At 39.8% G+C, this 72,089-nt stretch overlaps 1 protein-coding gene across 1 annotated transcript; it reads left to right on the forward strand.

Annotated features, from left to right (window-relative positions):
* The first annotated feature begins 6,975 nt into the window (after positions 1 to 6,975).
* On the forward strand, positions 6,976 to 29,781 carry Akr1d1 (aldo-keto reductase family 1 member D1). The gene is made up of 9 exons (XM_042677218.1): positions 6,976 to 7,086; positions 9,752 to 9,919; positions 13,912 to 14,028; positions 20,832 to 20,909; positions 23,259 to 23,381; positions 24,044 to 24,153; positions 25,769 to 25,934; positions 28,586 to 28,668; positions 29,662 to 29,781. Exons 1-9 carry the CDS (start codon positions 6,994 to 6,996, stop codon positions 29,702 to 29,704), a joined length of 981 nt encoding a protein of 326 aa, XP_042533152.1. The 5' UTR covers positions 6,976 to 6,993; the 3' UTR covers positions 29,705 to 29,781.
* The last annotated feature ends 42,308 nt before the right edge of the window (positions 29,782 to 72,089 follow it).

The raw sequence follows: 72,089 nt of genomic DNA on the forward strand, positions 1-72,089 counted from the left end.
GCACTAGCCTTGAGCAAAAGAAGCTCAGGGACAGTGCCCTGGACACACACACACACACACACACACACATTGGAGTTTTTAGATCCCATAGCCAAACTTCAAGAGCACCAACACATCAGGTCTGACCAGTTGCTTTATAGGCCAAATAAAAGAGATACAGCTGGAGATTTATGACATGGCATAGCCAAGCCATGGGGAGACAGTGCTTCAGCCCATCTTTGGCTTTCTTCAGAAATAGACATGAACTTTAGGTTTTATAATGAACTGGGAACAGCAGACAAAAGTTAGGAGAGGCCCAGGCCTGTGTTGTGTCTTTCATGTCTGAAGTGTTGAGAGGGAGAAATCACTGTTGCCTGGACACTGTTGTCTAGTGGATGCCAGTCTTTTGGGTTTGGCTGTACTCTTTTTGAGGGGCATTTTTGCGTATTGCCATGAGATGATAAGAAAAAGGCATTTCTTGTCTGAGGGGAAGTTTGTCTTGTGTCATGGAATGCTCTTAGGTAATCCTGTCCTTATGGCTTAGGACAAAGAACACAGGTTCCAAGTGAGGACTGAGTACTTAACGTTTATTCTTTCTTGAGTTAATGGACAGTCCTAGCAAAAATAATTTTTAAGCACCCTTTGTATTATGCCCATGCTCTGAAATTTTGTGCAAAGCTGAACTTAAATGTGATGGCCTAGTCCATCTGATGGAGGGCAGCTCCAGGCAGCAGAGCAGTCAGGCTGCAGGATGGGTATTTCTGATTGTTTGGTGGTGTTGGCTGTTGTTGTTGTTGTTTTGCGAGTCCTGGGGCTTGAACTCAGAGTCTGGGTGCTGTTCCTGAACCTCTTTGTGCTCAAGGCTAGGGCTGTACCACTTGAGCCACTGGTGCCACTTCTGACCTTTTCTGAGTAGTTTATTGGAGGTCAGGCTCTCACAGACTTTTCTGCCCAGGCTGGCTTTGAACCACGATCCTCTCAGCCACCTGAGTAGCTAGCATTACAGTGTGGGACACCAGCACCCAGCTCCTGACTATTTTTAAGCCAGATTTACAGAAAAAATCAGGAGTGAGACAGAGCAAGTAGGGAAAAAATTAGAAAACGTGAAGGTTGGCCAGAAAAAGAGTCTATTAAACAATGTCTCCCAAGTAGGATGAGGATGCCAAAGACACTAACACCAAAGGAAATGACGTACTTAACCTCGCCCTGACCCCAGACTTACAGTAGAGGGAGATTTACAATAAGGGTTGTCAGGAGTTAACAAAAGGAAAATACACCCGGAGCAAATTGTTAAACCGTGACACCCTGCTTTACAACATGCATAGATCATGAACCCCTGTCACTTTGCTTTGTTTTGGAGGGCTATGAGGTTTGAACTCAGTGCCTGGGCGCTTTTCTTGATTGAGCTCTTTTGCTCAAGGCTAGCACTCTACCAGGTTGAGCCATAGCTCCACTTCCTGTTTTCTGGTGGTTAATTGGAGATGAGAGTCTCTCAGACTTTCATGCCTAAGCTCACTTGGAACCACAATTTGCAGATTTCAGGCACATGAGTGGCTAAGATTACAGGCATGAGTCACCAGCACCCAGCTTCCAAATGTCACTTTTATTTAAGTGATACGTGCCCAATAGCATTGTCTCCTTGTAACCTGAATTGTCTCTGGTCAGTACCTAACTTCCCCTGGTACCAACTAAACATATATATATTTTTTTCAGTTTCTGCCTTAAAAAAAAAAACAAAAAACCCACTTAACTTCTCCTCACAACAGAAAGTTCTTTGTTTTAAATAGCTACCCTCCACTGCTGGCATTAGTGAAGGACCTTCTAAATTTCTGTTTTGACTCCCATGGGTATAACGTAAGTTGAGTTCTATGCACTGAGGCCCTAGTAAAGATGTCTTGAGAGCATCTCAGGAATCTGTAAAACCCATCCATGCCAGGCCCGTGGGTATTAACGTATCAACTTTCTTTGCAGACTTCAGTTAAGAAGAGAGCTCCCATGATACTCTGCTTGCACAAGAGCACCTAAGAATTGCTTTCCTGGTATTCATCTTCCCCTCTTCAGCTCTCAAGACCTTCAGCAGTTGCTGCTGGAACCTTGGTTCAAATGAACCCAAGAACAGCTTGCTATTGACAGCCCTGGACATTATCTCTATGATAATGGTAGTTTTTTTCCAAATGTTATTATAAAGGTGAGGTACAGAAGGGTGAGAGTTACATAAGTCAGATAATGAGTACATTTCTTTTTGGACAGTGTCATCCCTTCCCTTGCTCTCTCCCAGTTTTTCCCTCCCATCCCCACCCACAAGTTGTATAGTTCATTTCCTTCCTTCCTTCCTTCCTTCCTTTCTTTCTTTCTTTCTTTCTTTCTTTCTTTCTTTCTTTCTTTCTTTCTTTCTTTCTTTCTTTCTTTCTTTCTTTCTTTCTTCCTTTTCTTCCCTCCCTCCCTCCTTCCCTCCCTCCCTTCTTTCTTTTTTCCTTCCTTCCTTCCTTCCTTCATTCTTTCCTTCCTTCCTTCCTTTTGTTGGTCATGGAGCTTGAACTCTGGGCCTGGGCACTGTCCCTCAGCTCTTCAGTTAAAGTCTAGCACTCTACCACTTGAGCCACAGGGCCACTTCCAGTTTTCTGGTGTTTTATTGCAGATAAGAGTCTCATGAACTTTCCTGCCTCAGCTGGCTTTGAACCATGATCCTCAGATCTCAGTCTCCTGAGTAGCTAGGATTACAAGCGTGAGCCACTAGTGCCCGGCATATAGTTCATTTTCAACGGTGTCCAGTGAACACCACTGCTGCATTTGTGTGCCCTTTCTAGTTTTGCGTGCTTGCAAAATGCAAGAGTTATGGGTCACAGAGTTTTCCACTAAGATTTCAAAAGTAAGTCTGTGAAGCTGGGCAGGCAGTATGCAGCAGGGTTGGAGGCTCTTCAAGAAGTCTGTGACAGGGTCCTGTGTGAAACTGTGATGGAGACACCAGAAGTAAGGCATACCAAGAACAGGGGCTACCTGACAAGGAAAACTGAAGTCAGCATGCAGAGCCAGCCTGAGTTGCCATGCGGGCTTGTCAGCAGTAAGCTATACCAGAAACCTAGCCACAGATCTGTGTCTTTCCACAATGTCAGAATGGATTGAATAACAGTGAACTGGCAAGCTACATTAATTGTGTTGGTATTGAAGCTGGGTAGACAAGGGAAAAATGAGGTATGGTCAGCCTACAGCTAATACAGGACATAATACTTCATGTATTTCCCTTAAGATTAAGGGAACAGGGCAGGGAAGGTAGCTCAGTGGTAGAGCGCTTGCCTTGCATGCATGAGGCCCTGGGTTTGATTCCTCAGCTCCACATAAGCAGAAAAAGCAGGAAGTGACGCTGTGGCTCAAGAGGTAGAGCGCTAGCCTTGAGCTCAAGAGCTGATGGGCAGCGCCCAAGCCCAGAGTTCAGGACCCATGACCGGGAGAAAAAAAAAAAAGATTAAGGGAACAAAGTCATTTTAGGGGAAATGAAGCCAGATAGACTAGGGGAAAATGAAGCCTGGTGAAGGCAACTCAGAAAGATGGTATTTAGAAACATAGAAGTGCCATCTTTGCTTCAAAGAGAGACAACAGGATGCATTCCTTCTGAAGGGATGCAAGTCTCCCCCCAAGAATTAACGTTTGTCTGACAAGCTGTATGCCTTCCTGAGAAAAAGACCTCCCCAAAACTTAAGCACCTTCCTTATCTCAAGGATAAGGGTCTGTCTTGTGGCAGGATAGATTCTTACCTGGAAGAAATGCCCCCAAATATCCAGAAACTCAGAAAATAACAACAGGAGTAATTAGAGCAAAGCCAAAATGCTATCTTGGCATAACTTTGAAGTCAGACGTTCTGCTTTTAACATATAATACTCTTACCAGCTGTGAGTGTCTCTATCTCCTTGTGAGAGCACTCTGCTCGAGTGTGCCCCTGCCCTCCTGTTTGTCTATTTGTCCCCTTGTTTGCCTGCCTGCTTGCATACTTCCTCAATATAGCTCTGCCAAGTTTTCTTACTGTCGTGACTTGTCCAAAAATTCTTATTCTGCAGTCAAACTCAAGGACCCTAAGTGAAGAGTGCCAGCATTTAAAGAAACGTCACTGCCTGGCGCTGGTGGCTCATGCCTATAATCCTAGCTCCTCAGGAGGCTGAGATCTGAGGATTGCGGTTCAAAGTCAGCCTGGGCAGGAAAGCCCATGAAACTCTTATCGCTGTGGCTCAAGTGGTAGAGCGCTTGCTTTGAGCTGAAGAGCTGAGGAATAGCGTCCAGGCCCAGAGTTCAAGCCCCACAATGGATAAAAAGAAAGAAAGAAATGTCGCTGACCCTCTCCTGAATCCAGTGACAATATCAATTTGCATCGAAGGTCACTTGATAGCCTAAGCCTTTTTGCCACACAGATCCTTGATTCCATCTTAGTTGTTACTACAAACTCTCAGATAACACTATTATTTTACCATAATGCAGAAGTTACCGGATGGCTAGGAAGGGATTAAAGCAGGAATCAAGGAGGCCTTGACTAAGACAAGAGTAGAGAACAAATGAGAGGAGGGTCATTGTAGGTGGTCAGATAACCTAAAGAACCTAGTCTCAGAAGCAAATGTACAAATGCAGTCTCCCAGGTGCAGTGCTGGATGAAAGCATAGAGCTAAAGTGAGACCCAATAGAGTCCAGGCAAGGAGTTTCTGGGACCAACTGGATGGAACAACTTGAATGAGTCAGAGGTGGGAATCGAGCTGAAGCCCTGAGACAGAGTCAAAAGTTTAGCACCTTTTATTCCTTGACGCATATAGATGACCTGATGACCTGACTTCCTGTGCCTGAAATTAGTGTACACAATTACCTCCGTTCCGATGTTAGTCCTTGCTCTTACATAATTGTATCGACCCAGGGTCCAAGTGTGTTCACTAAGCTATAGGCCTGGTATTTCTGACAGAACTGGATATATTTGCTAATGTAGCTGCTGATTAGCATAAATAAAGTAATATTCATTTTGCCTCCATGTACGTTGACAGATGGTGATTGTTTCCTTGCCTAAACAAAATGTAAAGTCTTCCCTGTTTTCACACTCGAAGGGAAATGGTCAGAAGTATTGCTCAGCCTTCAAGCTGTTGTTTGTAGACTAAGCTAGAATAGGGCCGGCCTGTTCTCCTCAGAACTCATAACCAGCCAGCCCACGAGGGCTCACATTAGACCACCGTTTGCCAGGCAGGGTGTTCAGTCTTGCTTTGGTCTGGTAGGTCAATATCATTTTCCTCATCTCCTTTGTGCAAGAGGAACGTTTCCATTGTGCCTTCGCACCGTGGAAGTATGTTACTTGCTTTTTCACTTTTGTAGGGAGTTTACACTTGGGTTTGCTTTGAATCTCAGAGACTTCAGACTTGGACTTTTGGATAATGTTAGAACAGTTAAGATTTGGGGAAATCTTGGAGAAGGAATGAAGTCATTTTGTATTGTGATATGGACATGAGCCTTTGGAGTCCTGGGACAGAGATGCTATAGTTTGGATCTGAAGTGGCCAGCAGTGCACTATGTGTCAAAGGCTTGGTTCTCAGCTGGCTGCTATTGGGAGCTGGTGGAATCTTTAAGACATGGGGCCTAGAGGAAGGAGTTAGTTGGAATTGGAACCCTTTCCTGTCTCTCCCTCTGATCTCCCGCCACTGAGATGAACAAGACAACGTTGTTCTGTTGTACGGGAACTTGTTGGCGAGAAACAGAGCAGCCACATTTTGAGAGGTCGAATTGGGAGTCTTTATTGGAAAGCTGGCAACTGCAGGCGAACCCCTGTCTCAAAGACCTATACCCCAGAATGTAGCTTGCACAAAGCTTTTAAAGACAAAAACCACATATTTGGGGTGGAGACCCATGCCCAGCAAAAGCAGATCACATAAGGAGATACTCAGGAGCAAGCATTCTCTGTAGTAAAGCTTTCTTGGGGTTAAACAACCTGACATTTGCACTTCAGTGAATGGCCTATCTCACCTCTTGGCTCTTCGACAAGGCACCAGATGGCTGTGAGATCCAGGTGATGTTACTTAAACCCAGTATCCTTATTTCAGTTCCTGCCATGATCTACTGTGAGCCACAGGACCAAGGCAAGTGACCTTGAACCCCAAATGTCCATAACTGTGAGCCTTCAGGAACTTTTACTTCTCAAATGATAATGCATCTCACTGAAATGGAAACAGCAAGTCATAGTGATGGAAAACTGTGTAATATAACACCCATTACTCTCTTTGTAATCACTCTTAGTTAGCTGTCTAACTGTGGCCTGTGCTTGAGTTTATACAGTGTGTGCACGGTCTGGTACCATCCTCAGTTTCAGGCTTCAGTGGGGACCTTGGAATGTATCCCACAGACAAACAGAATAGGGAACTACTATATTTGAAGAGGTGATTAGGTTAAATGAAGACATGAAGTTTAGTTCATCGTGGTGATCTTAGAATCCTTGTAGAAGACACCAGAGAGCTGAGTATCTCTCCCTATTTGCTCTCTGCGCGCTCTCTCTCTCTCTCTCTGCGCTCTCTCTCTCTCTGTCTGTCTGTCTGTCTGTCTCTCTCTCTCTCCCTCCACCTCCACTCTTTATCATACTGGAGATGTCAGAACTATGAACCTATTCTTTTATAGTTGAAGAAACTTTAAGATATGTATGCTGTTTTACTGACAAAAGCATCCTAACTGATGGAAGAAAAGGTAAATGAGTTTCCCTTTGCATTTGCAATCTTTTCTTTGCAGAAAACAGAGCTAAAGCTGATGAAAGGTTATGTTATTTACCTGCCTCTGATGAAGTTCAAAGGACAACCATGCTAAGGATTTCAGAATAGACTGGGGGCAAAAAAAAAAAAAGAAACAGATTGAGAAATAGATTTGTTCATCTCTCCTCCCTTCCCTTGCTCCTCCCACCCCTCCTCTCTTTGATAAAATATGCTGGAGAACACCTTTTCAAGCAGCTTATTTTTTTTTGCTCAGGAATCACTGCTAGAGCACTGGGACTTCAGACTGTCTCTCTGCAAGATGTACCTTAGCGCAAAGAATCACCGCATCCTTCTAAGTGATGGAAACAGCATTCCCATCATTGGGCTGGGTACCTATTCAGACCCTGTACCGGTAAGTTTTGCTCATTTCCTCTCTGTTTTTGTCTCTTATTTTCTTTCATTTTCTCATTTTCTGTTTCTCACTTGTCTCTCTCATTTTCTCTTTCTCATTTTTTTTCTCTCTGTTTTCTTTTCTTTCACACACTGGCCTAAAGTATAATCTGTAATTCATTTTGAGTTGATCACATTGATTTTCTTTTGTAATAATAAAAACAGACTTCTAAGAACAACGGTTTGCTTACCCCGGTATGATCCAAAGGTTAAACTTGATCAGTTCATGGTTAAAGATTAGTTTATGGCTTATGGAGATTTGGTGGGTTTTCTTTTTCCTGTGTCTGGAGAGATAAGGATGTAGGATGTGTCCATGGAAGGCCAAGGCTAGCGCAGCTACTACACGGAACAGAGGTTAGAAGTGATGGTAATTGGCTTTAAAATGCAAGTTGAGGCTGGATTGGTAAGGGTCCTAGATAACATAAAAAGTAGAAACTGCGTTGTACAGAACTGAAAAATCATCTGACCTTTAGTGGAAGGGTAAAAGCCTCCCTGGATCTGTGTTTTTGCAAGATAACTCTAGTGACAGCATACAGAATGGGAGACAGGGGCACAGAAATAAATGAACAGGACCAAGAGTAGTTGCTTGAATCACAATCCTTGGAAGTGGCACTGTGGCTCAGGTGATAAAGTGCTAGCCTTGTGCAAAGGAGCTCAGGGACAGCGCCCAGGCCCTGAGTTCAAGCTCAGTGACCAACCAAAACAAACAAACAAAAAATCCTGAATACACAATCTTACATGCCACTGCGGTATTGCAGTATTGCAGTATTTATTTATTTATTGAGTGGTGATATAGGGCTTGAACTCAGGGCCTTGCTCTCTTGGCTGGCTTTTTCACTCAGTCTTGGTACTCACATCTCCACTTTCAACATCTCTGGTAAATTAGAGATAAGAGTCTCGTGGATTTTTCCGCCCCAGCTGGCTCAAGCTTGTGAGAAGCTAGGATGACAGGTGTGAGTCACCAGCACTTGGCTGTCACTGTGTTTTTTGGTGATCATATAACACAGGAAAGTGTGCTCACAGAACAAGTCTCTGATGAGTCTGTATCCTTAGTCACCTCCCATTCTTTCTTTACCTTTTTACCTGTTTTATATTCTTGATTCCAAGCTCATTTTATGCAGACTCCAAATCCATACGTAATCCTCTCATTTTGTCTCCTCCACGAGGGTATGGAATGGCTATTCAAAATCACCGGAGTACTAGATACACTTGAGTGTCACCCCAAGCTATTGAATCTGGCTTTCTAGGGGTAAAAGTGAGAATCGACCTTTATCAGCTCCCTAGGAGGTTCTGTTGTGCAACCCAATTTGGACTCCAAGTGCTCCAGAAACTTTAACTCAACAAGACGAAACTAGACTCATCATCTCCCCTGCCCAAAGTGTGCTTCTAACAAATGACATTGTGCCTCCCAGCCACCCATGCCAAAATTCGGAATACTTGCCTTCATTCTGCCCTCTTCCTGGTCTCTCAGGGCCCTATATTACATCCAGATAACCTCTGAGTCCCTGTTGATTTTCTCTCCAAAACAATCGCCACTTCCCTCTGTAGTGCCACCGTTTTTCCCTTAAGCTTCGCCTCTTGTTTATCTTCCAGTTTTGTCTCTTGACAATTCGTTATTCCAATGGCTGGCTCCTTGTCAACCACGGGGAGAATTTTGCACCTCTTATCCTGTACTCAGAACCCTTGTGGGTTAGCTGACTTATGAGCTCCATCAACTCCTCTCCCCCCCGCCCCCCAGCTCTCCGTGTGTGTAAAACACGATCTAAATTCCCAAACGACTCTCTCATCTCTGTGCCTTAGAATTCAATGCCCTCTGCGTGAATCAACTTCTCTGGCTTTGGTCTTTTAGGTGACTTCAGTATACTTTTAAGACTCAGAGCAAAGGCTCTCTCTTCTTAGGAACCCATCTCCTTGCCAGCACCCCACCCCCATCATACACCCCTCCTCTGTGTTTATCTAGCAATTGAGCTTGCTTGACTCCATCCATGCTGCTGCTTATCATGGGATGAGCTGTTTCTCTGTGGTTTTCCTTACTAGGTTGTGGCATTTGTTGGGAAAGAGACCTTATCTTGTTCAGTGTTAGAGTGTCCAGGATGTGTGTCTGGCTCTACAACTTGAGCCATAGCCTCAGCCCTTTCTATTTTCAGTTGTTGATTTGGATAGGTCTTGGGTGGTTGGGTTTTTGTTTTTGTTTTGCCTGGAGCCATCCTGGACATTCACCATCTCCTGTATGCTGTCCACATGGTTGCGACCGCAGGCACAAATGCCCAGTTCATTGGCTGAGATGAAGCTCTTACTGACTTTTTGCCCAGGCAAACTGTGACTTTCTTGATCACTCTTTGCCACAGTAGCGGAGATTCCAGACGAGAGGCACTATACTTGGCCTCAAGTTACATTTCTAAGGCTACAAAGCCGACAGCACACCTGGGGTGAATGGATTTAGCCTGCCAGAGGAGAAGTGCACTCTAGGAGGTCCCTTCTGTTGCCACCCATAGCTTTTTAATCACAACAGCATGGAATGGAGGGTTGTCACATTAGCTGTAGCTCGTGCAAAGTGGTCTAATGAATGAAAATTACGCTCAAGGCTCCTCCATCTTCCTCTCAACCCCATCTCCCTGTCACCGTAGAATTCCAAGGGGTCCTGTTTGGCGTCAGTGAAGACTGCCATCGACGTTGGGTACCGCCACTTTGATGGGGCCTATATCTACCATAATGAGCATGAGGTGGGTGATGCCATCAGAGCCAAGATCGCAGAAGGAAAAGTAAAGAGGGAGGACATTTTCTACTGCGGAAAGGTAAGATCTGGACCCTGCGCTCGCTCCATCTCTTTATATTCATGGTACAATTTCTGTTTCTCCCTGCTAAACACTGTTAGGACTACCAAGAGGGGGAGGCCATCTTATCTTCTTCCTTCTCAATGCTCAGATTCTCAGTGTTGCCAAGAACATAAGGATCTATTAGACTGCTAACGATGAGGGTGAAGCTTTTTCTTCATATTGATTTCAAAGTATATCAGTTGGAATAATGCCAATTCTATAATCTGTATACTAGAAAACTGGGATGCAGTGGGAAAGATGAAAGTGGTTTATATTATATAAGCATTTGTTTGTCCATATATTACTACTTTTTAAACTGAGGTAAAATTCACCTGCCACATTATGTCAAGATTGCACCCATCACAATGAGCTAATTTCATAATACCTTTATCCATAAGGAAACCCGTGTCCAATAGTAATCCTTTCCACGCATTTCTCTTGCCCAGTCACTGATAACTGTCATTTTCCCATTCTTGACATTTCATTCCATTTCATAAAGTCAAACAAGTAACCTTTTGAATCTCCCTTCTATCACTTAGTACAATGTTTCCAAAAGTTCATCCACATAGAACTGAAAATATACCTATCTCATAACCTGACAATGATACATATACTGCAGAGCTTTTGCTCTGATGAGTATCATTAATTCAGAGATCTAGAGTAGCACTAATTAGGAGACTCAAAATTAGGACCGAGCCTCAGGCCCAATAGGATGGGCATCTGAACTGTGATACATGCAATACAGTATGTAAGGAAGCATGAATGACGTGCAACTAAGCAAGTCAATGGGGAACATGTTTGAAAAACAGGATGTGAGGGGGAAAGGGAAGTCATCAATAGTATTCCATTTTCATTGTCATTTAGAATATATTTATAAAGAGTGACTATAGAACCAGGCAAGGAAAATATAAACCCTAGAGTATGTGTCCTTTGCATGCGTGATACTGAGTGGCCTTCCTACACAAGTAAAAGTCTATTTCTTTACCTCTTAAGCAATACTTGATTATTCACCTTCCATCTGTGTGTGTGTGCGTGCATGTATGTGTGCATAGTTACACGCTTTTATTTTTCTTCTAGTCCTGGGGCTTTAATTCAGGGCCAAGGTGCTGTCCCTGAGCTTCTTTTGCTCAAGGCTAGTTCTGTACCACTTGAGCAGTGCCACATTTGGCTTTATTTGAGAGGTTTGTTGGAGATAAGAGTCTCATGGACTTTCTTGCCCGGGCTGGCTTCAAACTGTGATGCTCAGATCTTGGTAGTGAGGATTATAGGCATGAGTCACCAGTGCCAAGCTAGTTTCACTCTAATGGATACAAAATAATTTCCATCTGTGTCCATGGCTACTGAATGTTTGGATTCAGCCAACTACAAAAAGAAAAATCCAGAAAAACATATATATCTGTACTGAACATATACAAACTATTTACTTGTCACCTTTCCCCTACACTATATAGCATAGCAAAAATTTACATAGCATTTGTATTGTATTAGATAGTTGAAGTAATTTGAAGATAACTTAAAATATATAGGATGATGTGCAAATAGCATGAGCTGTGATATAAGGGAGTTCTGCCTCTTGGACACGAAAGAATGAACTATATACTGTATGTAACAAAAACAGTTTTCCTCTTTAAGGTAAATGATAGATGATGCTGAAATCATACAAAACAAAGTCTTGAACATTCTTTTACTATTGGATAATTACAAGTTTGAGAAAAATAATAGTAAGCAGAGTATTGATGTGAGGAAGGAAAGAGGATTAAAAGAAGTAATTGAATGATTTTAGTAAACTCAGAAATGGGATCCAATTTTCAAACCAATGGATTTTTTTCGATAAGAGAAAATGGATATAAGTTAAAAAATAAGATCACTAATCTGAAAGTTACTTGTTTGGGCTTAGGAGGACAACATATAAGCCTTTAGCTTAACCTAAGCTAGAATCATTTCTTACATAAATGCTAAAGTTAACATACGAAAACATGTTTCAGAAAGAGGGGAGGAGCCGGGACCTGGTGTCTCATGCCTGTCATCCTAGCTACTAAGGAGGCTGAGATCTGAGGATCATGGTTCAAAGCCAGTCTGGGCAAGGAAAATCCATAAGACTATCTCCAATAAACCACCAGAAAACCGGAAGTGGCGCTGTGGCTCAAGTGGTAAAGTGCTAGCCTTGAACTGAAGAGCTGAGGAAAAGTACCCAGGCCCAGAGTTCAAGCCCCACAACCAAGAAAGGAAGGAAGGAAGGAAGGAAGAGAGAGAGAGAGAGAAAGGAAGAGGGGGGAGGAATGGTAGAAAATGGAGAGAGGAAGGGTGGGCAAATATTATCATAATATTCAATGTACATATTTGAAAAATCGAACCAGGTAACTTGAAGAGACAGGTGGGGTTCCGATAGATGAGGGAGAAGACAGGAGTGATGTTGGTCAAGATGCATTGTACTGTACATGTACTGCACATTGTACTGTACATTGTTCTGTACATGTAGTGTACATTGTACATGTAAACTGACATGTTGAACTGAAACTCTTTTGCACAACCACTTAAAGATAATTGCTTAAAATATATATAACTAATAAAAATAATAATAATAAATGAAAGAAGTGGACTGGAGACAGAGCTCCATGGCAGACAAGGCCTGGGATTTGCTCTCCAGTACATACACACACTCAGAAGAAAAATGTGGTCAAATTATCCTTTGGCATCCTTAAATTTGTCCAAAAAGTCAAGAGCAACTCACATAAGCACAGTATGAGTATAAGTGAACAGGAAATGTACGTGTAGCTGAGTTCAGTGGTGGACAACCACTGTTGCTCCAGGAAGATAGGTTTTCAGTGCAGCTCCTGGGAGGCGTGGAGAGCTGGCCATGTGCACAGGCTTTGCTACTACCCTCACCCCCAAGTCACCATATACTGATTCCATAGAACATGATGCAAAGTAGTGCACAACCACCTGCTGTATGTCCTAGATCCGCTGCAACCAGTTGTGCCTTGCTTCACATCTGGACCTCAATCTTCCTCTCCATAAAATGAGGACAATGGTACTGACCACCTCCTAAATTGTTAATGATTTACCATTTAGAAAACATTGAAGTAGTACCTGACACATAGCTAACATCATACATAACATGTATTAAAGAAAAGTAAAGTAAAATATAGAAGAGATTTCCCACCCCGTGAAGACATAGTAGCAATTTAACACCAGAAGAACCAGCAAAGTTGGGCCAACTAAGCCTTAATTTTTTCAATATGTAACCCTTCATAGATTAAATAAATCCCTAGTCGGGCTGGGAAGGTGGCTCAGTGGTAGAGCACTTGTGTTGCATGCATGAGGACCTGGGTGATTCCTCAGCATCTCATAAGCAGAAAAACAAAGCCGGAAGTGGCGCTATGGCTCAAGTGGTAGAGCACTAGCCTTGAGCTGAACAGCTGAGGGACAGTGCCCAGGCCCAGAGTTCAGGCCCATGACCGGACTCCCCCCACCCCCCCAAAAAAGAAATCCCTAGTCAAAATAAGATTGACCTGGAGTCTGAGAAAGATCATCTGAAAACAATGAGCCTAGAATAGAAATTTAAATCTATGCAAGGTTTTTAAATGCCACCAGCTTTCTGTTACCAACTGAAGGATCCAGTGAGGTCAGTTACATTGCCCAGCCAACTTCCCAGCCAGGTTATGTCAGAATATTGAACTAGATCTGTGTACCCTGGTGGCATAATGGATAAAAGTGAAAACACTGAGGGAAATCAAATGCAGGGCAGAGAAGACTTGGTCATCGAATTTGGTTCTCTGTGGCCAGATGTTCAAGTCTCTTGCACTACATTCATTCTCTGGTGTCAAGGATTTTGTCAACTCATCCTATGCTAGACGACACTGAAGCATAAATTCTTTTTTTTGTTTGTTTGTAAGATGAAATGTGTAGTAGTGCTTCACAGGGAATAGAGGGCTGTGACATTCATTAACTATTCCTCTTGACTCTTCCAGCTATGGGCTACGAACCACGTTCCGGAGATGGTCCGTCCAACCCTGGAGAGGACGCTCAAGACCCTACAGCTGGATTACGTGGATCTCTATATCATTGAAATTCCCATGGCCTTTAAGGTGAGCTCAGATGCCTAGCAGTTAGACCTCACACCCCATGAGCTGACAGCTATGTGCAGGAAGCATACCATTTCTGTGCTGTCACTCAGTGGCATGGAATGTTATCTGTTAACACTAACCTGGTCTGACCAATGTCCCAAATGATTCTGTAAGCCAGCTTAGGCCTGAATTCTTAACTTGATATAGTTCTGCTCTACTATGTTTTTGCCACTATAGTTGACACTTTTTCCATCAAGTAGTTACATAACTTTGGTCCACATTTTGATTGCCAGCATCCAAACACATCCTTTTTCTCTTTACATAGTCATAAAAATGGCACCACACAGCATCATGCACAGTAGTAGACAGATATAAAAACATATTTGTCTATCTCCTCCAATAGGAATCAACCTAAAGAATGGTCAGATTTTTGGAGCTACATCCAAAGTCAAAGTATCCAGATGTTATTGATTGCTCTGTTCAAATGTGATATTACCTCTATCTCTCTGTTCATAGACACACTGTAAATTTAACACACCCAAGACATACAATGCAGAGTAGCAACTGCTTTAAAATATAATTTAGAGAAGGAAAGATTAAAGAAGAAAGCCTAATATCAACAAGTATACTTATCTTTCTTGCAGGACCTTACAAAAAGATTTAAAGAAAGAAAAGAATAGAGGGGGTGGGAAGGGAGAAAGAATGCCAACAAGCCAGTGTTTTCCTACTAATTCTCAAAGCTTAGCTTAGCTTTAGTTGGCTGATTGATCCAGACAGACCAAACAACAATATAACCAGATGCCGGATTATCATATCAGAAATTGCCAGTTCCCAGCTGGAGGTAGAAGATTCCTCTTTGTTCACAATTTCAGTCTGATCTGATCAACTCTGCATTTTAGGTCCATTGCTTGGAACATACCACCTCTGTATTAGTCAGAACTCTTGTGGTAGATGCAGAAATTCAATTCAAATTGACCTGAGGCAGGGACAGGGGAGGAGAAAGAGAAACTACAAATTTGTATCTAATTCAGATACAACTGGATTCAGAAGTTCAAACCTTGTATCTGTATTCTGGCCCTTTCTCCAGCCTCACATTCTCCCCAAATCTCTATTTATCATGGCAAAATGCTATTGGCTTGACAATTAGCCATTGCTAATTCAAGTTGAGAATTCAAGGAAAGCGAGACCACACCTTCTTCTGGTTAGTCTGTCTTGGGTCCTTGTGGGCCCAGTTCCTTGGCCATTGGTTTCTGTGGGCAAGAATAGAAACTGAGTCAATCCAGCCAAACAAAAGCAAGGGAGTTCTTTCAGAGAAGAAGCCATAGGGATAGTGGCAACCAAAATAATAAATTTCCACTGTATTCATTAAATAGATGTCACCAAATGACAAATGGAAGAAGCATGGGTGCCAGAGTGAGGCTACCTCGCTTGAATCCAGCCCTGTCAGAGTGACAGGGTTGTCAAGTTATCCCTAACCTCTCTCCTACATCCACAAAGTATGGTGAAATAGAAAGCGCATGGCCTTGGGAGTCACACAGGTAGAAAAGGGACTCGTGTTTAGCTTTGTTACTTAATAGAATAGGGACTATGATCTTTCTGAACTCAAATTCCATTGCCAATGGAAGAGAGATAATTAATTTGCAGGGTATTGTGAAGAGTTACTAAAATTAGTATGCAAAGTTACTACTGACACTCTGCCAATTAAAGATAATATTTAAAAGTTTTAGCCGAAAGAAACCATCGGCCTCAGTAACTTCACTGCTTGCATAAAGGAGAAGTCAAAGCTCCCAAGGATGGGCTAGTTTATTCATGTTAAAAGCGATAGGCTCATAGACACACTGTAAGTGCAACACCCATTCTCATTTTCCTCCCCTCTACTCCCTCATCCTCTCAAACCTCACAATAGACTGCAGGTGTCACATCCAGAGCCCTTGTCCTCACTCATAAAATGTTGACTCTTGTCCAGATGGTAGGGTTTCTATCTAAGTTTTAAAATTGAGGGAAACCCTTGTATTTAAAAGTTAGAACATGAAGTTTGCTTTTCTACAGTTGTAGTAATTTTTACAAATTTTACAAATATTTACTTTCAGAGAAAGTAAATAGAGAATTTGTTTATATGCTTGGTAGGTTCAAGGCCATAGGTAGTGAAACTTTTACCAAAAAAAAAAAAAAATGACACAGCATAATGACATTCCTTCCCAATGAATCTGCAATTGAGAAACCAATACTCCTGTAAAGTCAGATTGATTTTGAATCTCATGATTCTTAATAAAAAAACCTCTTTTCTTCTCAAAAGATTTGTTATCTTTTATCAAGAAGCAAATATATTTTCAGAACAACAAAATATAATTTAAAAAAAAAAAAAAAAGATGGGCACTGGTGGCTCACAGCTGTAATCCTAGCTACTCAGGAGGCTGAGATCTGAGGATGGTGGTTCAAAGCCAGCCTGGACAGGAAAGTCTGTGAGACTCTTATCTCCAGTAAACAACTCAGAAAATAGGAAGTGGTTCTGTGGCTCAAGTGGTAGAGTGCTCTCCTTGAGCTGAAGAGCTCAGGGACAGCGCTCAGGTCCAGAGTTCCGACAAAAAAATAAAATAAAATAAGTGAAGAAGCATTAGTCTATCATGTGGATTTTTAGAAGGCTGAATTCTTTCTCTCATGTGGCCTGGCATGAGGGAGAGGCAGAGGAGAAAGGAAGGGAGGAATACAAGGATGAAGAGACTGGTAGACACAGTGCAGATGCAAGTGTTGATCATGGAAGCATCCAACGTAGGCCCAAGGTTGACAAGCACTTAAAATCTAAGAAAACAATTATGTAACAGTTAATGAAGGAGGTATAGGCTACTGAAGATTATGGTAGAATGAAGAAATTAAAAAAGCAAGACATAGGAAGAGAGACTGAAGTAAACATTAGAGTCATAAGTATTGAGAAAGTCAAGGAGTTTAGGAATCGGAGACTGAAGGGGTAATTAATGTGAGTAATAATGTAGTATCAAGAAGAAGGGAGACTTGTTTCCTGTTCTCATCCAGATAGGAGGAAATGGAAAAGGGGGGGGGGGGGGGACTTTGCTAAAGAGAACAATGGGAGAAGTATTATTTGTCCAGAAGAAAGTTTTATAAAGGTGAATTATTATGAGGGAAAAAAAATTAGGAAAAGCTTCAGAATAAAGTGGGAATTTGTGAAATTGCTTCATTCCCCTTACCAGTTGATTTTGTGCTGATAAAAAAAAAATGCCTGAGCGGGCACTGGTGGCTCATTCCTATAATCCTAGCTACTAAGGAGGCTGAGATCTGAGGATCGAGGTTCAAAGACAGCCCAGGCAGGAAAGCCTGTGAGACTCTTATCTCTAATAAACCACTCAGAAAACCGGAAGTGGAGCTGTGGCTCAAGTGGTAGAGCGCTTGCCTTGAGCTGAAAAGCTAAGCCCAGAGTTCAAGCTCCATGACCAATAACAGCAACAATAAAAAGAATGCCTGAGATTGGGTAATTCATAGTAAGCAGAAATTCACTGGCTGACAGTCCTAGAAGTGTCCGTAACTAATATTCTGATCCCTGGAAAAGGGCTGAGAGAGCAAATCCACTCCGGTAGACACCTTCAAAAATGGCAATAGTCTACACACACAAACCCTTCTCACTAGTCCCTGCCTGACACTGGGGATTAAATCTCCAACACTCAAAGGTGTCCTGGGGACCCTTCAAATCACAGTAAGCTCCAAGAAGAAAATCCTCTTGCCAAAGTCAACAGAAACACCAGTGCTACAAATCCAGTGTTCATATTGCTCATACTAACGGATCTCTTGCCCTAGATGACTGCTCCCCCCTTCTTTAAACATTATTTTCCTTCTATGATCTCATCCTCTCATGGTTGGTTGGCTGCTCCTGCTTGGTAATCCATCAAATGTCATGCCTAGTATTTTTGCCCTTGATATTTTTGTTTTATGAGGCACATGTTCTCCATACATGAGGCCACCCAACCCCACAGATTTAATACCATCTAGCAAAGGAGCCTAGTAGCCTTGTTAGTGCAGTACAGTGAGTCCATCTCATAATAATGTTTCACAGATTGTATTTCCCAAGTACAGTCTCCAAACATGACCTCTTTCCGAGCCCCAGATCTCCTTCTCTTTCTGTCTTCTAAGATTCCTCTTTGAATATTGGATGATCATTTCAAAGTCAGTGTGGGCATTGGGGTAAACTCAGTGGCAGAATACTTGCTGTAGCATGTGTAAGGCTATGGATTGGATCCCCAGCACTATCTAAAACAAAATGTATCTAAGATGATATTCTTTATTCCCATCCCTGGTCTCAGGAACTGATTAGCACCATCTATACAAAGAATCTAGGATGCATGATTTTCCTCATTTGTAATAATTAGAATGTGCCTATAAATCTACAAGTAAACTCAAAGAATAGTAAAAGGCAAATAATTGCATTTGGATGTGATTAATTAAACAATAAATTGTCACGCAATGAGGACAAAGGAGGATATTCTTAGGAGAGGTTCACAAGGGCTCAATAGCTAGGTACATAAGATCATATAAAATGATGCTTATCAAAATGAACTCCAAGAAATGGAAACAAGAGGTTTTTTTTAATTATTCTGTTTGTGGTTCTATTTTTTTCACCCCCTTTGGTTTGTTCCCTTTTGTCAATATTGATTTCTATAGCCTTTGTCTTCTATTTAAGCTTATTGGATTTGGAGAGGACAGAGGAAGCACAGAAATGGTAGAACAAAGGGTGAACAAGTTCAGCAGTGATACTCACTAGACACTATGTTGGACATGAACGATACAACTTCCAAGGGAGGGGGGACCCGGAGGGGAAAAATTGGGGAAAAAATGAGGGAGGGGGCAACACTATTCAAAAAGAAATGTATTTACTACCTGACTTATGTAACTGTAACCTCTCTGGATATCATCTTTACAATACATTTTGAATTGAAAAAAAAAAAAAAGAAGCTAGGATCCACTTTGATTTCTCTCTTTCCTTCCCTGCCATCCCATCTAATTTCCAAGTCAACGCAGAGATGTATGGGCTCTGTTCCTGCTTTCTACATTAATCTATTTCCTTCTTTTTATCTCTCCTGCTATTTTCCCAGGCCAAGGCATTATCACATCTCATCTCTTACAGTAGCAACTTTGGTTGAACTTCCCAGAAGCAGACCTTAAGATGAGGCAGATCCATGTGGAGTGGTTTATTAGGAACCACTGATAGAAGAGTGGGAAAATGTGGCCTGGGAAGAAAAGCCACCAAATAGAAATATAATAGAGAGAAAATTCCCACAGAGAGCAACTTTGGCTTAACCTCACAGGAACCTCTGGCCAAAGTTTGCCACATCTCAGAATCCCTTGGTCAAGGAACAGGAATACTCTGCAACTATTGTTTAAGAAAGTCTCATAATGGATGTAGATTGTTGGGCTGATGTCTATCTTTTAACAAATGGGTGTAAATCAATGCTGTTCTGTGAAACATTCATGGCATCCAAGAAGGTCTTATTCAATCTGCAATAACAAAATATGTTGGACTGAGTAACTCATGAACTAGAGAAACTGATGGCTCTCAATTCCAGAAGCTGGAAAACGCAATCAAGTTCAAGGTGGCTTTCCATGCAGTGTATGTGAAGGGCCCCATCTTCATAGATGGGATCTTCTATATCTTAAGGTGAAAGAAGTCTCTTGATAGTGTCTCTTGAAGCAGGCCACCTGTGACACCAATTCCATTCTCATTTTCCTACACTCCCTCTGCCTCATCCTCCCAAGCTCAATGACAGACTGTCATGATTTCTTGGTTCCAGACTCTTGGGCATTACAGTCTGAGCCCTTGTCCTTCCTTATGTAGTTAATGTTGACTTTTATTCTAAGGGTAGATTTTGATCTGAGCCTGAAATGTGGGGAGCACATGTACTTAAAGTTAGGAAGTAGAGTTTACTTTCCTGTGGTTTTGTAATTGCTTATACAGCACTCTTTTAAAGAAAGTAACTCAAGAATTTCTATTTAACTTCTTCATAAGATCTAAGTTCAAAGACATAGATTTTCAAAAACACCAAGACTAACAGTTCTAATTCTCAACTAGCATATGGTTTTATTTATCTATTTTTTGGTGGGTGCAGGGATTGTTTGTTTGGGGTTGATCTCGGGTCATACGAGCCTGTGCTCTACATTCTTGAACAATACCCCAGCTCTTTTATTTTTGTATTTTGCTTCTGAGATAGAGACTTTCTAACTTTTTCTGGGCAGGCCTCCACATTCTCAGTCCTTTAATGTCTGCCTCCTGAGTGGCTTAGATTATAGGTGTGTGTCATGACCAGCGTTACTCCTTTCTTTTAAGAGAAATGCTGTCCTTAAGAGAGAACTCCATGGCTTCAAACTAATAACTTGTCATTCAATGAAGAAAAACTCACTCCATTCAGTAGAAATGTCAGGCAAAATAATGAGAAATGCATCACCTATATTGAGCAAATGAAAGAATTCTTAATCACACATAAGGGAAGAAAATATACATAATATCAGTGCAAAATAATACAATCATATATATGCTAGATATAATAACATAGTAATATTACCATTATATTATATGATATAATAGTACCTATATTATATACTGTTAAAGCTATTATGTGCATATAAAACACATATACTATTTAATATAGGGTTATGTAAATATATGAATAAGTAAACTTGAATTGCTTTCCTAAGATCAAAGTATGTAAGAACATAGACAATTCAAAGTTTTAAATTTTAATTCCAAGACACAAATAAGATGAGTAACATTTTATTTTATTGTGTATGTGCGTATGTGTATGTGTTTTGTTTGTTTTTAACAGCCCGGAGATGAAATCTATCCTAAAGATGAAAATGGCAAATGGTTATATCATGAATCAAATCTGTGTGCCACTTGGGAGGTAAGTTCACATGGCTTCTTAGTTTAAAAAGTGACATTCTGGGTTGGGAAGGTGACTCAGTGGTAGAGCGATTGCTTAACATGCATGAAGCCCTGGGTTTAATTCCTCAGTACCACATAAACAGAAAAGCCAGAAGTAGTGCTGTGGCTCAAGTGGTAGAGTGCTAGCCTTGAGCACTGAGAGGCTTAGGGACAGAGCCCAGGCCCTAAGTTCAAGCCCCAGAACTGGCAAAAAAAAAAAAGTGACATTCTTAGTCAGGTGGGGCCTTTGGATCATGCCTGTAGTCCTTGCTACCTGGGACTATTGATGTTTGAGGTTAGTCTAAGACTACAGGATATCAGACTTAAGGAGAGAGGTGAAACCTTCTAGAATTTCACAAACAAACCCACAAAGAGAGAAAATGGAATCATGAAAAATAAAGAGTCTAAGATAGAAAACAAAAAGAAGACAAGACAGAAAGTGAAAAGATGAAAAATAGAAAATAACTCATCAATTACACAGTGATAGCAATGACCAAAGAATATATAAATAAGTAAAAGCCAGTGGCTTGCCAGGTGCTGTTGGCTCTCGCCTGGCATCTGGAGTCTGGCTGAGACTGAGGATCATAGTGTCGTTGTACAAATACAATGGAATTACCCAAAATGGGTAAGTCATTTATGTGTTCATTTACTATACATCAATTGTAACTTGATAAATATGTTTGATTTTTTCATTTAAGATTTACAAACTGAAGCTATTTACATTCAATGAGCATGATGTCAGCTTTTTTTTTGGGGGGGGGGGGGGTCCAGTCATGGGGCCTGAACTCTGGGCCTGGGCGCTGTCCCTCAGCTCTTCAGCTCAAGGCTAGCACTCTACCACTTGAGCCACAGCGCCACTTCTGGCTTTTTTTTTTTTTTTTCATTTTGCTTATGTGGTGCTGAGGAATCGAACCCAGGGCCTCAGGCATGCAAGGCAAGCGCTCTACCACTGAGCTACCTTCCCAGCCCCCATGATGTCAGCTTTATGTTGATTGTGTTTCTTCTATCATCAGTAACACCGGAGGCAAAAAGTTGATAGAACAGTGTTTTCAAAAAGCAGATGATATACATTCTCAGAAATGTGGCACATACAGACCCATGTTGAAAAACCATTTAGAGGCCTTAAAGTGTGGCTCAAGTGGTAGACTGTCTGCCTAGTAAGCCCTAAATCCTAGTACCACCACAAGCTATTACTATCTTGGTTAAGAGAAAAAAGTATACATATATGTATGTATGTATATATACATATATATACATACACACATGAATTTTAAAGGAAGAAAAGTTAACAAGAAGAAAAATATAGACATGAAGTAAAATAAGAAATTAAGATGGTAGAAAACAAATATATCTATACTTATAATAAATATAGATAAATTAAACTTCCCATTAAAAGACAAATGGTGACAGATTGAAATTGAGATAGGGTACTAACTAAGCATTTGGACATGTGAAAGTTGAAACTGAAAGTTTGACTAAATAAGAGACACTATTAAAAAATGAAAAATAACCTTAAAGAACAGGAGAAAAACATTACAATCAAATATTCATCAGAAAAAGATGGCATAGTTATATGATGTCAGATAACATAGACTTAAAAATCAAAAGCACTATTAGGAACGGAAAGGGTTGTACATAAAAATAAAAGATTTAATTCTCCAAAAAGATAGACTAGTTGTGAACATGTTAAATAAAGTATCTCCAAAATAAATATAGCAGAATATTTTCTATTAATTTTTCCATTGATACAGGAAGTTATTGTGAGTTTTTTCTGTACAGTCCTTGAGAAGTCAAGCTAGACCAAATCTTATATATGTGTGCATGTTGGCACATGTATCTATGAGTGAGAGTTTTATATTCAAAACTGGGAAAATATATACTTAGTACATACTTTGTGTGTGTGTGTGTGTGTGTGTGTGTGTGTGTGTATGATGCTAGAATTGAGTCTCTAGCATCACTCTTGCTAGGCAGGTGATTTACCATTTGAGCCAAACTTCTTAGACTCTTGCATTTGTAATTTTTTAGGTGGAGCCTCACTTTATGGCTTATACTGTCCTGCATTGTTGGGGTGGACAGACATACACCTCAAAGCCCAGCCATTGTGCTTCCCCGGTAGCTGGGGTAATAATACATGCCACCATGGTCAGACACTGGTTGAGATGGAGTCTGGTAAAGATTTTATATCTGGTCTGGCCTTAAACAATGATCCCCCAATCTCTGTCTCCTAAGTAGTTATGATTGCAGGCTTGAGCCACTAGGCTGGGCTCTAGACATTCATTTTTGCTTCTTGAGAATCTTCTTTCTTGAATTGTTGGTGTTTCCCCTACAGGCCTTGGAAGCTTGTAAAGATGCTGGCTTGGTGAAATCCCTTGGAGTCTCCAATTTTAACCGCAGGCAGCTAGAGCTCATCCTGAACAAACCAGGACTCAAATACAAGCCGGTCAGCAACCAGGTATGATGGCAGTCTCCACTGGCTGGGGAGGAGGACTCAACATCTCAGTTAAGTAACACAAAGAAGCCCTGGGCTTTGTAACAGAAAATCTCCTAGATATTTCACATATAAATCTCATCAAGACCCAGGACCAATCTTTTAACTTCTGTTGATTTGTGTACCTTAAAAAAAAAATACAAAGTCAGGTGCTGGTGACTTATACCTGTAATCCTACCTACTCAGGATGCTGAGATCTGAGGACCATGGTTCGAAGCCAGCGCAGGCAGGAAACTCTGTGAGACTATCTCCAGTTAACTACCAGAAAACCAGAAGTAGCACTGTGGCTCAAAGTGGTAGAGTGCTAGCCTTGGGCAAAAAAAAAAAAACGCTCAAAGATAGCATCCAGGCCTGAGTTCAAGCCCCACAACTGACAAAATAAACAGATAAAAATAATAATAAGACCTTAGGGCTTTACATTTCCTAGGCAAACTCTCTGGAGGTGGAGGTGTGGATTGAGTGGTAGAGTACCAGCATTACATTGTATTATATTATATGCAGTGTGTATTGCAGGAAATTATATAATTAAAATGAATTTCAATGAAGAATTTTGAAAAAGTTTTGTAAAATTTCAGTCAACTACAAAGCCCTAATTTTGTGCTCTGCTTTCCAACTCAACCACACAGGTGGAGTGCCACCCATATTTCACCCAGCCAAAACTCTTGAAGTTTTGCCAACAGCATGACATTGTCATCGTTGCATACAGTCCTTTGGGGACATGTAGGAATCCATTGTGGTAAGTTATTTGTTACGTCTCTTGAGGGCATTGCCTTTAGTGTGGAGTATGAAGCCAATGGGAATTGCTTGATTGGGATGACTCTATGAGGCTGGGCAATCTTAAGAAACTAACACCCCTGTTGGAAACAGCCTGGATACCCTACAATAGAAGAGAGGATCTGAAAAATGTGGTATCTATTCACAATGGAATTTTACACAGCCATTAGAAAGAATAATATTATACCATTTTCAGGGAAATGGGTGTAAGCCAAGCTCAGAGAGATACACTGTGTATGCTTTCTCTCATATGTGGAAGCTAGATCTAAGATACACAGGGACATGATAAATTATACAGCTCTCTAGGAATTCACACACAGTGAGACCAAAGGAGGATACTCATAGGAAAGAAACAGAGAGGCACATGCTATATGCATCTAATCTTATAAAATAATATCTATCAAAATGAACTCCAGGAAATGAAAATATGAGGATTTTTCTTTTTTGCTGTTTTTGTTTTCTTTCCTTTTTGTTCTGTATGTTCATTTCTATGTCTTTTGAGGGGGAGGCACCAAAAAGGAGGGACAAAGGGTGAATAAAATCAGCAATGATACTCACTGGACACTACATTGAAAATGAACTACACAACTTTGGGTGGGGATGGGAAGGAAAAATTAGGAGAGAGCAAGGGAAGGAGTGATATTGTTCAAAAGAAATGCACTCTTTACCTGACTTATGGAACTGTAACCCCTCTGTACATCACCTTTATAATAACAATTTAAAAAATTAAGAAAGAAAAATAAAAAGGAAACTAACAACGCTTTCAAGCCGTTATCCATAAAGTTAAATTATAGCTCATAATATCTTCCTCCCTGAGGTGTTTAGTTGTTGATTACACTGAATGTATGAAATTTCTTACCATAACCAGCATGTAAGAAAATACTTGATACAAGTTTAGTTTCATTATTATATGAAGAGTGGTTCCCGTACATAGTCTGAATTTTTTTTGAAAATTTGTATCTCTGTAGTGATACTTCTGTGATATATCTCACATAGTAAGTAAGTAAGTAGTAAGTTTTCTGCTCCAATTCCAAGAAGTTGACATCTGCTTCTTGTAGTATAATCTGCCTCTTCTTGTATGTTGACTTCTAACCCAGATCATTCTACAAGATTCATTAAAAAAAAACAAAAAAACATTTACCCCCTAAACAAGTCAGCTCATGTCAGGCGCTGGTGGCTCACACCTATAATCCCAGCTACTCAGGAAGCTGAGATTTTAGGATTGTGGTTCAAAGCCAGCTGGGCCAGGAAAGTCTGAGAGACTCTTATCTCTAATTAACTCTCAAAAAGCCAGAAGTAGAGCTGTGGCTCATCTGGTAGAGCACTAGCCTTGAATACAAAAACCCAGAGACAGTGCCCAGACTTGAAGTTCAAGCCCCATATAAGCACCAAAAAAAAAAGTCAGCTCTTGAGAGAGGAAAGATTATGTCCAAAGCAACTCTTTATTCAGTGAGTTCTTAATAACTGTCCCAGTAGGTAACTGGGTATGTAAGGATTGAGGGGAGGGTGAATGGGTGAATCCTTGGTTCTTATCACTTCAGATAAATATGATACATTGTGGGTTTTTTTCCTTTAAGGGTAAATACATCCTCTCCACCATTGTTAAAGGATGCACTTCTAAACTCACTGGGGAAAAAGTACAATAAGACAGCAGCTCAAATTGCTTTGCGCTTCAACATCCAGAGAGGGGTAGTTGTCATTCCTAAAAGCTTTAATCCTGAAAGGATCAAAGAAAACTTTCAGGTAAGAGAATTGCTTTGGGAAATTTAGAAAAAAGACCCTATCTGTTGTTTTGCCTTCCAGAGAAATTGTGACTACCAACACCTAATAATTTCATAACCTTACTCGCTCCCATATTATCAATTATTCCTCCCAACTCTATAACTCCCAACAACAAACAAGCTGTAATCTTCCATCTTAAAAATTAAAATACAATCCTAAAAAATAAAATCCAGCCAGGTGCCCATGGCTCACGCCTGTAATCCTAGCCACTCAGGAGGCTGAGATCTGAGGATCAATGTTCAAAGCAGCCCAGACAGGAAAGTCCATGAGACTCTTATCTCCAATTAACCACCAGAAAACTGGGTGTTGCTCAAGTCGTAGAGCACTCTCCTTGAGCTGAAGAGCTCAGGGACAGCACCCGGGCCCAGCGTTCAAGCCCCACAACCGACAAAACAATAAACAAACAATTAAATAAATAAAATCCAATCCTAGCTACTCAGGATGCTGAGATCTGAGGATGACAAGGCAAAGACAACTAAGGCAGGAATAAGACTCTTATCTCTAATTAACCAGCAGAAAGCCAGAACTAGAGGTATAGCTGACATGGTAGAGCACCAGCCTTGAGTAAATAAAGCCAAGCAAGAGCTTGAGGCCCTGAGTTCAAGCCCCTGTACCAGCGCTAGATAGATAGATAGGTATAAGATAGATAGATAGATAGATAGATAGATAGATAGATAGATAGATAGATAGATAGATAGATAGATAGATAGATAGATAGATAGATAGATAGATGCACACATCCATCCATCCATCCATCCATACATCCATACATACATAATACATAGATGGATAGAATCTAACATAGATACATTTTTCCTCTCAGTATTTCCACCTGGCTCTGTAAATGGTGACATTGACAGCAAACCCCATTGGAAAAGTCCACTCTCATCTCAGTTCTCTGTCCCCCACTGTCTCTTAGACCAGTCAAACCAAACTTTTACCTCAATATCTGAGTAGAACAGTAACCTCCATGCTGCTAGGCCCAGTAATTAGCTTCTGGACCTTACCACATTGGGTACTACTGCAGTTCTTTTCTTGACACATTTATTATGATGAGAAACTGTGAAGGAAGCAGTTTGGAGAAGAGCATAAGGGGCTTTGACTTATAATATGAAATCTCCATTCACACAAGACAACTTGTACATGGAAAACAAGATCCCTGAAAAATCAGTCCACATCAAACACAGAAGAATGTTGCAGAGGGATAATACAGGGAAGGAAAATGTGGAAAATTATCTCAAATTGACAAAAAAAAATTGAGGAAAGTAAGTATACTTATTTTATTCTCACCAAAATTGCAGCTCCAATTGCATAGGTGCACAGACAGCTGGTCGATTCTGTAATATGCCTGAGAAGTTACATGGTAGCACATGACATCATCTTTTTTCAGAATGATATTGAAGGCAATAACTTTCAATACTTCTTGTAGAAGAGAACATGAAGGTTCTGAGTTCAATCTCCAGCACTACAAATAAACAAATAAGTAAAATGAAATAGTTGTTCTAAAAAAAAAATGGAGGTTTGGAGGACTGCATCTAAAGGGGTTCCTTATCTTTGTTTTTTTCCCCCAGTTCATATTCTTCTGATATCTGGCTTCCTATTAGAAAAGTCTCCAGTATCATTTATTGAATTCATGAAACTCTGAACTTTCATAGGAGTTACTGCGCTTTGCTACTAGATTTCACCGTTTATTAACTGGAGCAAAAAACTAACTAACCTAGCAGTTAAGCAAAAAGGAAGTTTAAGTAAAGATTTATTTTTCTAAGTGATGAGGTCAGTCATGACTATTTTTAAGTTACTTAGATTTGATTCCCTATACTGTCTCATAAATGCTGATACTCGAAGTAGTTAAAGAAAAGTAGGCCTGGCACTGGTAGCTTAAGCCTTCAATCCTAGCTATTCTGGAAGCTGAGATGTGAGAATCAAGGTTCAAAAACAGCTGGAGCAGACACATATAAGAGATCTTCACCTTCAGAATATTCAGTTTCCCCCAACACTGGCCCAACCCTCTTCACTTTTCTCAATCATTCCCCCTAGATGCTTGTCTCCTGGGAAGGATTCCCACTGCTGTCTCACCTTGCTGGTCTCAAGCTTGACATGTACTTTTAAAAATATTTGTGAGAAAAAACTGTCTTTTCTATCAAAGTGCATTGCTTAAAAGTTCCTCCTTTGGTTCGGTGGGTTAGCTCTTGTTAAGGAATTTTGAAATGTAAAGTATGGTCTTAAACTGGTTTCTTTTCCAGATGGAATTAAGATACGCCTCAGACTGTACAAGAAATAATAGAGGGTGTAGGTTTATTTTGAGTACTGTTAATCTTATTTCAAAATCACCTTACTCTATTCAACTGGCCAATGAGGAGCCAGTTGTAAACTCGAGTTCAACCAATCTGAGTGGAGGGGCGGGGCCTGCTGTGTTAGGGATAAATAGGGAGCAGCCTGCCTTCTCTGTGTGCTTGCTTGCCAGAGCTTTAGCTGGTGGCACACCCTTCTGCACAGAAGTAAATTTCACCTTGCTGGGGCAGTTCTTTATTTCTGTGTCTGTGGTTGTGACTCCAGTGGTTCATGGAGAGCATATTTAAAACATGTTCTGTCACTTGTTTCTATCATTCCAGATCTTTGACTTTTCTCTCAGTGAACAAGACATGAAGAGCATTGAAGCTTTGAATAAAAATGTCCGCTTTGTGGAAATGCTCATGTAAGTTCTGTAGGATGGCTAATTGGCACTGCGTCATGCCATTGGATTGTAAAGTGTCACCCTATAAAGTCCCCATGAACCCTGATCTGTGTCCATGTAAATACTAAGGTAAAGGACAAGCAGCATGTTCTGGAGAGTAAACATGCCTGGGTGACATGACCCACTCCTTCCTACCAACCTCCACTACTATGACATCTTATTATTTAGATTAAGGCATAACAGGCTAAAAGACCTAGAATAGAGTTAGCTTATAATGTTAAATTTTGTTTGTTAAAACAAGGGACAAATAATGAAATAACGTTACTTCTGCCTTTAAAAAGAAATTCAAGTGGAGCCAGGTGCTGGTGGCTCACACCTGTAATCCTAGCTACTCAGGAAGCTGAGATCTGAGGACTGAGGCCCAAAGCCAATCCAGGCAGAAAAGTGAGCCACCAGAGCTTATTATTTTCTTCTTAATCATTTGTATTAATCTTTCTACTTTTTAAAGTCACCTCAATGGTAGAGAGAAAGAGAAGAAGAGAGAGAGGAAAAGAGAGGGAGAGAATCTTTGTCATCATCACAAATAATACTTGGCATGCAAGCACAGGCACACAGGCAGGCATCCTTAAAGAGCCTGAGCGTCCACATCACCTCCAGCATCTCTGTTTTGGGTGAGATGTCTCTGAGGTAGTGACCAACCTTCCCACACTCTGCTGTCCACACTCTCACACTCACCCCAGCGCTCTGACCAGGGTGCTGGCTTGGAAGGAAACAGGGAAGAAGAATGGAGGAGAAACAACAGGAAAAAGGGGGAAGTGGCACTGTGGCTCAAGTGGTAGAGGGCTAGCTTTGAGCTGAAGAGCTGAGGGACAGCGTCCAGGCCCAGAGTTCAAGCCCCACAACTGACTAAAAAAAATGAGGAAAGAGGGAATGGAGTGATCAGATTCTGGTAACATCTATAGCTGTGCCACTTGGCGAGTGAACTGTTTTCTTTTTGGGGAAATGTTTTGGCAGGTGGAGTGATCATCCTGAATATCCATTTCATGATGAATACTGACTCCAGAGCGTTCCTCAAGAGTTTTCTCTGTCAAAGGTGGACCTTGTATGGTTCTCACAGAAGTGGAAACTAACTGCATTTATCTTTCTTACATGAAGTGATTGAAATACTCCCATACTTTTGACTTAACATAATAATAAAAGGAAAACAACCTTGGATATATGTGTAAACCCAAAAAGTATAAATGATTTTTTAATAACTTTCTGCTAATACTTTTCAGATCAATTATCCTCTAGGTTTCAAACTTTAGAAAATACTTTGAAGGCAATATAGAGAAACAACACACTCATGCAGCTTGGCTGACAGGATCTTGGGAATAACTTTGATGGTTTGGATCATTAATAGCAACACAGGCACAGCCAAGTTAAGATCCAAATACTCATTATCCACAAGGAATTGGTGATCTGTTGTTCCCTGGGAGAGTCTGAAGTATAGAAAAGTGTTCATGTAGAGTGAATTAAACACACAGTAAGGAGCAAGGTCGTATTTACTTTGTTTCCTTCCATTGTGTGTCCTTCAGCTTTTATTTAGCTGGAGGATTTGCTCCTGAAGGCTGGAGTTAACCACATACCTCATGATCACAACCTGTCTCCTAATCACTCTTGCTCACTTTTATCATGAAACCAATATCATGCAATGTTACTTGAAACAACCAACATACACAAATAGAATCCTGCTTTATAAAATAGTCAAAAGATGTATTATTTTAACTGAATGAATTTGTAAAGGTGGTATTAGGAACATTGAGGCATTATAAATTATTGTCCTCTAGGACTCTGAGAGTATGTTAGCATAGCTCAGTAAAAAATTTTAAAGGCAGCAAGTCCAAAAGAAAATTGGTCATATTACTGTAAACTTTAAACTATGAGTAAGATTATTAGAACCCAGCAATAGTGATAGACGCATTTTTCAATTCCACTAGAGAAATACATTTTATTTGTGCACATTTGGTTTCTCTATGTTGCTGATTTTCTTATCTAAGCATTGAATTGATTTTCTAACTTCGTTGATCATCTATTTGAATCCTCTTTGAAATCAATGATCATTTTTAAAAGTAGATCTTTGTGATTGACATTGATCAAGATGCATTGTACTCATAAATTGACATGTTGAATGAAAACCCTTTTGTACAACTCCTTAAAGATAATAAAAGATTAATAATTAAAAATAGGCCTTTAAATTCATTATCTGATACTTCAGCCAATTCATTGTCTTTGGATTTAATTGTTGAGTTTTGAGGCTTTGAATGTGTGACACTGCCTTATACTTTTCTGTCGAATATATGATGATTTTGGCATCTGCTGGGGTGAATATCTCTCATACTTCCTCTTAGAAAAGAGAGAGATGAATGCCATACAAGACCTATATCCAAAGAACTAAAAAGAGATGGGATACATCAATCTCCTTCCCAATAAAGGTGGAGAGAAATAAGTTCAGGTTTTTAAGAGATAAACAGGAGCTTAACACGGTTAAAGTCTTGGAATTAAAAATTAAGTAATGGCCCAACACCTGGTAGCTCACACCTATAATCCTAGGTACTCAGGAGGCTGAGATCTGAAAATCAAGGATCAAGGGCAGCACAGGCAGAAAAGTCCATGAGATTCTTATCTCCAATAAACCACCATAAAACCAGAAGTGGCACTGTAGCTCAAGTAGTAAAGCGCTAACCTTGAGCAGAATAGCTCAGGAACAGCACCCAGGCCTAGAGTTCAAGCCCCACGACTGACAAAAAAAAAAAAAAGAATTAAATGATATGAGGGATAGAAGTTGGGAAAGGAAGGAAATAGGAAGATAGAAAGGTAGCCAAGCCAGGCGCCAGTACCTCACATCTGTAATCCTAACTCCTAAGGAGGCTGAGATCTGAGGATCACAGTTCTAAGCCAGACCAGGCAGGAAAGTCTGTGGAGCTCTTTTTTAAAAAATACATATTTTTATTGAAAAGATACTGTACAGAGTGGTTACAGTTACATGAGTAAGGTAATGAGTACATTTCCTATTGAGCATTGTTACCCCCTCCTTTGTTTTTTTCCTACCATGCCTTCCCATCCCACTTCCTTAACTCCTGCCCCCTCTTGTAAAGTTTGTTTTCAACATAGGGTCTTGTACATCTCATTGGTACAATGGGTTAAACTGTATATCTATTTAAGCATTTTGTTTTTTCCCTTCCCCTCCCAAAATTAGAAACATGTATATACAGGATGCAGGGCACCAGAATCAAATACAGTGAAAACAGGGGTTATACTGTGGGGGAGAAACATACCAAAGAAACAAAAAAAAAATCACATAGTACATTATAAATATGTTAAAAACAATAGCAAGAAAAAAACCCATTTGTGTCCCAGTCTTGGGGTTCATTTCACTTATCATCTTATATGTGCATATGTACATAGCTTTTGACCTTTTCTGCTTGTTCTAGACATATACTTGTTATTCATGGGACCCTATGTTTCTTTGGGCCTGCCTTACTTCACTTATCATTTTTTCCACATCTTTCCATTTCCTAACAAATGGGGCGATGTCATTCTTTCTGATGGAGGCATAGAAATACATGTGTGTATACACACACACACACACACACACACACACACACACACACACACACACACACATATATACATACATATATATGACATTTTCTTGATCCATTCATCTACTGAGGGGCATCTGGATTGGTTCCATATCTTAGCTATGGTAAATAATACTGTGATAAACATAGTTGTGCTGGTAGCTTTAGTATGGTCTTGTCTGTGATCATTTGGGTAAATGCCCAAAAGAGGGATTGCTGGGTCATAGGATGGAGCTCTATATGTAATATTTTGAGGAAACTCCATACTGCTTTCCAAAGTGGATGAACAAGTTTACACTCCCACTGATAATGAAGTAGGGTTCCCTTCTGGCCATATCCCCTCCGGGATCTGTTATTATTAGATTTCTTGATTATAGCCATTCTAACCGGAATGAGGTAGAATCTCAATGTTGTTTTGAGTTGTATTTCTTTTATGGCTAGAGAAGTTGAGCATTTTTTCATGTGTCTATTGGCCATTCTTATTTCCTCTTCAGAGAAATCTCTCTTTAAGTCTTTAGCCCATTTATTCATCGGGCAGTTGTTTCTTTGAGGATTTGTTGTTGGGGGATTTAGTTTTTTGAGTTCTAAGTATATTTTAGATATGAGACCCTTGTCCATTGTATGGCTAGTGAAGATCTTCTCCCAGTCCATGGACTTTCTGTTGATCTTGCTATCTATGTCCTTAGCCTTGCAGAAGCTCTGCAGTTTCATGCAACCCCATTTGTCCAAACTTTCTATGATATGTTGTGTTTCTTGGTCTCTATTAAGAAAATTTCAGCCTGTGCCAAAGAGCCCTAGAATGTCTACTATTCCTTCCTGGAATGTTTCCAGGGTGTCTGCTTTGACTTTAAGGTCTTTGATCCATTTGGAGTTGATTCTGGTGCAAGGTGACATATACAGATCTAACTTTAGTTTTCTACGGGTGTTTAGTCAATTTTGACAACACCATTTACTGAAAAGGCTGTTTTTCTTCCATTTTATTTTTTTTAGCTCCCTTATCAGAGATTAGGTGGCTATAGGTATGTGGGTTCATTTCTGGGTCTTCAGTTCTATTCCATTAGTCCTCAGATGTGTCCTTCTGCCAGTACCAAGCTGTTTTGATTGCTGTAGCTTTGTAGTAGAGTTTGAAATTTGGTATTGATATTCCTCTAGCACTATTCTTTCTGCTAAGGATCACCTTTACTATTCAGGGTTTTTTATTGTTCCATATGAATTTTGGGGTTGCTCCTTCTGTTTCCTTGAAGAATGAGGTTGGAATATTGAGAGGTATCACATTGAATTTGCAGCTAACCTTTTGCAGTATTGCCATTTTCACGATGTTAATCCTCCCAATCCAGGAGCATGGGAGGTTTTTCCACTTCCTAAGTTCTGCTTTAATTTCCTTTTTCAGGTTTTTGAAGCTTTCATCATAGAGGTCCTTCACTTCTTTAGTTACGTTAACTTCTAGGTATTTTATTTTTTGTGGGGCTATAAAGGTGTGTTGCATCTTGTCAAATGCTTTTTCTGCATCTATTGAGATCACCATGTGGTTCTTATCCTTGCTCTTCTTGATGTGATGAGTCATATCAATTGATTTGCGTATATTGAACCAGCTTTGCATCCCTGAAATAAATCCTGTTTGATCGTGGTGTATGATTTTTTGGATGAATTGTTGAAGTCGATTGGCCAGAATTTTGTTGAGAAGTTTTGCATCAATGTTCATCAAACAAATGGGTCTATAGTTCTCTTTCTTTGATGAGCCCCTGCCTCCTTTTGGGATGAGGGTTATGATGGCTTCATAGAATGTGTTCGGTAGTGAACTTTCTCTTTCAATTTCATTGAAGAGTTGGAGGAGTAGTGGTGTAAGCTCTGCTTTGAAGGCCTTGTAGAATTCTCCTGTACAACCATCTGGTCCTGGGCTTTTCTTAGGTGGGAGGTCTCTTATTGCTGTTTCTATTTCAAGGCTTGATATGGGCTTGTTAAGATGGTTTAACTCATCTTGGTTTAGTTTTGGCATGTCAATATTTGCTAGTAAAAGGTCCATTTCTGCCAAGTCCTCAAACTTATTAGCATAAAGTTTTGAGAAGTATTCCCTTATAATGTTCTGAATCTTGGTTGTTTCTGTGGTGATGTTTCCATTCTCATCTTTGGGTTTATTTATTTGGTTGTGTTCTCTTCTTTTCCTTGTAAGATTTGCTAAGGGCCTGTCAATTTTGTTTATTTTTTCGAAGAACCAACTCTTTGTTTTGTTGATTGTTTCTATGGTTTTTTTGGATTCTAATTCATTAAATTCTGATTTAATTTTAATTATTTCTTTCTGTCTACTGGATTGGGGTTTATCTTGCTACTCTTTTTCAAGGAGGTTCAGCTGTCTCATTAAATTGTTGGTTTCAGATCTCTCCAATTTGTTGATGTAGGAACTCAGAGCTATAAACTTGCCCCTGAGTACTGCATTTGCTGTGTCCCAGAGGAGCTGGTAATTTGTGTGCTCATTTTTGTTGAATATCATGAACATTTGAATTTCCTTTCTAATCTCTTCCATGATCCATTTGTGATTCAGCAGTGTATTGTTCAGCCTCATGTGTTACAGCATTTTCATTGGTGGCTTTTGGTGCTGAGTTCTAATTTTATTCCCTTGTGGTCTGAGAGAATGCAAGGTATAACTTCAATGTTTCTGAATTTGGAGAAGCTTGCTTTGTGGCCTAAAATGTGGTCTATTTTGGAAAATGTCCCATGTGCTGCTGAGAAAAACGTGTATTCTGATGCTTCTGGGTGAAATATTAGGTAGATGTCTGTTAAATCTAGTTGATCTATGCAGTTGTTTAGATCTGTGGTTTCTCTGTTGAGTTTTTGCCGAGTTGATCTATCTAGTGGGGAAAGTGGTGTGTTAAAATCCCCAACAATTAATGTCTTTGGATCTATGTGGGATTGGAGGGAAAGTAGTGTTTCTTGGATAAATTTGGGTGCTCTTTTTTTTGGCGAATAGAAATATAGAATTGTAATATCCTCCTGAAGGAGAGGTCCCTTAGTTAGTACATAGAGGCCTTCTTTATCTCTTCTCACTAATTTTAATTTGAAGTCTATTTTATCTGATATTAGGATTGCAACTCCAGCCTGTTTATGGGGCCCATTTGCTTGGTAGATTTTGTTCCAGGCTTTCACATTGATAATGTGAATTTTATGGGCAAGATGTGACTCCTGAAAACAGCAGATAGAAGGATCTTGCTTTTTAATCCAACTAGACAGTCTATGTTGCTTAATTGGAGAGTGAAGTCCGTTAATGTTGACAGATAAGACTGAGAGATATTTGGGAGTTCCTGCCATTTTATCCACCTTCTTGGGGGCTGCGGCAACTGGGTTCTTCTTATGGTTCTTGGATTCTCAGTGTGGGTGCGGTTTCTTGGCCTTTATTGTGGTCTTGTTGGTTTTCTATGTCTAGGACATCCTTAAGAATCTTTTGTAGGGCTGGTTTGGTGGAAATATATTGTTTCAATTATTCTTTGCTATGGAAGGTTTTTATTTGACCTTCCATTATGAAGGAGAGTTTGGCTGGGTACAGTATTCTTGGTTGATAGTTGTTTGTCTTTAGGGAATGGCATACATCATTCCAGACTCTTCTTGCTTTGATTGTCTCTGCTGAGAAATCTGAGGTGATTCTAATTGGTTTTCTTTTATAGGTGATTCATCTTTTCTCCTTGACAACTATAAGGATTCTTTCCTTGGTCTGAATTGATCCTATATGGATTATAATGTGATGGTGGCATATCCTATTCTGGTCTGGTCTATTTGGAGTCCTGAAAGCTTCTTGTATCTGAATAGGCCTATCTTTTTGTATGTCTGGGAAGTTCTCTGCTAGGATCCTGTTAAACAAATTTCCTAGACCATTAACTTCTGTCTCTAGGTGCTCCTCTACACCTATTATCCTCAGATTAGGCTTTCTAATGATGTCTTTCAAGTGTTGAATAGATCATATTTCTTGGATTTGTATTGGATGGTTGTATGTTCTTTCTCTATAATATCTAGGCTGTCTTCAATCCCTGAGATTCGATCTTCTGCATGGTCTAACCTGCTATCAAGACTTTCTACTTTGCTTTTTATTTCTTTTCCTTCTAGTTGGTAATCTTTGTTGGAGATTTGTTTTAGATCTTGTATGAACTTTTTTTTTTTTTTTGGTCCGGTCGTGGGGCCTGAACTCTGGGCCTGGGCGCTGTCCCTCAGCTCTTCAGCTCAAGGCTAGCGCTCTACCACTTGAGCCACAGCGCCACTTCCGGCTTTTTTTTTTTCTTTTTGCTTATGTGGTGCTGAGGAAGTGACCCTAGGGCCTCATGCATGCAAGGCAAGCGCTCTACCACTGAGCCACCTTCCCAGCCCCTTGTATGAACTTCTTTACTTCCTTAATTTGGTGTTCAGTGTTTATTGTCAAATCACTTAGTTGATTGGTTATGGTTTCCTTGGACTCCCATTCCTTCTGTTGCGTTCCATTCAGCATTCCCTTTGTGGTCTCCCTGACTTCTTTCAGCTCTCTCTTTATGGATTCCATGAATACCTTTAGTGATCTTTAGAAAACAAAATTACAAAAAAGAAGTTAAAAATTAAAAAAAAAAGTTTTAGAAAAAAATTTTTTATAAAAGGTACAAAAAAAGGAATTCTTTGATTTTCTTTGGGAGGAATGGGAAGATCCTGCATCTCCCTTTTGTCCACAACCAGTCTCTAGTTGGAGTCTCTGGTCTGCTTGTGGTGTTTGATTTTCCTGTGGCTTGGTTGGTTTCTTAAGTCAGTTTGCGCAGGCAGAAAAATGCTTTGCTTTACCCAAGATTTTGTGATCCTCCTCCCAGGCTAGTTCAATGGGAGGGAGATCTGCTTTAAGTATCACAAAAGAGGGAGATGGCTGTTTCCTCTAGTTTGGAGATGCTGTGATGAGGCTAGGTTCTGGGTAGAGTTGAGGCCTTTCAGCATACAGTAGCTTTGCCCTGAGGGGCTAGCTTCTGAGACACTCACAGAGCCCAGCCTGGAATCATTCTCAGGGTTTATGTTTACTGAATTGCAATTGATTGTCAAGGCTGCTATAGGGAGGGGCAGCCTCTGGCTCTGTTTACCCAGGGATGAAAGTCACTCCTGGGGCAGGTGGCCTGGGCTGGGTGACTTTTTCCTGGGTGGAGCTGAGTCTGGCAGGTCAGGTTAGGTTCCTGTGATCTGCTAAATGACTTTTGTTTTCTTCCAAGGTGTGAGTTGGAGCTAGCTGCTCAGCCAGGCCTTCGTCAGTATCAAAGATAGAGATCTCTGGTGGGGTGGGGGGAGGGGATGGGTGGCCTTTCCTCCTCTGCTCCCTGAGAAGGAGTGAGGATGTCAGACTTCTACTCACGCCAGAGTCTTTGTTCTTGGGTTGTCTCTGGTCTGCGAACTTTAGGTTGAAGATGTCTGCTCCTTGTCAGTTCTTGCTGGTGTTGAGTCGAATCTGCTCAGATCTGTCTCCTTGCCTGGATTTTCCCTCTCTGGCCTAACTCTCTGTACTGTGATGGCACACTTGGTGTGATTCTCTGGCTTAGGACTGTTCACTGGAACACTAAAACTGCTTTCTATGTGAGAGCTTGTTTAGCCTCCAGCTTCTCCTCCGCCATCTTCACGGAATTCCAAGCAACTGATTTTTGAGGGTTAATTTTATAACATGCTACTTTGCCAAATTTTGAATTATCTTGAGTAATTTGGGAGTGGAGTCCATGGGATTCCTTGAATACAAGATCATGTCATCTGCAAAGAGGGAGAGTTTTACTTCATCATTCTCTACATGGATCCCCTTTATATCTGCATCATGTCCTGTTGTCCCAGCTAGGCATTCTAATACTAGGTTGAAGAGAAATGGAGAGAAGAGACATCCTTGCCTCATACCTGAATTTAGAGGAAATGGCTTTAACTTTTTGCCATTAAGTATAATGCAGGCTGTAGGTTTGTCATACACAGCCTTTATTATATCGAGGGTTCCTGGTTTTTCCAGAGCTTTCATCATAAAGGGGTGTTGGATCTTGTCAAATGCTTTTTCTTCATCTATTGAGATAACCATGTGGTTCTTATCCTTGCTCTTGTTGATGTGATGAGTTATATCAATTGATTTGCGTATATTGAACCAGCTTTGCATCCCTGAAATGAATCCTGTTTGATAGTGGTGTATGATTTTCTTGATGAGTTGTTGAAGCCGATTGGCCAAAATTTTGTTGAGAAGTTTTGCATCAATGTTCATCAAAGAAATGGGTCTATAGTTTTCTTTCTTTGATGAGTCCCTGCCTGGTTTGGGGATGAGGGTTATGTTGGCTTCATAGAAAGAGTATGGTAGTGAATTTTAACTTTCAATGTCATTGAAGAGATGGAGGAGTATTGGTGTGAGTTCTGCTTTGAAGGCCTTGTAGAATTCAGCTGTAAATCCATCCAGTTCTGGGTTTTTCTTGGATGGGAGGTCTTTTATTGCTGTTTCTATTTTGATGCTTGATATTGGTCTATTAAGTTGGTTTAACTCATCTTGGTTTAGTTTTGACATGTCAATATTTGCTAGGAAATCATCCATTTCATCCAGATTCTCAAATTTATTAGCATAAAGGTTTGAGATGTAGTTCTTTATAATGTTCTGAATCTTGGTTGTTTCTATGGTGCTTCCATTCTCATCTCTGAGTTTGTTTATTTGGGTGTGTTCTCTTCTTTTTCTGATAAGATTTGCTAAGGGTCAGTAAATTTTGTTATTTTTTCCATAGAACCAACTCTTTGTTTTGTTGATTGTTTCTATGGTTTTTTGGGAACTCTAATTCATTTAATTCGGATTTAATTTTAATTATTTTTTCCATCTACTGGATTGAAGTTTAGCTTTCTGCCCTTTCTCAAGGAGTTTGAGATGTTTCATTAAATTGTTGGTTTCAAATTTCTCCAATTTGTTGATGTAGGAACTCAAAGCTATAAACTTGCCTCTGAGTAATGCTTTTTCTGTGTCCCAGAGGAGCTGGTAATTTGTGTGTTCCTTTTTTTTGAATATCATGAACATTTGAATTTCCTTTCTAATCTCTTCCATGACCCACTCATGATTCAGCACTGTGTTGTTCAGCCTCCGTGTATTACAGGACTTTCTTTGGTGGCTTTGGTGTTGAGTTCTAATTTTATTCCCTTGTGGTCTGAGAGAATTCAGGGCATAATTTCAATCTTTCTGAATTTGGACAGATTTGCTTTGTGACCTAGAATGTGGTCTATTTTGGAAAATGTTCCATGTGCTGCTGAGAAGTGTATTCTGATGCTGCTGGGTGAAATATTCGGTAGATGTCTGTTAAATCTAATTGATATATGCAGTTGTTTAGATCTGTGGTTTCTCTGTTGAGTTTTTGCTGAGTTGATCTATCTAGTGGGGATAGTGGTTAAATGTATTAAATTCCCCAACAATTAATGTCTTTGGATCTATGTGAGACTTGAGGGAAAGTAGTGTTTCTTGGATAAATTTGGGTGCTCCATTATTGGTGAGTAAATATTTAGAATTGTAATATCCTCCTGAAGGAGAGATCCCTTATTAGTATGTAGTGACCTTCTTTATCTCTTCTCAATAATTTTAATTTGAAGTCTATTTTATCTGATATTAGGATTACAACTCCCACCTGTTTCTGGGGGCTTTTTGCTTGGTAGATTTCATTCCAGCCTTTCACTTTCAGAATATGTTTATTTTTGTGGGCAATGTGTGTCTCTTGAAGGCAGTAGATAGAAGGATCTTGCTTTTTGAGCCATCTAGATAGTCCATGAAACTTTATTGGAGAGTTGAGTCCATTAATGTTGAGAGTTAGGCCTGAGATGTTTGATAGTTCCTGCCATGTTATGCACCTTCTTGGGGGCTGTGACAACTGGGTTCTTACTATGCCTCTTGGGTTCTCTGGGTACAGTTTCTTGGTCTTTATTGTGCTCTTGTTGGTTTTCTGTGTGTAGGACATCTTTAAGTATCTTTTGTAGGGCTGGTTTGGTGGAAATATATTGTTTCAATTATTCTTTGCTATGGAAGGTTTTTATTTGACCTTCCATTATGAAGGAGAGTTTGGCTGGGCACAGTATTTTTGGTTGATAGTTGTTTGTCTTTAGGGCATGGCATACATCATTCCAGGCTCTTCTTGCTTTGATTGTCTCTGCTGAGAAATCTGAGGTGATTCTAATTGGTTTTCTTTTATAGGTGATTCATCTTTTCTCCTTGACAACTATAAGGATTCTTTCCTTGGTCTGAATTGATCCTGTATGGATTATAATGTGATGGTGGCATATCCTATTCTGGTCTGATCTATTTGGTGTTCTAAAAGCTTCTTGTATCTGAATAGGCCTATCTTTTTGCATGTTTGGGAAGTTCTCTGCTAGGGTCCTGTTAAACAAATTTCCTAGACCATTAACTTCTGTCTCTAGATGCTCCTCTACACCCATTATGCTCAGATTAAGCCTGCTGATGATGTCTTCTAAATGTTGAATAGATCTATCATATTTCTTAGATTTGTCTTGAATATAATGTCTAGGCTGTCTTCAATCCCCAAGATTCTATCTTCTATCTTCTGCATGGTCTAGTCTACTGTCAAGACTTTCTACTTAGTTTTTTTTATTTCCTTTCTAATTGGTTGGCTTTTATGGCTTCAAATTCTTTGTTGGAGCTTTGTTTTTTATCTTGTATGGACTTCTTTATTTCCTTGATTTGATTTTCAGTATTTAGTTGATTGGTTATGGTTTCATTGGACTCTCTTTCCTTCTGATGGGCTCTTTTCTGCATTCCCTTTGTGGCCTCCCTGGTTTCCTTCAGCTCCCTATTTGTGGTTTCCATGAATGCCTCCATTGATCTTTTTCTATTCTCATCCCGCTCACACAATTCCTGTATTAATCTTTGATTAGTTTCCTCATGCTCATGACATCCCTATATTAATCTTTGGTTAGCCTTATCTCGCTCCTTCTCATGCTCACACAGAGTCCTTTCAGGCTTTCAGACTTTTCATTCAGCATGTTTACCAGTAGTGTTTGTAAAGCATTTTGGGAACTCTGGATTATTCATTAACTGTTCTGACACCTGATTATATTGAGTGGGAGTTGAGATACCTGGACTTACCACTTTTGTGTGTTTCTCTGGCTTGTTCTGCTCATTTACTATAAAAGCAAAACCAATTTCATGCTAGAACACTATTTTAATGCAAGCATCAACCAGAACCCTGTAGTTTCACATATTGATTGATGCAGCCAAAATTAATACAGATACAATCTAGTTCAACAGATACAATATAGTTCAACAACAATCAACTATGGATTAATGGACTAAGAATGTGGAAGAGGGAGTCAGCAGACCAGAAATTAATAGGTTTAGGGAAATAAGATTAGAGGAAAGTGGAGAGGGAAAAGGAAAGAGGGAGTCTAACCAATCCCTAATTTCAGAGAGGAAACTGATAGAAGGAAAAAAGATATAGAAACAAGAAAAAATGAAAAATAAATTAAATTTAAAAAATGAAACACTTAAAAATTATATGAGTATGAGGGAGTAATACTGATAGAGGAAAAGAATAAAAGGAGAGGAGAAAAGAAATAAAAATGAAAAATGAAAAAATAAAACATTTAAAAATGAAACACTTAAAATTATATAAGTATAAAGAAAGAATACTACTATTAAAGGAATTAAGGCTAAGAGTTTGTGAATTGAGTAGTCAAGTTCTGAAATAATTATGCACACAATGAAGGATAAGGTCTAATAATTGATGACGGGTATATATCTGGGGATGAGCAGAGCAGCAATTAAGTCAATCAAAAAAAAGACAAAACGGGAAAAGAGTAAAAATAATTAAAACACACACCCTAAAATAAAAATATAAAAGAAGTGGAAAACAATTTTTTAATAAAAAATAGGTAGAAAAAGGAGTTCTTTGATTTGGGGGGGGGCGGTAAGAGGGGATCTTGTATCTCCCCTGTGTCGTAACCAGTCTCTTTGGTGGAGTCTCTGGTATGCTTGTGGTGTTTGGTTTTCCTGTGGCTTGATTGGTTTCTTAAGTCAGCTTGAAGAGGCAGAAAGAAACTCTGCCTTACCTAGGACTTTATGATCCTCCTCCCAGGCTAGTTCAGTGGGAAGGAGATCTGCTTTGAGTATCACAAAAGAAGGAGATGGCTGTTTCCTCTAGCTTGGAGATGCTGTGATAAGGCTGTCATGGGTAGGGTTGAGGCCTGTCAGCAATCAGTAGCTTTTCCCTGAGGGGCTAGTTCCTGAAACACTCACACAACGCAGCCTGGATCCATTCTCAGGATTTTTGTTTATTGAGTTTCGATTGTTTTTCTTTGACCCCTCTTGCTGCTGAGTCTGCTGCCTATGCTGCAGTGAGGAGGGGCAGCCTCGGGATCTCTTTACCCAGTGAAGAAAGTCATTCCTCCTTGGGTGGAGCTTCCTTTGACTAGGAAGGGCAACTCCTCCCATGCATGGAGGTGAGCACCACGGGTCAGGTTCCTGTGACCTGGTGAATGGTTCTTATTGTCTACTTCCAAGGCCTAGGTGCTCTGGCTGGGTCTTTGTCAGTATCAAAGATGGAGCTGTTCTCTGGTGGTGGGGGAGGAGCTACCTTCCCACCACTGCTCTGAGAGAAGGAGTGAGTATGTCTTGGGGTATATTCATGCCTATCCCTTGGTTTCGAGGCTGTCCACAGTCTGCGACTGTCCGTGATCAGCAGGATGAAGATTTCTGCTCCTTGTCAGTTCTTACTGGTGGAAAGTAGAATCTGCTTGCACACCACCTCTGGTGCCGTTGTCCCAGGCTCTCTCTGTTGATATGGCAGCTGCGGCAGCAGCCACCCCCACAGACAACAGCAAGCCCTCAGATCTTTCTCCTTAACCAAGCTGCCTGGATTTTTCCTCTCTGGCCAAACTCTCTGAACTATGACTCTCTAGCCTAGGACTTTTCACTGAAACACTAAAACTGCTTTCTATGCAAGAGCTTGTTTAGTCTTCAGCTTCTCCTCCACCATCTTCCTCCAGATCTCCCTGTGAAACTCTTTTAAATTATAAAACAGAAAAATCCAGAAGTGGCACTGTGGCTCAAGTACTAGGATGCTAGCCTTGAGCACAGAGAAGCTCAGGTATAGAGCTCAGGCCCTGAGTTTAAGCCCCAACACTGGTTTAAAAAATTTTAAAGACATTCAGTTGCAGTGCCTCGTTATGGTGACCCTATGTACTAACACACCACCCCTCAGTAAAGATTTTCCCTCTCTCCAGCAACAGTCAGCAGTGAGTATAGCCTTATTTAGTCAATACTTTGTATTAAGCCCAGCTATTGATAACTAATGATCTTGGTCTTCTTGGGGACTTTTGTTAATTTGGTCTTCCTAATCAGTGGGATTTGATCAACTATGGAGTAAGATACATCAATAGCAATACATCTTGTCTGAAAAAGATAAGACAAGCAGCACATAGTATATACTGGCTCACCAATATGCACTTAGACAAGCACAACAGTGATATCCTGCCCCAGTCCACACAGTATTTCTTGACCTTCCCACTCTCCAGAAAGGCCTTTCTTAGGCAGACAGTGTCATGCAACATTAATGATACATTACCACAAGAAACAATACAAGGGACAAAATGATAATCTCAAGTCAACACTTTGAAGAATATACATTATGTGGCCCTAAATAATGAAGAGTAATCTGAAAGTTAAACTTAAATTATATTTTTAAGACTTGGTAATTCTGGGGGCTGGGAAGGTGGCTCAGTGGTAGAGCGCTTGCCTTGCATGCTCAAGGCCCTGGGTTCAATTCCTCAGCACCACATATGCAAAAAGAAAAAGCCAGAAGTGGTGCTGTGGCTCAAGTGGTAGAGTGCTAGCCTTGAGCTGAATTGCTGAGGGACAGCGCCCAGGCCCAGAGTTCAGGCCCCACGACTGGACCAAAAAAAAAAAAAAAAAGACTTGGTAATTCTCTGGAACTCTTAACAGTTCAGGATTCCACTAGAAATGCCCATTTCTGACCATTGCAAACCAGTATCTAACTCTAGATACCCTAAATCATATCCAGGTCTATAGTTGAAACCTTCCTGGAATCTGAACTGCAGCCTTACTATTTCTCCCTCTACATTCCAAATCCCAAAGTTCTTACTTAAATTCATGAGATAGATGCAGGAGGCAGTTGGCAAGCTAATAGACTATTGTGGGAAAGAATTCTGGGCAGGCAAAATAATAGATGGCCCTACCAAGACTTCGAGCAACGTGGTACTGAGGTTTTTTTTTCCCTCTTCCCTCACTCCAGATTCTCACAACAATGACACAGTAGGGACCTTGTTGAGCATTGAGAAGAAGGCTATCTAGCAGAGCCTGTAAACAATATCATACAGAGCCTAATTTTATGAACTAAAATACCTACCAATGAGTTCATTACTTCATTAATGACAGAATCAGCAAAGTGATAAGAAACAAACCAAGAGAATGGGAGACAGTGAAATGTTTCCATTGGCTGAGAAAAAGAAGGTGTGTATAAGATTGCTCGTCTAGATTCCAAACTGGTTAATAATGTTAGAGTGATAAAACTAGGTTACCACTGAGCTTACTTTTCCTACCAAATGTAATAATTTACATCTAAGGATTATTGTCACTGGACAGGAGTCATTTTCATCACTATAAGCTTTCTATTGATAGCCAACTTTCCACATCAAATTGTAAAACCCTCTCTTCAATAGTTAACTCAGTAGATGTGGGATAATTCAACCCTGAAGAGTCCAAATCAGGCCCTTAACAACTCATAGAAGATAAGCTCTAGAAATAGAGATAAGAAAATGGCCGCGCCCTCACAGGTAGCCCCACTATGTCTCTGACCAAAAGAAGATCTAGGGGCACAGCCACACTTTACCTCAAGAGACCCACTCCAATCAAACTCTAAATACCTAAAGACTTTTTCTACTACAAGAGACAAATAAGGAAAGAGAAAGAGAAACAGTGATTGGCACCCCTGGAGCATCTGCACCACGCAGCTCCATGCCGCACCACCCAGGGACTCTCTGCAGACTTTAAGCAGGAAGAGCATCCAAAAAAACTGAAGAAAGCGCTCAACACTAGACCCATGGAAAGTTAGGAGAGAATCTGGTGAAGAGTCCGAGAATGGCCCCCACTCCAACGTGCCCCTCGCCCCCCAGAGCAGCTACAGAGAAGGAGCGAACTCAGCATTACCCATTACAGTCGCCAGAAGTTGGCACCACCAGGTAAGCCCCCAAAGCCAGGCAGTGCCTGCAGTGCTGGCGGGATCCCCGTGGGCCCCTGCTAACCCCACACAAGGCCCCCAGGAAACCACAGACACAGCCAATCCATTGCTCTATGCTCTACAGGCTGACCGCTCTGCCGACTGGGCTCTCTGCTGAGACCTGCTCCCTCCCTGCTGCCACCCTGTGCAGACTCCAGGCACTCACAGCTGCTGCACCACCAAGCTGCTGTAGGCATCTCTTGCTGCTGACACACCGAGCAGCTGCAGGCAGAAACCTCCAAGGCTGCCTGCCACCAGCCACCACCCTCCACCTCCCACCGCCTCTGCTGCAGACCAGCACGGACCCCCTCAGTCTACACCAGCCTGCTGCACCAACCTCCACCCAGTCCTCCCAGCGCCAGGACTCCCCACACTGCCACAGAGGAGACCCTTCAGCATCAACAGAGCCACCTCCCCCCAACACACACACACACCTGGACCTGCCAACAATTAGACCCTCTGACTGAGAACCTGCCAACTCCATCTTACCCGCCACAGCACAGGCTCTGTGGTCCAGCTCACACCCAGCTACAGACCTCGTGAATAACCTAACTGGGTTCATTCCCTGGGGGTGGCAATTCCCTGAGGGATCCCAAAGCCCTCTGACCCAAACCCCCTTCCAAAAGGGAGGGATTAGACCAGAACAGAACACGGACATAAGCTTTGCTCCTAAGGCCACTATGGCTACCTGGGAAAGCCTGGGAACACAACTCCAGGCCTATGATAGCAGTCTACAAACCTGAAACCCTTAAAACTCCCTTCTACCAGGCCTGAGAGTGGGACTATAGATAGCAGGCAGCCTCCCCCATCAAAAGGCCATCTGCTCCCAACCAAGCCACAAGGAAAGTGGACTACAGCAAGGCATACAAGGTTCTATCGGGAGTCTGCTCTGAGGACTACGGGAAGACTAAAGCTCCCCCAAAGAACCCGGAAAAACCATTGGTTAGTTATTTTATTGTTTTTGTTTTGTTTTGTTAGTTTTTATGTCTGATCATTTGTTTTTATTTCTATGTGTTACTTGTGTGTATCGTGATTTAGGATTTGCTATTCCACTTAACGCTTCTATTTTTCATTATTATTTGGTTTCTTCTCCCAGTTTCCAATTTCCTAATTTGTAAGGTTTTTTTTTCTTCTTCTTTTTCCTGTCACTCTCTCCTTCTCCTCTCTGTCCACATACTACTACTCCATCAGAGCTACCCTGTCTAGTTCTATACACAAAGTAAACAATAATTACAGGAGTTAACTTAGATTAAGCAACTTTCCAATAAGTCTCCCAAATACAATTATATATAACTTCTTCTTATCTTCATCTAGATCTCTAAGCTACTCCCTGTAAGGTCCACTCCTGGCTGGCGAGCAGACTCCACCCTCCTCACAGCAAAGTCTCCACCCAGTACCTGCGTTACCTAGGCAACTGGGACACCTGGAAGAGGTCACATCTGCATCCGCTGAGGTCACATCTGAATTTGATGTGGCCACACCTTTCCCCACCCATACCCTAGATAAGGCCTAGCACAGGCCCAAGCTCTCTCTCTGTTCTATTCTAGCTCTCTCTGTTCATTTCTAGCTCTCTCTCTCTCTGTTCTATTCTAGCTCTCTCTCTCTGTTCTTACCTCTCTCTCTCTTTCTTTTCTAGCTCTCTCTGCTCTCTCTCTGCTCTAGCTCTTTCCTCTCTTTCCTAGCTCTCTCTCATTCCCAGGTCTTTCCCAGCCACGCGGAGTGCCAACCTTGCCTGGTCCCAGCAGGTCTACTGAATAAACCTACCCCTTACCTGAATACCATGTGTGTGCTGGTGCAGTTCTTACTCGGCTACCTCTTTTTAAAAACCTAACACTCCCTACACAACCTTTCTTCAAATTCTTTCGCACCTTTTTTACTCAGTAACAAGGTCTTTATTCTCCTACTACTACATATACCCCTCCCCTAAGCTGTTCTCAACCCTCTACTATTATACTCAAGTTCTCTTCTGAACTTAAATTCACATCTCTCCAATCCTAACCCTTCACTTCTCTATCTACTCCAACCAATTGATCCCTAATGGTTTATATTTGGCCAGTTTACAGTTGGTTCTATATTTGACTACAAACTTGGTTTCATTTGACTATTCTGAGTACAAGGGGCCCATCTTGTTAACTCTAAGGAGCAGAATACTTATCAGCCAAACCCAGATTGTCTAAAAAATTACAACTATACATAATATGCCTCTCCAAGCAAAGAAAGCAATTTATACATCTGCACAACACTGGGTTGGCTCTGGTCCTAAAAGACTGTCCTACTGTCGTACCAGTGTGATTCTTGTCTCCAAATGAGTAGAACTAATCACAGAAACACAAGAAAGTTGGCCAATCAACAAACCACAACACCATCTCCACATAAACAAGCTACAGAGCAGTCTCAGAATGACCTAGAGGATAATGCTCAAGATAGATTAAAACTATGACTGGTCAACCTGCTCAATGAAAAATTGGACACCCTGCATAGGGTTATCAGAGAATGCGATGAGGCCAACCAGAAGCTAATAGATGACTTCATGGCCTCCACAAATAAAAAGATAAAGGAACTCCAGCAGAGGGAGAAAGAATCTAATGAAAAGATAGGAACCCAGATTAAGTGGATAGAGACGTCTGATAACCAACTCCAGGGGGTAAGGCAATCTATTCAAGACTTAAAAGAAAACTTTAATAAGGAGCTGGCCACTATTAAGAAAGAATAGCAAGAAGGAAAGGTGATAAACACTAAAGTAAAAAGCCTTCAAAGTAGAATGGATGAGGTCGCACAACGAATCGCAGAGGCTGAAGACAGTTTATACTCCGTAGAGAAAGAGCACACAATTATTCATAACAAAACTAGGAAGCATGACAAATCACTACAGGAAATACAGGATCTATCTAGTGGGGAAAGTGGTGTGTTAGAGTCCCCAACAATTAATGTCTTTGGATCTATGTGGGATTTGAGGGATAAATTTTCTGGGATAAATTTGGGTGCTCCATTGTTTGACAAATAGATATTATATAGAATTGTAATATCCTCCTGAAGGAGAGATCCCTTAATTAGTATGTAGTGACCTTCTTTACCTCTTCTCACTAATTTTAATTTGAAGTCTATTTTATCTGATATTAGGATTGCAACTCCCGCCTGTTTATGGGGCCCGTTTGCTTGGTAGATTTTGTTCCAGCCTTTAACATTGAAAATGTGTTTGTTTTTATGTTGTTTTTTTTTTTTTTAATTTTATTTTATTTTATTTGAGAACATACTGTACAGAGGGGTTACAATTACATGGGCAGGATAATGCATACATTTCTTACCAAGCATTGCAGCCTCCTCCTTTGTTTACCCTTCACCTCCCTTCCCAGCTCCCCCCTCCCCCCCACCCAACTATACCCCCCCCCACACACCGACATTGTAAAGCTGGTTTTGACATGACATTTTGTACTTCTCATTGTTGCAACAGGTCCACCTGAATCCTTAAACGACTTGTTTGTCCCCATCTCCTCCACATGTTATACTGACATCAAATATAGTGAAAGCGGAGGTTACACTGTGGGGGAGGGACATACAAAGCAACAAAGAAATAATCTTATAAATGCGTTAGAAACACATGCATGAAAGAAACAAAAACATTAAAATACATATTTGAGGGTTCATTTTCCTAACATCACATTATCTGACTTTTTCCGCTTGCCTCATACTTATACTAGATATTGCAAATAAGGGAAACCATGGGACCTATGTTTCTTTGGGCCTGGCTTACTTCACTTAATATAATTTTTTCCAAGCCTTTCCATTTCCTAACAAATAGGGAAATGTCATTCTTTCTGATGGAGGCATAGAATTCCATTGTGTATATATACCACATTTTCTTGATCCATTCATCTACTGAGGGGCATCTGGGTTGGTTCCATATCTTAGCTATGGTAAATAATGCTGCAATAAACATAGTTGTGCTGGTAGCTTTAGTGTGGTCTTTTTCGTAAACATTAGGGTAAATGCCCAAAAGTAGGATTGCTGGGTCATAGGGGAGTTCTATGTGAAGTCTTTTGAGGAACCTCCATACTGCTTTCCAAAGTGGTTGAACAAGTTTACATTCCCACCAACAATGAAGTAAGGTTCTGCAGGGCAAATGACATAGCTAGCAAGATCAATAGAAAGCCCATGGATTGGGAGAAGATCTTTACTAGCCATACAACGGACAAGGGTCTCATATCTAAAATATACTTGGAACTCAAAAAATTAAACCACCCAACAACAAATCCTCAAAGAAACAACTGCCCAATAAGTAAGTGGGCGAAAGACTTAAAGAGGAGCTTCTCTGAAGAAGAAAGAAGGATGGTCAATAGACACATGAAGAAATGTTCAACATCCCTAGCCATAAAAGAAATGCAAATCAAAACAACATTGAGATATCACCTCACTCCAGTTAGAACAGCAAAAATCAAGAACTCTAACAACAACAGATGCTGGTGGGCAAGATGTGACTCCTAAAGGCAGCAGATAGAAAGATCTTGCTTTTTAACCCAACTAGACAGTCTATGTCGCTTAATTGGAGAGTGAAGTCCGTTAATGTTGAGAGATAGGACTGAGAGGTATTTGGGAGTTCCTGCCATTTTATCACCTTCTTTGGGGCTGCAGCAACTGGGTTCTTCCTATGGTTCTTGGATTCTCAGTGTGGGTGCGGTTTCTTGGCCTTTATTGTGGTCTTGTTGGTTTTCTATGTGTAGGACATCTTTAACAATCTTTTGTAGGGCTGGTTTGGTGAAGATATATTGTTTCAATTTTTCTTTGCTATGGAAGGTTTTTATTTGGCCTTCGGTTATGAAGGAGAGTTTAACTGGGTATAGTATTCTTGGTTGATAGTTGTCTTTAGGGCATGGCATATATCATTCCAGGCTCTTCTTGCTTTGATTGTCTCTGCTGAGAAATCTGAGATGATTCTAATTGGTTTCCCTTTATAAGTGATTGATCTTTTCTCCTTGACAGCTTTAAGGATCTTTTCCTTGGTCTGAATTGATCCAGTGTGGATTATAATGTGACGGTAGGATGTCCTGTTCTGGTCTGGTCTATGTGGAGTTCTAAAAGCTTCTTGTATCTGAATAGGCCTATCTTTTTGCATGTTTGGGAAGTTCTCTGTTAGGGTCCTGTTAAACAAATTTCCTAGACCATTAACTTCTGTCTCTAGGTGCTCCTCTACACCCATTATCCTCAGATTATGCTTTCTGATGTCTTCCAAGTGTTGAATAGATTTGTTTTGGATGGTTGTATGTTCTTTCTCTATAATATCTAGGCTGTCTTCAATCCTCAAGATTCGATCTTCTGCATGGTCTAACTTACTATCAAGACTGTCTCCCTTGTTTTTTATTTATTTTCCTTCTAGTTGGTCATCTTTGATGCCTTCAAATTCTTTGTTGGAGATTTGTTTCAGATCTTGTATGAACTTCTTTACTTCCTTAATTTGGTGTTCAGTGTTTATTCTCAAATCACTTAGTTGATTGGTTATGGTTTCCTTGAACTCCCATTCCTTCTGTTGGGTTCCATTCAGCATTCCCTTCATGGTCTCCCTGAGTTCTTTCAGCTCTCTGTTTATGGATTCCATGAATGCCTTTAGTGATCTTTGTGTATTCTCATCCTGCTCTTTCAATCCCTGTATTATTCTTTGATTAGATTCCTCACATTCATGCCATTCTTGTAGTTCTCTTTGAGTGTTCTCAGCCTGCTCACACCATTCCTGACTTTCTCTGTGTCTGTTCACGTCCAGCTCCTGCAATTCCTGTCTATCTCTTTGACTGATCTCAGCCTGCTCACGCCATTCCTTTATTTCTCTGAGTGTTCTCAAGCTGCTCACGCAAATCCTGTATTAATCTTTGAATAGCTTCCTCGTGCTCATGAGCTTCCTGTATTGACCTTTGGTTTGCCTCCTCTCTCTCCCTATCACACTCATACAGAGTCCTTTGCAGGTTTTCAATCTTCTCATTTACCATGTTTACCAGTAGTGTTTGTAGAGTTTTTTGGGAACTCTCCTCTCGATTATTCATTATCTGTTCTGTCCCCTGATTTTCATGAGTGGGAGTTGAGATACCGGACTTGCCATTTTTCTTGAGTTTTTCCAGCTTGCTCTACCCATTTGGAATGAAAGTAACACCAGTTTTGTGCTAGCACACTTTCTTAAGGCCAGCATCAACCAAAGTCTGTAGTTGCACAGTCAAAATTCTGCAGATACAATCTAGTTCAACAGATATATCTATTCAACATCAAACAACTATGTATTAATGCGCTACAAACGGCAAAGACGAATTTGGCAAACCAGAAATAATTACGTTTAGGGAGAGATGTGTGTAAAAATAGGAATAGAGGGATGTGGAAGGCAGAGGGAGAGTTAACTTAACTAAATCCTAATCTCAAAGCGGGAAATGGGTTGGATAGGATGATCGTAGAGAGAGAGAGAAAAAAAAGAAGGAAGAGAAGAACAAGAGACAAGAAAAAATAGAAAAGCAAAAATTAAAAATTAAAAAGTGAAACTTAAAAATTATGCAAATTTAAGAATGTAATATTCAGAGAAGAACGAGAATAGGATAAGAGAAGGGGAGGGATAGAATGGAGATGTGAATAACTTAAAAATAAAAATGCTTAAAATATTATATAGGTATAAAGAGGTAGTACTGCTATTAAGGGATTTAAGTCTAAGAGGTTTTGAATTGAGTGGTAAATTTCTGGATTAAGTGTGTATACAATGGGGGATAAGGTCTAATTGGCTACGGGTATATCTAAGGATGAGCAGAACAGCAATTAAGTCACGCAAAGAAGAATGAAAGAGAAGATAAAGTGAAAAGAATGAGAAGGAAAGGGAAAAAAAAGGACCAGAAGGTCAGTAGAGCTAAACAAAAAAAATTTTAAGAAAAGAAAAAAAAGCACACACACATATTCCCCTAAAATAAAAATTATAAGAGGAAGAAAAAAAAGTTAATAGAAAACAAAATTTTTTTAAGTTAAAAATTAAAAAAAGTTTTATTTTATTTTTTTTGTTTTTTTGTTTTTTTTGTTTCTTACTTCCTTTTCTTGGAGTTTATTTCATGAAATAAAGCAAGAGAAAGGGAGACATGTTTAAAAAAGAATTATACTCATTACTCATTACCTGATTTATGCAACTGTAACCCCTCTGTATATCAACTCTACATTAACAATAAAAAAATTAAAATAAAATAAAGGGTTAGAAAAAGGAATACATTGTCTTAGGAAAACTAAAATGGCGTTCACACATGTTTAAATTCTAATCACAAAAGTAAGTTTAGTTAATATACAAATAATAATAAAAATGCAAAATAAAGTGTGATTTGGAGAAAAAAATCTTTAAAAGTGTATTCTTTTTTTTTTTAATTTAATTTTATTTTATTTGTGAACATACTATACAGAGGGGTTACAATTACATGGGCAGGATAATGCGTACATTTCTTATCAAGCATTGCAGCCTCCTCCTTTGTTCCCCCTTCCCATCTCTTCCCATCCTCCCCCTAAACCCCCACCCAATACTCCCCACCCCTCCACACACTAAAGTTGTAAAGTTCGTTTTCGACATACCGATTTGTACATCTCATTGTTGCAATGGGTCCACCTGTATCCCTATTTAAACGATTTGTTTTTTCCCTTCCCCTCCACAAATTATACCAACATCAAATACAGTGAAAGCAGGGATTATACTGTGGGGGAGGGACATACAAAGCAACAAAGAAATAATCTTATAAATGTGTTAGAAACAATGGCATGAAAGAAAAAAAAAACATTTGAATACATACTTTAGGGTTTATTTTCCTAACATCACCTTATCTGACTTTTCTGTTTGACTCAGACATATACTAGATATTGCAAATAAGGGAAAGCATGGGACCTATGTTTCTTTGGGCCTGGCTTACTTCACTTAATATAATTTTTCCAAGTCTTTACATTTCCTAACAAATGGGGCAATGTCATTCTTTCTGATGGAGGCAAAGAATTCCATTGTGTGTGTGTGTGTGTGTGTGTGTGTGTGTGTGTGTGTGTGTGTATATATATATATATATGTATATACATATATGTATATACATATATATATATATATATATATATATCTCACATTTTCTTGATCCATTCATCTACTGAGGGGCATCTGGGTTGGTTCCATATCTTAGCTATAGTAAATAATGCTGCAATAAACATAGTCATGTTGGTAGCATTAGTGTGGTCTTGTTTGTAAACATTTGGGTAAATGCCCAAAAGTGGGATTGCAGGGTCATCGGGAACTAGCTCTCTGTGGAGTCTTTGGAGGAACTTCCATACTGCTTTCCAAAGTGGTTGAACAAGTTTATACTCCCACCAACAATGCAGTAAGGTTCCCTTCTGTCCACATCCCCTCCAGCATCTGTTGTTATTAGAATTCTTGATTTTAGCCATTCTAACTGGAGTGAGGTGGTATCTCAATGTTGTTTTGATTTGCATTTCTTTTATGGCTAGGAAGGTTGAGCATTTCTTCATGTGTCTATTGGCCATCCTTCTTGACTCTTCAGAGAAGTTTCTCTTTAAGTCTTTAGCCCACTTATTTATTGGGCAGTTGTTCCTTTGAAGATTTGCTGTTGGTGGATTTAAATTTTTGAGTTCCAGGCATATTTTAGATATGAGACCTTTGACCATTGTATGGCTAGTGAAGATCTTCTCCCAATCCGTGGGCTTTCTATTGATCTTGCTAGCTATGTCCTTTGCCATGCAGAAGCTCTGCAATATCATGCAGTCCCATTTGTCCAACCTTTCTTTGATTTGTTGTGTTTCTGGGTCTCTATTAAGAACATTTTGGCCTGTGCCAAGGAGACCTATGGTTTCTCCTATTCCATTCTGTAATGTTTTCAGAGTGTCTGCTTTGACTCCGAGGTCTTTTATCCATTTGGAGTTGATTCTGGTGCAGGGTGATATATAAGGCTCTAGCTTTAGTTTTCTACAAGTAGTTAACCAATTTTGCCAGCACCATTTACTGAAGAGGCTGTCTTTCTTCCATTCTATTTTCTTAGCTCCCTTATCGAAGATTAGATGGCTTAGGTCTGTAGATTCATTTCTGGGTTTTCAGTTCTATTCCGTTGGTCCTGAGGTCTGTTCTTGTGCCAGTATCAAGCTGTTTTGCTTACTATGGCTTTATAGTAGAGTTTGAAATTTGGTATTGATATTCCTCCAGCACTGTTCTTTCTGTTGAGGATCATTTTGCTATCCGGGGTCTTTTATTGTTCAATATGAATTTTTGGATTGCCTCTTCTATTTCCTTGCAGAATGAGGTTGGAATTTTGTTAAGTATCACATTGAATTTGTAGATAGCCTTGGGAAGTATTGCCATTTTCATGATGTTAATCTTTCCAATCCAGGAACATGGGAGTTTTTGCCATTTTCTAAGTTCTGTTTTGATTTCCTGTTTCAAATTTTTAAAGTTTTCATCATAGAGGTCCTTCACTTCTTTGGTTAAGTTAATTCTTAGGTTTTTTTTTTGTCGGGGGGGGGGGGGGCTATTACAAATGGAGTTGCTTTCCTAATTTCAGCCACACTTTTCTCATTGTTGGCATACAGAAAAGCCATTGATTTTTTTATACCATGATAATTTTATACCATTCTACTTTGCCAAAGTTTTAAATCAGCTTGAGTAATTTGTGAGTGGAGTCTATGGGATTCTTTAAATACAAGATCATGTCATCTGCAAAGAGGGAGAGTTTTATTTCTTCTTTCCCTATTTGGATTCGCTTTATGTTTGCATCTTGTCTTATTGCTGTAGCTAGGCAATCTAATAATAGATTGAAGACAAGTAGAGAGAGACATCCTTGTCTCATTCCTGAGTTAAGAGGAAATGGCTTTAGTTTTTCACCATTAAGTGTAATGCTGGCTGTAGGTTTGTCATACACAGCCTTTATTGTATTGAGGAATGTTCCATGGATTCCTAATCCAGAACCTTCATCATAAAGGGGTGTTGGATCTTGTCAAATGCTTTTTCTGCATCTATTGAGATAACCATGTAGTTCTTATCCTTGCTCCTGTTGATGTGATGAGTCATATCAATTGATTTGCGTATATTGAACCAGCTTTGCATCCCTGAAATGAATCCTGTTTGATCGTGGTGTATGATTTTTTGGATGAATTGTTGAAGTCGACTGGCCAGAATTTTGTTGAGAAGTTTTGCATCAATGTTCATCAAACAAATGGGTCTATAGTTCTCTTTCTTTGATGAGTCCCTGCCTGGTTTTGGGATGAGGGTTATGATGGCTTCATAGAATGAGACCGGTAGTGAACTTTCTCTTTCAATTTCATTGACGAGTTGCAGGAGTAGTGGTGTGAGCTCTGTGGTGTGAAGGCCTTGTAGAATTCTACTGTAAAACCATCTGGTCCTGGGCTTTTCTTAGATGGGAGGTCTCTTATTGCTGTTTCTATTTCAATGCTTGGTATGGGCCTGTTAAGATGGTTTAACTCATCTTGGTTTAGTTTTGGCATGTCAATATTTGCTAGTAAAAGGTCCATTTCTGCCAAGTTCTCAAACTTATTAGCATAAAGTTTTGAGAAGTATTCCCTTATAATGTTCTGAATCTTGGTTGTTTCTGTGATGATGTTTCCATTCTCATCTCTGAGTTTATTTATTTGGGTTTGTTCTCTTCTTTTTCTGATAAGATTTGCTAAGGGTCTGTCAATTTTGTTAATTTTTTCAAAGAACCAACTCTTTGTTTTGTTGATTTTTTATATAGTTTTTTATAATTCTAATTCATTTAATTCTGATTTAATTTTAATTATTTATTTCCATCTACTGGATTGGGGTTTATCTTGCTGCTCTTTTTCAAGGAGACTCAGCTGTCTTATTAAATTGTTGGTTTCAGATCTCTCCAATTTGTTGATATAGGAACTCAGAGCTATAAACTTACCCCTGAGTACTGCCTTTGCTGTGTCCCAGAGAGCTGGTAATTTGTCTGTTCATTTTTGTTGAATATTATGAACATTTGAATACCTTTCTAATCTCTTCCATGACCCATTCGTGATTCAGCAGTGTGTTGTTCAGTCTCCACATGTTACAGGACTTTCTTTAGTGGCTTTTGGTGTTGAGATCTAATTTTATTCCCTTTTTATTCCCTTGTGGTCTGAGAGAATGCAAGGTATAACTTCAATGTTTCTGAATTTGGACAAGTTTTCTTTGTGGCCTAAAATGTGGTCTATTTTAGAAAACGTTCTATATGCTGCTGAGAAAAACGTGTTATTTGATGCTGCTGGGTGAAATATTCGGTAGATGTCTGTTAAATCTAGTTGATCTATGCAGATGTTGAGATCTGCGGTTTCTCTGTTGAGTTTTTTGCCGAGTTGATCTATCTAGTGTGTAAAGTGGTGTGTTAAAATCCTCAACAATAATGTCTTTGGATCTATGTGGGATTTGAGGGAAAGTAATGTTTCTTGGATAAATTTGAGTGCTCTGTTGTTTGACAAATAGATATTTAGAATTGTAATATCCTCCTGAAGGAGAGATCCCTTAATTAGTATGTAGCGACCTTCTTTATCTTTCTCACCAATTTTAATTTGAAGTCTATTTTATCTGACATTAGGATTGCTACTCCTGCCTGATGATGGGGCCTGTTTGCTTGGTAATTTTTGTTCCAGCCTTTAACATTGAAAATGTGTTTGTTTTTATGGGTAAGATGTGATTCCCAAAGGCAGCAGATAGAAGGATCTTACTTATTAACCCAACTAGACAGTCTATGTTGCTTAATTGGAGAGTGAAGTCCGTTAATGTTGAGAGATAGGACTGAGAGGTATTTGGGAGTTCCTGCCATTTTATCACCTTCTTTGGGGCTGCAGCAACTGGGTTCTTCCTATGGTTCTTGGATTCTCAGTGTGGGTGCAGTTTCTTGGCCCTTATTGTGGTCTTGTTGGTTTTCTATGTGCATGACATCTTTAAGAATCTTTTGTAGGGCTGGTTTGGTGGAGATATATTGTTTCAAGTTTTATTTGTTATGGAAGGTTTTTATTTGGCCTTCAGTTATGAAGGAGAGTTTAGCTGGGTACAGTATTCCTGGTTGATAATTGTTTGTCTTTAGGGCATGGCATACATCATTCCAGGCTCTTCTTGCTTTGATTGTCTCTGCTGAGAAATCTGAGGTGATTCTAATTGGTTTCCCTTCATAGGTGATTGATCTTTTCTCCTTGACAGCTTTAAGGATCTTTTCCTTGGTCTGAATTGATCCTGTATGGATTATAATGAGACAGTGGGAGATATCCTGTTCTGGTCTGGTCTACATGGAGTTCTAAAAGTTTCTTGTATCTGAATAGGTCTACCTTTTTGCATGTTTGGGAAGTTCTCTGCTAGGATCCTGTTAAACAAATTTCCTAGACCATTAACTTCTGTCTCTAGGTGGTCCTCTACACCCATTATCCTCAGATAGGCCTTCTGATGGTGTCTTTCAAGTTTTGAACAGATCTATCATAAAACTTTCATTTCTCTTGGATGGTTGTATGTTCTTTCTCTATAATATCTAGGCTGTCTTCAATCCTTGAGATTCGATCTTCTGCATGGTCTAACCTGCTGTCAAGACTTTCTACTTTGTTTTTTTATTTCTTTTCCTTCTAATTGGTCAGCTTTGATGGCTTCAAATTCTTTGTTGAAGCTTTGTTTTAGATCTTGTATGAACTTCTTTACTTCCATAATTTGGTGTTCAGTGTTTATTCTCAAATCATTTAGTTGATTAGTTATGGTTTGCTTGAACTTCCATTCCTTCTGTTGGGTTCCATTCAACATTCCCTTTGTGGTCTCCCTGACTTCCTTCAGCTCTTTGTTAATGCATTCCATGAATGCCTTTAGTGATCTTTGTGTATTCTCATCCTGCTCTCTCAATTCCTGTATTCCTCTTTGCTTAGCTTCCTCATGTTCACGCCATTCCTGTAGTTCTCTCTGAGTTTTCTCAGCCTGCTCATGCCATTCCTGCCTTTCTCTTTAAATGTTCTCAATCTGCTCATTCAATTCCTGTATCAGTTTTTGAGTAGCTTCCTCTTGCTCATGATATTCCTGTATTAACCTCTGGTTTGCCTCCTCTCTCTCCCTATCACTCTCATACAGAGTCCTTTGTAGGTTTTCAATCTTTTCCTGTATTAACCTTTGGTTTGTCTCCTCTCTCTCCCTATCACGCTCATACAGAGTCCATTGTAGGTTTTCAATCTTTTCATTTACCATGTTTACCAGCAGTGTTTGTAGAGCTATTTGGGAACTCTTCTCTGGATTATTCATTAACTGTTCTGTCCCCGGATTATCATGAGTGGGAATTGAGATACGTGGAACTTGAGATACCAGAACAGTGCTGGAAGAATATCAATACCAAATTTCAAACTCTACCACAAAAGCATAGTAATGAAAACAGCTTGGTACTGGCACAAGGAGAGACCTCAGGACCAATGGAATAGAATTGAAAACCCAGAGATGAACCTACAGACCTATAGTCATCTAATCTTCAATAAGGGAGCTAAAAAAAATAGAATGGAAGAAAGACAGCCTCTTCAGTAAATGGTGCTGGCAAAATTGGTTAACTACTTGTAGAAAACTAAAGCTAGAGCCTTATATAAAAATTTTATAGAAGGCACAAAAAAAAGAGTTGTGTGATTTTTTTGGGGGGGGGGGGGAGGGAATGGGAAGATCCTGTATCTCCCTTGTGTCCATAACCAGTCTCTTGTTGGAGCCTCCGGTCTGCTTGTGGTGTTTGATTTTACTGTGGCTTGGTTGGTTTCTTATGTCAGTTTGTTTGAGCAGGCAGAAAAATGCTCTGCTTTATCCAGGATTTTATGATCCCCTTCCCAGGCTAGTTCAATAGGAGGGAGATCTGCTTTGAGTATCATAAAAGAGGGAGATGGCTTTTTCCTCTAGTTTGGAGATGCTGTGATGAGGCTAGGTTCTGGGTAGAGTTGAGGCATTTCAGCAATCAGTAGCTTTTTCCTGAGGGGCTAGCTTCTGAGACACTCACAGAGCCCAGCCTGGAGCCTTTCTCAGGGTTTTTATGTTTACTGAATTGCAATTGATTGTCAAGGCTGTTATAGGGAGGGGCAGCCTCTGGCTCTGTTTACCCAGTGAAGAAAGCCACTCCTGGGGCAGGTGGCCTGGGCTGGGTGACTTTTTCCTGGGTGGAGCTGAGCCTGGCAGGTCAGGTTAGGTTCCTGTGACCTACTAAATGACTTTTGTTTTTATTCAAGGCTTGAGTTGGAGCTAGCTCCTCAGCCAGGCCTTTGTCAGTATCAAAGATGGATATCTCTGGTGGAGGGGGAGGGGTGGCCTTCTTTCCTTTGCTTCCCTGAGAAGGAGTGAGGATGTCAGGCTTCTACTCACACCAGAGTCTTGGTTCTTGGGTTGTCTCTGGTCTGTGAACTTTAGGATGAAGATGTCTGCTCCTTGTCAGTTCTTCCTGGTGTTGAGTAGAATCTGCTGGCCCACCACGTCCTGCGCCTTTGTCCCGTACTCTCTTGTGTTGCAGGTATGGCGGCTATGGCCGCCGCCGCCGCCACTGCTACAACCACAGCTGCTGGCAAGTGCTCAGATCTGTCTCCTTGACTGGATTTTCCCTCTCTGGCCTAACTCTCTGTCCTGTGATGGCACACTTGGTGTGATTCTCTGGCTTAGGACTGTTCACTGGAACACTAAAACTGCTTTCTATGCAAAAGCTTGTTTAGCCTCCAGCTTCTCCTCCGCCATCTTCCTGGAACTCTGTTGTGGACTTTTAACACACCACTGTCCCCACTAGGTAGATCAACCCAGCAAAAACTCAACAGAAAAACCTCAGATCTCATAATCTGCATATATCAATTAGACTTAACAGACATATACCAGATATTTCACCCAGCAGCATCACATTACACCTTCTTCTCAGCAGCCCATGGAACATTCTCCAAAATAGACCACATTCTAGGCCACAAAGAAAATCTGTCCAAATTCAGAAACATTGAAATTATGCCCTGCATTCTCTCAGACGACAAGGGAATAAAATTAAAATTCAACACCAAAAGCCACCAAAAGGAAATATTGTAAAACATGGAGGCTGGACAACACACTGTTGAACCACCAGTGGGTCATGCAAGAGATTAGAAAGGAAATTCAAGTGTTCATGGTATTTAACAAAAATGAACACACAAACAGCTCCTCTGGGACAAAGCAAAGGCAGTACTCAGAGGCAAGTTTATAGCTCTGAGTTACTACATTAACAAATTGCAACGATCTGAAACTAACAATTAAATGAGGCACCTAAATGCTGGCAAAATTGGTTAACTACATGTAGAAAACTAAAGCTAGATCCTTATATATCACCCTGCACCAGAATCAACTCCAAATGGATCAAAGACCTTGAAGTCAAAGCAGACACTCTGAAAACATTACAGGATGGAATAGGAGAAACTCTAGGTCTCCTTGGCTCAGGTCGAAATTTTCTGAATAGAGACCCGGAAACACAACAAATCAAAGAAAGGTTGGACAAATGGGATTGCATAAAGTTGCAGAGTTTCTGCAGGGCAAAGGACATAGCTAGCAAGATCAATAGAAAGCCCACGGATTGGGAGAAGATCTTTGCTAGCCATACAACGAACAAAGGTCTCATATCTAAAATATACTTGGAACTCAAAAAATTAAACTCCCCAACCACAAATCCTCAAAGAAACAACTGCCCAATAAATAAGTGGGTGAAAGACTTAAAGAGAAACTTCTCTGAAGAAGAAAGAAGGATGGCCAAGAGACACATGAAGAAATGTTCAACATCCCTAGCCATAAAAGAAATGCAAATCAAAACAACATTGAGATATCACCTCACTCCAGTTAGAACAGCAAAAATCAAGAACTCTAACAACAACAGATGCTGGAGGGGATGTGGACAGAAAGGAACCTTACTTCATTGTTGGTGGGAATGTAAACTTGTTCAACCACTTTGGAAAGCAGTATGGAGGTTCCTCAAAAGACTTCACATAGAACTCCCCTATGACCCAGCAATCCCACTTTTGGGCATTTACCCTAATGTTTACAAAAAAGACCACACTAAAGCTACCAGCACAACTATGTTTATTGCAGCATTATTTACCATAGCTAAGATATGGAACCAACCCAGATGCCCCTCAGTAGATGAATGGATCAAGAAAATGTGGTATATATACACAATGGAATTCTATGCCTCCATCAGAAAGAATGACATTTCCCCATTTGTTAGGAAACGGAAAGGCTTGGAAAAAATTATATTAAGTGAAGTAAGCCAGGCCCAAAGAAACATAGGTCCCATGGTTTCCCTTATTTGCAATATCTAGTATATGTATGAGTCAAGAGGAAAAGGTCAGATAATGTGATGTTCGGAAAACGAACCCTCAAATATGTATTTTAATGTTTTTGTTTCTTTCATGCATGTGTTTCTAACGCATTTATAAGATTATTTCTTTGTTGCTTTGTATGTCCCTCCCCCACAGTGTAACCTCCGCTTTCACTATATTTGATGTCAGTATAACTTGTGGAGGAGATGGGGACAAACAAGTCGTTTAAGAATTCAGGTGGACCTGTTGCAACAATGAGAAGTACAAAATGTCATGTCAAAAATGAGCTTTACAATGTCAGTGTGGGGGAGGGGGGGAAGGATTGCGGGGGGAGGGGGAGGCTGGGAAGGGAGGTGAAGGGTAAACAAAGGAGGAGGCTGCAATGCTTGGTAAGAAATGTATGCACTATCCTGCCCATGTAATTGTAACCCCTCTGTACAGTATGTTCTCAAATAAAATAAAATTAAATTAAGAAAAAAATGAGGCACCTAAAACTACAACAAGCTAAACCTGAATCCAGTTGATGGAAACAAATAATTAAAATTAAAACCGAATTAAATGAATTAGAGTCCAAAAAAAATAGAAAGAATGAACAAAACAACGAGTTGGTTCTATGAAAAAAATAACAAAATTGACTGACCCTTAACAAATCTTATCAGAAAAAGAAGAGAACACACCCAAATAAACAAACTCAGAGATGAGAATGGAAACCTCACCACAGAAACAGCCAAGAATCAGAATATAGTAAGGGGATACATCTTAAACCTTTATGTCAACAAGTTTGAGAATCTGAAAGATATGGACAGATTTCTAGCAAATACTGACATGCCCAAACTAAAACAAGATGATTTAAACCAACTTAACAGACCCATATCAAGCATTGAAATAGAAGCAGCAATAAAAGACCTCCCACCCAAGAAAAGCCCAGAGCCAGATGGATTTACAGCTGAATTCTACAAGGCCTTCAAAGCAGAACTCACACCAATACTCCTGCAACTCGTCAATGAAATTGAAAGTGAAAATTCACTACCACACTCTTTTTATGAAGCCAGCATAACCCTCATCCCAAAATCAGGCAAGGAATCATCAAAGAAAGAGAACTATAGACCCATTTCTTTGATGAACATCAATGCAAAACTTCTCCACAAAATCTTGGCCAATCGACTTCAACAACTCATCAAAAAAATCATACACCACGATCAAACAGGATTCATTTCGGGGATGCAAAGCTGGTTCAATATACGCATATCAATTAATATAATTCATCACATCAACAGGAGCAAGGATAAGAACCACATGGTTATCTCAAAAGATGCAGAAAAAGCATTTGCAAGATCCAACACCACTTTCTGATGAAGGTTCTGGAAAAATTAGGAATCCAGAGAACATTCCTCAATACAATAAAGGCTGAATATGACAAACCTACAGCCAGCATTATACTTAATGGTGAAAACCTAAAGCTATTTCCTCTTAACTCAGGAATGAGACAAAGATGTCCACTCTCTGCACTTCTCTTCAATCTATTATTAGAATGCCTAGCTACAGCAATAAGACAAGATGCAAACATAAATGGGATCCAAATAGGGAAAGATGAAGTAAAACTCTCACTCTTTGCAGATGACATGATCTTGTATTTAAAGAATCCCATGGACTCCATTCCCAAGTTACTTGAGCTAATCAGAAACTTTGGCAAAGTAGAATGGTATAAAATTTACCCTCAGAAATCAATGGCTTTCCTGTATGCCAATAATGAAAAGGGTGCAGCTGAAATTAGGAAAGCAACCACTTTTGTAATAGCCTCAAAATACTTAGGAGTTAACTAAAGAAGTGAAGGACCTCTATAATGAAAACTTTAAAACCTGAAAAAGGAAATTAAAGCAGAACTAAGCAAGTGGAAAAACCTGCCATGCTCTTGGATTGGGAGGATTAACATTGTGAAAATGGCAATATTGCCAAAGGCTATCTACAAATTCAATGTGATCCCTATCAATATCCCTACCTCATTCTTCAAGGAAACAGAAGAGGCAATCCAAAAATTCATCTGGGACAATAAAAGACCCTGAATAACAAAAATAGTCCTTAGTAGAAAGAACAGCGCTGGAGGAATATCAATTCCAAATTTCAAACTCTACTAAAAGCCGTAGTTATCAAAAGAGCTTGGTACTGGCACAAAACAGACCCAAGGACCAATGGAATAGGACTGAAGACCTAGAAATGAACCCACAGACCTACAGACATCTAATCTTTGATAGGGGAGGTAAAAAAAAGAAAACAGAATGGAAGAAAAACAGTCTTTTCAGTAAATGATGTTGGCAAAATTGGTTAAACACTTGTAGAAAACTAAAGCTAGATCCATATATATCACTCTGCACCAGAATCAATTCCAAATGGATCAAAGACCTCAAAGTCAAAGCAGATTCCATGAAAACATTACAGGAAGGAATGGGAAATAATCTAAGGCTCCTTGGCACAGGCCAAGATTTTCTTAATAGAGACCCAGAAACACAACATATCATAGAAAGTTTGGACAAATGGGGTTGCATGAAACTGCAGAGCTTTCTGCAAGGCAAAGGACATTGCTAACAGGATCAACAGAAAGCCCATGGACTGGAAGAAGATCTTCACTAGCCATACAATGGACAAGGGTCTTATATCTAAAATATACTTAGAATTCAAAAAACTAAATGCCCCAACAACAAATCCTCAAAGAAACAACTGCCCGATTAATAAATGGGCTAAAGACTTAAAGAGAGATTTCTCTGAAGAGGAAATAAGAATGGCCAATAGACATATGAAGAAATGCTCAACCTCTCTAGCCACAAAAGAAATGCAAATCATGACAACACTTCAGTGAGAATGGCTATAATCAAGAAATCTAGTAATAATAGATGCTGGAGGGGATGTGCCCACCATTGTTTGTGGGAGTGTAAACTTGTTCAATCACTTTGGAAAGCAGTATGGAGGTTCCTCAAAAGACTACACATAGAGCTCCCTTATGACCCAGCAATCCCCACTTTGGGCATTTACCGAAATATCACAAATAACGTCATACCAAAGCTACCAGCACAATCATATTTATCTCAGTATTATTCACCATAGCTAAGACATGGAACCAACCCATATGCCTCTCTGTAGATGAATGGATCAAGAAAATGTGAGATATATATACATATAATGGAATTCTATGACTCCGTCAGAAAGAACGATATTGCCTCATTTGTTAGGAAATGGAAAGACTTGGAAAAACTTAAGTAAGCCAGGCCCAAAGAAACATAGGTCCCATGGTTTCTCTTGTTTGCAATGACTAGTACATTTCTAGGATAAGCAGAGAAGGTCAAAGGTTATGTACATATGACCACATGAGATAATGTTAAACAAAATGAACCCCCAAGACAGGGATACAAGTGTTCTGTTTTGTTTTCTTGCTTGCTAGTGTTTTTAATGTAATTACAATGCACTATGTGATTCTTTTATTTCTTTTCTATGTTCTTCCCCCACAGCATAACCCCTGTTCTCACTGGATTTGATGCCGATATACATTTTTGTAATTTGGGGAAGGGAAGGGATATTGGGAATGCTTAAATGGGGATGCAGGCTGACCCATTGTGATGACAAGGTGTACAGGACACTATGTTGAAAACGAACTTTACAATGTCGGTGTGGGAGGACAGTAGGATTTGGGGAAGTGGGGAGGGAAGTGATGGTGGGGGAAAACAAAGGAGGAGGTAACAATGCTCGCTATGAAATGTACTCATTACTCTACTCATGTAACTATAACCTCTCTGTACAACATTTTAATATATATATATATAATTTAAAAAAGAAGCAGAAAAAAAGATAAACTCTATGCCCTTAGAATATCATTCCTGAGGAAAATGGTAAAGGCTCTATTGAGTGATTTGTGCTGATGATCTGATTTATGGTGAGGGAAAGAAATTTTGGCTTCATATAGCAGCTGGCAACTGAATGACTAAACTCAGCTATACACATCCTTCATACCTGCCCAACCAACACTTATGAAAACACTAGACTTCAAAGTTCAAATGAATTTTCCTGGTTCTCAGGACTTCACGCATTGTCACTTACTATTTCTAGGAGAATTAAGCACCCCCTCCACAATTCACTGGGAGAAAACAACTGTAATTCTGTGCCTGGTCTACCGTGGAATCCGACTCTAGGCTCCTTTTATTTTTGTCTAGCTTTGTTATTTATTTGTTTCTCTTTGAGACAAGATCTCACTGCGTAAGTAACCTGGAACTTTTTAAGTAATCCAAGCTGATAACAAACTCTCAACCTCCTGCCTCAGCCACTCAAATGCTGGGATTACAAGTGTTCATCTCCACATCTGGCTGGCTTCTGCTAACTTTTATTTTTGTCCCTTCACTATAACCACAGCCATGAAGGTAACAGCTCTCCTGAGTTCTCTAAGGCCCTGTAGTAAATCATTGAATCTGAGAGTGGTCTCTGGAACCTTTTACCACCAATCGTTAACAGAAATGCAAACAAAGTTTTCCCCAGGAAAGGAGAGAACCTAGCCTGTACTATAGTACCAGGAGTATGTGCTATAATGCCTTCCATTCTCTGTCAAATATTACTTTTTTAAACACATTTCCAAGAAAATACAAGCTTTTATATTCTTAATGAGTTGTGGCAGGGATTCAATATCTTCAAGGTCATGCCAGGTGCTTAGTTAATTTCCAAAGTTAAGTGGTTCAAGTTCATTGAAATCTACAAGAATCACCCCTGGAGATTCCAAGAAACAGTGACTGGTACAAACAAAGTGATATGGAACTCATAGGTTTTGCCTTCACTATAAACTAGTGACCAGTTATTTGTATTAAGCTACAGTAAGCTAAAGTGAATACACATAGTGTAAGCTGAAGTGCCCAATTCAATGATATGTTTCACATTTATACTTCCTCTGCTACCTATCACCAAGCATATGAAAAGACAGGATTTCCGGTGCCCAGGAGCTTCTCTTCTGCTCCTTCTGAATCCATATTCTCCCTCCCACTAACCACCACTAAGACTTCTCTCGCTTGCAGTGTTTATTAACATTCCCAGCAACGAAGTTTCTCTTTTGCTCAGTTGGATATCCTGAAGACTACAGGATAACTAACAGGAAGGTCAGGTCATCCTTCTAATTTTAGAGCTCTTTTGCAAATATAATTTCTGCTTAATCATTTTTTATCCATTGAATATATTTTTAATTGTCTTCTTAGATGTCAGAAGAAAAGTCCGAGACTTTCTGCTTGAGTATTTGTATTTGTGTTGTTGTTTTTATGGAGGGGTACAGGTGTCTGAAAACTTATTTTCTAAAAATTTAAAACCTAAAACTCAATGACATATTTGTTAAAATATTAAATTAAAAGCAGGAACCATAGAAATCCAATCTCCTGGGTACAGCTATATATGTATATTTGTATTTGTATTTATGATTATGCTTATATTTATATAGCTTGTCGGTAATACTAGAACTTGAACTCAGGGCTTGGACTAGCACACCATGCTAGGCTCTATCCTGAGCACTTGGGCTATGACAGTGAACAACAACAAAAAAAAATCTTTTGAGTTATCAGCACTTATCCCTAATACTCTAGTGATTCCTTTAATTCTTCATTTTTTTCTAGTAATTGGGTGAACTCAAGGCCTGGAGTTCATTCAGCTTTCTTTCTTACATCTGATATTCTACTACTTGAGCCATACTGCTAATTGGAGATAGAGTCATTTGGACTTTTCTAGCCAATCTGGCTTTAAACCTCAACCCTTCTATATCTCTACCTTCTGAGTAGCTAAAAATCACAAGTTGAGACACTGGGACCTGGCCTCCATTTTTATTTTGTGTACTTACACATTTGTTCTTTTGACTATTATTAATTACTGGTTAATCAAATTATTTTTTTCCTGGATTTTCCTTTACAATAAATTTCCTGAAGGAAAGAAAATACATTAATCAATTCTGCTGTTTTTCTGCTTTGGAATCCACTACTATGTCAATTTATTTTTCAAATCTCTATTTTTTTTGTTTGTTTTTGTTTCTGTTTTTTGTTTTGTCGGTCATGGGGCCTGAACTCTGGGTCTGGGCACTGTCCCTCAGTTCTTCAGCTCAAGGCTAGCACTCTACCACTTGAGCCAGTGCCACTTCTGGCTTTTTCTGCTTATGTGGTGCTGAGGGATCGAACCCAGGGCCTCATGCATGCAAGGCAAGAACTCTACCACTGAGCCATCTTCCCAGCCCCTCAAATCTCTATTTTCTTAATATATCAATTAGATTCTAATTTCTTAGAGTGAAGGATTATTTTATCGGGTTTTCAGCTGGTTCTTCTATTTCTTGTTTGGTAATACCAATATTAAATATAGTGAACTTTCTCTTGAGCTCTGTTATAGTAAAGATTTCACAAGTGTAATATTTTCCATGTTATTTTCTAGATACTCTGAATTTTGATTTGATTGTTTTAATAGTTGTTTACACAAGTTTCATTTTAATTTCTAATGCTAGAACTTGAACTTTTAGCTTTTGTATTCTACTTTTAATCACCCTAAGCGCAGATAATATCAATCAATGTTTTAAAATTTTCATGAGGCTGTGACAAGATGTATTCTATTTTAAAGCACTGAGTTGGATATAATGGTATGTAGTCCTGTGTTATGGATTTTTATCATCTAATACTGGAAAAGCTACACTGAGTGGTTTCATTCCACCTGGTTAAAAACTAAGGGCAAATTTGTCCCCTCCCCCCTTTTCTAGGAACCTTTCTGGCAATGTGTGGGAATATTTTAGGGTGTCACAGTTATGTCAGAGAGCACAAAGATGGTGTTGGTATCTGCTAGGTAGAGGAAAGAGTGTTGCTAAAGATCCCAGAATACACAGGCCACACTTTCAACAAAGCATTATCTAGCCCCAAATGTCAATAATGCAGAGGTTGAACAATCCTGTTAATGTAAGATTCATTCTTGATAGATGTTAAGATGTGCTGATTTCTAATGCTATAGTTTCAGCTCATTGCATATAACTGAAAACTATGCCATTTAGGCTTCTTTTTATAATGCTTAGAGTAAACAGCTCATCCCTTGTAATTCATCTATGCTTGTTCATGCATTTTATCTTTTTGCCAATTGTTAAACTGATAATGGGTTTCATGCTTTTAGCATTTAAGTTTAGAACACATGGACAAATGAATCCCAATGAAAATGAGTTAAGGCAGGATGCAGAAATTATAAATTATTGTCTGAGTATGTCAAGAGCAAATTGCTCTGGTAAATAACAGACTACATTAAAATAGGGAAACATTCAGGGATTTGATTAAACTGGTTAACTGTTTTCCTTCATTCCTCAAGTTTCTTGCAATAGTTATTCAGAAAGCCAGTTTGGAAGACCAAATCTGCTAGGGCTGGGGGCTTCAGCCAGTGACCTTATTGGGATGTGAAAGAATTCACCAAGGCAAAGTAGCAAACAAGGCAACAAAGGCTTATTTACATTTCAAGGGAGAAAAGGGGCCAGATTTGTGAAGCTAATGGGGGAATGGAACAAGCATTGGTCCCTTTGACAGACGGTGGGGTGAGATTAGAGCACATTGGCCAGGGTATAGCCCAGTCTTCTAAGTTTTGGGTACTGTGGTTTCTCAGACTAGAACAGAAAAATTAGTACCTGACTCTGGAAAAGATAAGCAAGCTTATTTTGTGTAGGTCTGAGCCTACACAAAATGGATCTGATAGGAAAATGGAGTTATTTAGGAGTTATTATAAATGGAGTTATTTAGATATTTGCAAAATCTATACTACACCTAGAATAAAGGAAGGGTGCAGGGCTGGGAAGATGGCTCAGGGGTACAGCACTTGCCTTGCATGCATATGAGGCCCTGGGTTCCATTCCTCAGCACCACATAAGCAAAAAGAAAAAAGTCAGAAGTGGCGCTGTGGCTCAAGTGGTAGAGCGCTAGCCTTGAGCTGAAGAACAGAGGAACAGTGCTCAGGCCCAGAGTTCAGGCCCCACAACCGACAAAAAGAAAAAAAGAAGTGTGTAATCAGACTGGCAATGAAATGAGAGTAAGAAAACTATAACTCAAAGAGCTTATGGTAAACAGCCACTACAGATACAAGGGTATTTTTAGACATTTCCTTTTCTAAGACTTAAGAAGAAAAATTTTTCCAAAGGAGGATATTCTTGGGAGAGGAAGAAAAAGGTACAATGCCTATGTGCATCTGATCATACAAAATAATGTTTATCAAAATGAACTCCAGGAAATGGAAATAAGAGGTTTTTGTCCTTGTTGCTATTTTTCTTTTCTTTTCTTTTTTGCCTTGTTTATCTGTCTTTAGGACGGTAAGGGAAGAACCACAGAAATGGAGGGACAGAAGGTGAACAAATGCAGCAATGGCACTCACTTCACACTATGTTGAAAATGAACTCTACAGCTTGTGGGTGGGAATGGGAGTGGAAAACTGGGAGTGAGGGAAAGGGAGACATTGTCCCAAAAGAAATGTACTCTTTACTTGACTTATGTAACTTTATGTAACTTTAATCTTTACATCACCTTTATAATAATAATTTTTAAAACCTTTTAAAAAGAGAAATTTGGAGGAATCATCAAATAACCCAGCAAAGAGCTGTATTCAAAAACATAACACCAGTGACCTCATGATCCACCAGCACTATCTGTTCCAAGATAGATGGAAAGGAAGAGAGAGGGAAGAGAGACAAAGAGAAAGAGAGAGAGAATCATAAGGGCTTCCAGTAGCTACTTTGTTCTTCAAGTTGAAATTCACTCCTTTCTAGTCAATGTTAATACTATTCCTGAAGAAGAAAAGTACTGAAACAGAGCGCAGCCTGAGGCAACATCAAAGAACCACACAAAGGCAAGAGAAGTAAAAAGGAAAGACTGAAGAAGCTTCTGGCTTTTACTTTCAGCATGTAGTTATAAAGAAGGGAAGGGGGAAGCCAGAATAATTGGCAGAAACAGGAAGATATGTCAGTATCAGAGGGACCCCTTGGGCATTATAAAGACCGAGGCACCATGATGATGTCATGTATAAATGTAAGCCTTCTCACATCTTCCTGTGGACAGCAGAGAGGTCAATGACTTGAGACTAGCTGAGCTGTCTGGAAAGGATAATACTAGTTATCTCCTTTTGCCAATTCCTCCTACCCTGTGGGCAAAGAGTCTCTGAAAGGAAATGTTAAATACCAGAGTCAATTGTAGTAATCTGAAACAAATGAGATATCCAGATTACCCCAGTCAACCAGCAAAGAAGATGACAACAGGCTCTGGACTAGGAGTCAGTCCAGGAGGCAGAACTAGTAAGATAGATATGAGCCTCTGAAACCCAGCTTATATAGGGATATTTTTGCCACTTTGAGATTTACTAAGATGATGTCTAGTGCTAATAGACAATCACATATGGATAGTCCTTCTCTGCTTTTTAAACTTCTCCATGGAATGGGAGCGTAGTTCAGTAAAGAGGTTTGATCCTCAGTACACACAAGTCTGAAAAAAAAAATTTAAATAATTTTTTTACTGTGAAAATACTATACAGAGGGGCTAAGTCTGAAAATTTTTTGAGTAAGATCCTCCATCTTTTCTGATCACAATGGAATGAAACTAGAAGTCAACTGTCAGGAAAATTGTAAATATTATACAAATTCATGAAGATTAAAAACACTTTGAATGAACGTAGGGGTCATTAAGGAAATCAAAAGGAAAATTATAAAATTCCTTTAATCAGATGAAAAAGGGAAACACAATATGCCAAAATTTGGAGAACAGAAAAAGTAGAAGTTGAAGGTTTATAGCAATGAGTGCCTAGTGTGGGAGTCCTTCATACCCTTGGTTAATTCCTAAGGATTTTATTTTCTTCTTTTGAGATTTGAAAATGGAGTTGCTTTCATGGTTTCAGTCTCAATCTTCTCATTGTGGGTATACCAGAAAGTTACTGGTTTTTGTGGGTTGTACCCTACTACTTTGTCAAAGTTTAGTATCAGCTCTAGTAGCTTTGGGGGAGGACATTTTAGGGTCCTTTAAATAAGGATCATCTCATCTGCAAAAATTGATAGTTTTACTTCTTCTCTATTTGGATCCCCTTTATGTTTTCCTCTTGCCTTCATGCTCTTGCTAGAAATTCCAGTACTATATTGAAAAGGAATGCAGAGAATGGACATCCTTATCTCATTCCTGATTTTTCAGAATTTTGTTAGAGAAATATTACTGACTTAAAAAAAATTAGCTCATTACTATTAAAAGCAGTTCTTCCAAAATCATTAACATTTTCAATACATGAAATATGCTCAGAAGTTTGCTGTGAGTTCACATTTTAGGAT

The sequence above is a fragment of the Dipodomys spectabilis genome, unplaced genomic scaffold (assembly GCF_019054845.1).
Source record: "Dipodomys spectabilis isolate Male_0828 unplaced genomic scaffold, ASM1905484v1 ptg000034l, whole genome shotgun sequence".
NCBI lineage: Eukaryota > Metazoa > Chordata > Mammalia > Rodentia > Heteromyidae > Dipodomys > Dipodomys spectabilis.

Coding starts and splice junctions, on each gene's coding strand:
- Akr1d1 (XM_042677218.1), top strand. CDS start 6,994: ATGTACCTTAGCGCAAAGAATCACCGCATCCTTCTAAGTGATGGAAAC. Junction 9,920..13,911: donor ACATTTTCTACTGCGGAAAG/GTAAGATCTGGA, acceptor TGACTCTTCCAG/CTATGGGCTACGAACCACGT. Junction 25,935..28,585: donor GGATCAAAGAAAACTTTCAG/GTAAGAGAATTG, acceptor CTATCATTCCAG/ATCTTTGACTTTTCTCTCAG.